The following is a 72,089-nucleotide window of genomic DNA, read 5'->3' as shown; positions in this document are numbered from 1 at the left end:
CTTTGTTCTGCTCAAGACTTGGGGGCTACAGGTAACACGGATATAAGGAGAAATATTTTCAAAGTCTCAGTTTTGAGCAAACCAGATTAACCTGGCGTCACCAATCATTATGACCCGGTGTCTGCAACAATCATAACCCGGCGTCATCAATAATCATGAACCGGTGTTGGTAACAATCATGAACCAGCGTTGGCAACAATCATGAACCGGTGTAGGCAACAATCACGACCCGGGATCATCAGTTTTTATAATCCGATGATTTTGGAAATCATAGATCGGCAAGTTCTAAATTTTCAAGCCGACTGAATATCAGTTGAATATTTGAAGACCAATATTTTTGTCAAATCAGAGCATTGAAGGCCAATTCAAATGGATTCTTTATTTACAAAATATCTTCTGCAAGCAAATTGATTATGAAGCTGGTATATTGACTCGGATTTTTTAGAAGGAAGAAATGACAAGGACTTAAGGATGATCAAGTGCCGGTTTATAAGAATATTTAAACCATAGCACAACCCGCCAAATTTGTTCTTGTATTTATGTTGCAGGTCAGTTTAACATGGATAAATCCAAATTAAACTGGGGGCTAATGTCGGGGATATACCCCGCGGCGTAACCCGGCACGAAGTATAACCCGGCCGGACTTGGCGATTCACTGGTAACCCGGCGTGCGAGACAGACGGATGACAAGGCCCAAGGCCCAGAAGGACGGCTCATGTTATGGTGGGCCGGTTTACGAGGAAAGGCATAAGGAGTTTTCCTTTAAGGGGGCAGACTAGGATTCCACTTGTAATAGACTAGTCCTAATCCTAATAGGACTCCACATGTAACCCGCCCCTTCCACTTATATAAGGAGGGGCAGGGCACCCCAAAGAGGGACAAGCAAGAAGAAACAATCTCTAGGGCTAGACACAAAGAGCCGGTTTACCGGCGACTCCCTCATGATGATAATGAGACCTAGCCACAAACAACATGTAGGGTTGTTACCGGATGATGTTTCCCGGGGCCCGAAGCTGTCTAAATCCTTGTCTTGTGTTGCGTCTCTCGATTCCGCCCAACCCCTCTCAAGCTACCACATAGATGCGTTGGCCTCGCGACTAAGTCCTCACACTAGGACATCTGCCGTGACAATTCCACGACACTCGGTACACCTGGCATGTCGGAGGGTTTCCATGCAAAGATGTCCCGGTTCTCACGAATGAACTCGATGAGCGCGCCTTCCTATTTTGGATCCAAGTTAGCGCTGATGCTAAACTACTAGGATGAATCGCCAGGAACAAAATCAACCAGCTTAGTCTCATCAACCGATTTAAACTTCAAGGCCGGATCATGCTCTGTAGTTGGTTTCTTCAAAGAGGTCATATCCGCCGGATCAACATTGTCTTTGTAGAACTTCAACTCCTCTGTCGCACAAACCGACTCAGCATATGCCGCATCACCTTCTACACATTCTAAAGCGATCTTGCGGCTCCCATGCACTGTGATGGTCCCCTTATGGCCCGGCATCTTGAGTTTTAGATAAACATAACAGGGCCTTGCCATGAACTTGGCATAAGCCGGCCGTCCAAACAGGGCATGATATGGGCTCTTGATCTTCACCACTTCGAAAGTCAGTGTTTCTGATCTCGAGTCATGCTCATCTCCAAAAGCAACCTCCAGAGCTATATTACCAACTGGATACGCCGATTTACCAGGCACCACACCATGAAAAACGGTGTTTGACGGTTTAAGATTTTTATCTGTTAACCCCATGCGACGGAAGGTTTCATAATAAAGGATATTGATACTACTCCCTCCATCCATGAGTACCTTGGTGAACTTATATCCTCCAACCTGAGGTGCCACCACCAATGCTAGATGACCCCAAGCTTCAAAATATCGGATATCGGGTTCATATCAGTTTCGCTTTGACATATCGGATGTCGGTTATCAGGTGATATATCGGACGATATGTAGATATATCAGAGAAAATATGTCTAGTTTTTTCATTATTCTTGTTCAAAAAAATTTATTTTTAGTAAAGAAAGTATGACACCAATGCTTTAACATAACACTTTTTGGTTCCTAGTTGATTAATTTGTTGGTCAAGAAATTATTAAGGAAAGATTCACAAAATCCTTACTCTATGATTAAAAACAATACGATATATATGCATTTGTACGGAACATTGTGCATGACTTTGATAATATATAATGAAGTTGTAAATGAATAATCATATTTCACTGCTTTCTAATAAAGAATTGTTGTCATCTACATATCGTTCTATATCGGTGGACATATCGGGCTAGATATCGGCCATATCGGTCGATATTTCGGTCCATGTCGGATGATATGTTTGAAAATGATATTTCCAAAATGATATGCTATGTTTATATCGGTAGAGCCCCAAAAGTGATATATCGGCCTATATATCGGTCGTATCGGCCTAGATTTAAAAGCTTGGATGACCCAGATTATCAACCCGAGGTGGATGATCCTCTCGACTCCACACAATGGGTTGTTCAGACCAGCGCAAGTAACAGGGCACCGCCGGTTCAACGGAGTTCACTGCCCTTTTATGAAGCTTCTGATTGCGCTTGCATAGGCTTGTGGTGAATACATGGTACTGCCCACTATTCAACTGCTTCGGGTTGCTCTGGTAACCCGAGTGCTGCTGTTGCTGCTGACTCCCCTGATGATTATAACCACCTTGGTTGCCCTGATTGCCTTGATTGCCATGTCCACTCTGATTACCGTGAAATCCTGAACCGGAACTGCCTCCATCGTAACCCAGCTCATGAGATCCGGGGCCTGAACTGCCGCCCGGTCCATGATCATACCGAAAAAAATCTAAATTTTTTAACTCCCGCATAATATAACAATCCTTCCAGAGGTGCGTGGCTGGCTTATCCCGCGGCCCATGCTTCGGGCAAGGCTGGTTTAACAGGTGAGACAGGCGCTCAGGATTGGGACCTGATCCTCCACCGCGCGGGGGTGGCTTACCCTTACGACACTGGCCATTATCCTGCGTGTTGGTATTAGCCACAAAATCTAGACTGTTATCCGCTTTACGCTTACCGCTGTTTCCATGACCCATCGGGTTATGCTGCTGCCCTTTGGTGCTGCCGCTCTTCTTTCCCTTCCCTGTCTTGTCATCGTCAGACTCAGGGTCCTTGGTACTATCAGAGTCGGCATACTTCACCAGAGCTGCCATAAGTGTCCCCATGTCATTGCAGTGATGTTTGAGCCGTCCCAACTTCAACTTCAGGGGTGCAAACCGGCAGTTGCCTTCCAACGTTAAAACTATTGTACCAGCGTTGATGCGGTCAGATGAATGCAATATTTCTGAAACCCGGCGCACCCAATGGGTTGTTGACTCTCCTTCCTCCTGGACACAGGCGGCTAAGTCCACAATTGACATGTGCTGCTTGCACGTATCCTTGAAATTCTGGATAAACCGGGCCCTTAACTCGGCCCATGACCCAATGGAGTTAGCCGGCAGATTTTTCAACCATGTGCGAGCCGTTGCCTCCAACATCATGGTGAAGTATTTAGCACACGCCGCATCGTCCACATCCAGCATCTCCATTGCCATCTCATAGCTTTCAACCCATGACTCGGGGGATAAATCGGCAGTGTAATTCGGCACTTTACGTGGGCCCTCGAAATCCTTGGGCAGCCGTACGTTGCGCACCGCTGGGACGAGACACGGCACCCCCTAAGAACTGGAGGTAACCCCTGGTTCCACCGAAGTTGTTGGACGAACCGGAGTAAGTTGGCGGGCTTCATGCTGCGCCGCTAACTCGGCCTCTCGACGTGCCCTAGCACGATCCACCACATCCTGAGCATCACCACCGCCACCTGCCGGGTTATGACCACGGGGAGGATTACGATTCCGCGCGCTGCTGGACATGGCCGGTTCATCCATATGCCTGCTGTAACTCTGGCTCGGGCGGGGAGTAGAATGAATCCTTTCGCGGCTGTATGAATAAGCCTGCTGCTGAGTCAAGGTTGTCTGAAGGAGCTCTCTAGCCCGTCGTGTCTCGACCGCTATTGGGGACTCGCCTTCGATCGGGAGAGCTGCCAATCGTGAAGCGGCGGCAACAATGTTATCCAACGGGTTAGAGTAATGACCTGGTGGTGTTGGGACGTGTCGTGGCAGGACATTGTTCTAACGAGGCGGATCCATCGGGCGCGGCTGAACCGGCGCCCCCGTTTCAGGTGCCTCCGCCCGGTTTACCACTGGCTGATTACTGGTTCCTGCTCTTGGTGTGTTAAAGAGATTTCTTGCCTCATAAACCGGAGGTAGGTGAGATTGGTACCTTCTCCTCATGACATCATTTTACGCGCTCTGATCTAACATAAGCCGGTAAGCCTGTGCATCCAACTCGGCTCGTTCTGCAGCCATCCTGGTACCTCAGCCGCCAGGTCTGCCTTGGCTTGAGTTATCTGATCTTTCACCTTCGCGATTTCCGCATTATGCTCCTCTTGATTCGCCGGGTTAACTTCCGCCATCAGCGTTGCCAAAGCGTCAAATAAGTCAGATAAAACCTGAGCCGGCGGTCGCACAGGGCCTCCTGCCCCGGCTGCTGTTGCCGCTACTGATCCGGAAACCATCACCGCTGCGGTCGAAGAGTGGTGCGCTGGTTGTGTACCAGCCATGAAGATCGCAACCCGGCTTGGCGGATCGAAGGGGTCCGGAATACTGTCGCCATCGGAACAGCCCCCAATCCGGCCTTCTTGCAACTGGTACAATGACTCGGTCTCTCCGGTCGATGACTCGTCATCAGAGTAAACGACGGTCTCACCACCAGATGCCGATCTAACCTCAGATTCCGCTTCGTGGATGACTCCCACGAAGGCATGCTTCATGGCAGGCTGAACCCGGGCGGGTCTCACACGCTGAGCCGTTTCGACAATGTCGGTGCAGATGTCCGGCACAGGGCCCGGTTCGTCGATCTTGCCAATGAAAACATGAATGCCGCCGAAGGGGACCCGGTACCTGTACTCAATTGAGCCGGCCTCGGGTCCCCAGCCTGCATCATCGATGTAAAGCTTGCCGCGGCGACTCTTAGTCATCCGGCCCACAGCGTATCCCTTGAGCCCTTCGAAGCTGCCCTCTAAGAACTCGAAACTATCGTGCGATAGCCCCACGGTGGGCGCCAACTGTCGTGGTTTTGTCACGGCAGATGTCCTAGTGAAAGGACTTAGTCCTGGAGCCATCGCGACGGGTTAGCTTAAAGGGGTTAAAGTGGACAAAGGACGCAGAGAGTTTATACTGGTTCGGCCCCTTGCGGTGAAGGTAAAGGCCTAATCCAGTTGTTGTGGAATTGCTAGGGTTTCGATGACCAGGGAGCAAATCCGCTATGCCTGGCTCTCGAGTTGTTGTTTGTTGTCCCTAAACCGCCGTCGGGCCGTCCCCTTATATACATGGGTTGACTCCTGTCGGTTTACAGAATCCCGAGGCCGGCTCATAAACGTGTCCGGCCCGGCCTCTACTCTTCCTATCTTACAACACAAGTTTACATATTAATGTCGGTTTATGTCTACAGGCCTTAACCTGCCTTTGGGCTCTGGGCCTTCGTAAAGCGCCACAATCCTTGTCTTCATGGGCTTCAAATATAATAACTCATTATGGGAATAACCTGGCCTCTCCTGGCCGGTTTATGCCCAGTAGTAATATCCCCAACACAAGGTGTTCCTCCGGTATTCGGGAGTTGCATAATCTCATAGTCAGAGTAACATGTATAAGTCATGAAGAAAGCAATAGTAATAAAAATTAACAATCATTATGCTAAGCTAACGGATGGGTCTTGTCCATCACATCATTCTCTAATGATGTGATCCCATTCATCAAATGACAACGCATGTCTATAGTCAGGAAACTTAACCATCTTTGATTAACGAGCTAGTCAAGTAGAGGCATACTAGGGACATTATGTTTTGTCTATGTATCCACACATGTATCAAGTTTCCGGTTAATACAATTCTAGCATGAATAACAAACATTTATCATGATATAAGGAAATATAAATAACAACTTTATTATTGCCTCAAGGGCATATTTCCTTCAATATGATGAATATCATCCAACGAATTCACCAATCCAACGCCTACGAATTTTCCACATATTGTTCTTGCTAAGTTACTACTACTGTTGTTACCGTTACACTTGCTACAAAATTATTGTTGTCACTGTTACCATTACTACTGTTGTTACCACTGCTATCAAAACTATCATATTACTGTGCTACTGATCACTTTGTTGGAGATGTTTAATCTTCAGGTGTGGTTGAATTGACAACTCAACTGCTAATACTTACAAATATTTTTTGGCTCCCCTTGTGTCGAATCTATAAATTTGGGTTGAATACTCTACCCTCGAAAACTATTGCGATCCCCTATACTTGTGGGTTATCAAGACCTTTTTCTGGTGCCGTTGCTGGGGAGCATAGCTATATTTGTTGAGTCACTTGGGATTTATATTTATCACTATGAAGAATCTGAAGGATACCAAAACCAAGATATTTCCCCCTAAGACAAGGGGAGGTACGGAACTGCCATCTAGCTCTGCACTTGATTCACCTTCTATTTTGAGTAAACTTGCAACACCACCACATGCTATTAATCCTGATATGTCGCAAGTTATTGATGATGCTACTTCTGCTATGAATGATACTCATGATGATGCTAGTACCTTGCTTGATGATAATGTGCCACTAGGTGAATTTCTTGATGAACAACTTGCTAGAGCTAAAGATATTGAGAATGCTGAAACTGATGAAATTATTGAAACTGATGAAGTACTTGAAACCCCTATTAGACCTAGCTCTCCTAGATATGAAATTCCTAAGGTACCTGAAGGTTATGTTATGGATGAGGAGATAGCTAGAGACTTTCTTGCTTGCAATGATAGAGATGATCTTAAGAAGTTATTATGCAAACTGAAAGAAAAATTTATGAATGCTAGGATTAAATGTGATCCTAAGTTTCCTACTTCACCTATCTTTGTTACTGATAAGGATTATGAATTCTCTGTCCACCTAGAGTTAATTACTTTGGTGGAATTTGATCCTTTCCATGGCTATGAAACTGAAACTGTTGTGGCACACCTGACTAAATTAAACGATATAGCCACCCTATTTGCTTATGATGAGAAATTTGCTACTATTATATCCTCAAATTATTTTCGTTCTCATTAAAGGGTGATGCTAAGATATGGTACAATACTCTTTCTCCTGGTTGTGTGCATAGTCCCCAAGATATGATTTACTACTTCTCTGGAAAATATTTTCCTGCTCACAAGAAACAAGCTGCCTTACAGGAAATATTTAACTTTGTGCAAATTGAATAAGAGAGTCTCCCACAAGCTTGTGGGAGGCTTCTCCAATTGCTTAATGCTTTGCCTGATCATCCACTTAAGAAAAATGAAATACTTGATATCTTTTATAATGGACTAACTGATGCTTCTAGGGACTTCCTAGATAGTTGTGATGGTTGTGTTTTCAGGGAACGAACTGTTGAACAAGCTCAGGAATTATTGAATAAGATATTGAAAAATTATGATGATTGGACTCTTCCTGAACCACCACCTAAACCCACTCCGAAGAAGAGGGGTATCTTATTCTCAGTCCTGAAGATATGCAAGAGGCAAAGAAATGTATGAAGGAAACAGGTATTAAAGCTGGAGATGTTAAAAATTTACCTCCTATTGAAGAAATACATGGACTTGACACACCACCGCCACCGGTGGTAGAGGTAAATTATTTTATAAAGTTTGATGAAAGTGACATCCCTTACAATAAACATCCTAGTCAGTGCCTATATGAATTTGATAGGTACATTATCAAACAAGATCACTTCAATACAAATGTTATGAAACAATTGAAATATAACTCTGATATGATTGCCCACTTGAGTGACTTGTTATTTAGAATCACTAATAGTGTTAGAGGTGTAGGAAAAACATGCCTCTATGGTCCAAAGTTCCAAACACAATTAGAACAAGTTGCTAAATCTCAAAGATAATTGCTTATTGAAATGAATAATAATATGAATGACCATGTTGTTAGAGTAATGACTAGAGGAGGTAGAATGACTCAGGAACTACTTTTTCTTGAGGGACACCCTAAAAGAATTGAACAAGACTCTCAAAGAATTAACACTGATGCACCTAGTCCTTCTAAAAAGAAAAAGAAAAAGAAAAATGACAGGACTTTGCATACCTCTAGTGAACCTGAAAAAGAAAAACCTCCTGAAGATTATAATGATGCCTCTATCTCTGATGCTGAAACTCAATCTGGTAATGAACATTCATCTAGTGATAATGAAAAAGGTAATGATAATTTTCATGAAGACACTCAACTAGAGAATGATAAAGAACTAGATAATGATGTTGAGATAGAACCTATTGTTGATCTTGATAACCCACAACCTAAAAATAAAAGATATGATAAAAGAGACTTTGTGGCTAGGAAACATGGTAAAGAAAGAGAACCATGGGTTCAGAAACACATGCCCTTTCCACCTAAACCAACTAAGAAAAAAGATGATGAAGAATTTGAACGCTTTGTTGAACTGCTTAGGCCAGTCTTTTTGCGCACTCGCTTGACTGATATTTTAAAGATGGCCCCTTATGAAAAATACAAGAAAGACATCATCACTAATAAGAGAAAGATACTGAAAGCTGAAATCTCCACCATGCTTGCTAGTTATGCTTTTAAGGATGGAGTACCTAAAAAACTTGGAGATCCAAGAATACCAACTATACCTTGCTCCATCAAAAGAAACTATGTTAAAACTGCTTTGTGTGTGGTGTTAGTGTTATGCCTTTCTCCTTATATAGAAGACTTGATTTGAATAAACTCACACCTACTAAAATATCTTTGCAAATGGCTGATAAATCAACTGCCATACCTATCAGTATATGTGAGGATGTGCCCGTTGTTGTTGCAAATGTTACTATCTTAACAGACTTTGCTATACTTGAGATGCCCGAGGACGACAGCATGTCAATTCACTACAGCAGGTTGCTGCTAACGCGACACTACGATCAGAGACCCTTCGACGAAACTGTGTGCAATGCAATAATTGCAAACGGTGGTGTAAAAGAACCGTCAAAAAGGTGCAAAACGTTTGCGATGCCGGATGCATCAAACACAGTTCTGATTTTAATTGTGTGTGCGATGCAGGGCATATGGTTCAGTTCAATGAACTGTTTGTGATGAGGCAGAACAAAAGAAACTGGCAGCCAGATGAAGGCGTGTGCGATATACAGCATACGGTTCACTTGGATGGGCAGCTAGATAAAGGTGTGTGCGATTGAGGGCATACGCTTCAGAAGGATTAACTGTTTGCGATTAGGCAACAGAACAGAAACGGGTTAGCCAGATCAAAGTGTTTGCGATTGATGGCATACACTTCACACGGATGAACTATTTGCAATTAGCCACAATAAACAAAAACAGTTAGATAGATCAACATGTGTGCGCTAGACGGGCACACACATTCTAATTAAAAGAAGCGTGTGCGATGGTAATAACAAGCGTGCACAGTTGTTGGAACAAGACGTGTGCTGACATTGCCTATTGCGGTGCACCCTATGGTGCAAACACCACGTACGCGGCCGAGAAGGCGTGCCCACGTTACGCCTTCCGGGAATAGTGCCGCACTTATAACCGTCAATAAATTTTGAGCCTGCGTCCCGTCACATTCCAAATTACTGCCACGCTATATTTGATTGCAAACCTGTTCACACCGATCAAAACCTAAACGGTTTCACACTTAGGAGCGTATTAGTACTCGTTTATAAATGCTACTACTCCAAGATGACTGCACATTACTCCTCAACTCCTCATCCACACAAAAAAACAAGTCATTCATCATCGTTCCCTTGCGTCTGCCATGGCCAGCGTGAGTTCTAGATCGAGAGATTGCCACCAGGGAGATACGAGCATGGAAGCGGAATCACGAGAGATGTCCCACCTCGCCACGAAAGCAGCCAGCATGTCCCGCTGCGCGGCCGTAGGCCGTAGCAGCACAGAGGTCCCGCCGCGCCGCCGAAGCAGCACGGAGGTCCCATCGCGCCGTCGATGCAGCAGAATGGTCCGGCCACGCCGCGAAAGCAGAAGAGATGTCCCGCCGCACCGCGAATGCAGCGGAGATGTCCTCCCGCGCCGCGGCGGCCTGGGAAAATGTCTCGCGGGCAGGTGAGGACTCTCACAGGCGCATGCATGCGATCGTCCATAGCCAGATGGATCAGATCTCCGGCTGGGCGAGGTTGCAAGACGACATGAAAGCCTCTTTTGAAGATGCTACCGGCGTCATCCGGCAACTAAATGAGAGCAATGCGAAGCTCCTGGCCGAGCGCGGCCTGCTGACGGTGAAGATCATCGGAAGTGCGGAGCAGCAGGAGGAGACCACTGCCTTGTTGAAGAGGACCGGCGTCATCGTCGAGAAACTTATGGACGAGAATGCCATGCTGCGCATCGAGCGCAGAAGGCTGGTGGAGGAATCCGTGGATGCTCTCAAGCAGCATCCTGAGGACAAGAAAGAGCTCATCGCCGCTCGTCGCGGAGACTAGTTCCCATGGCTTGCAGCAACGCATCAAGAAAGTAGAGATCAGCAAGCCAGATCGTTGTCTTCCTTCTTCTTTTGCCCTTGTGTATTTCGGGCGTTGCCGCATGTGGCTTTTTTTAATGATGTTCCTAAATATGTAAGACAATTATTATCCACTGTCATCATCCTTATATTCATCATGCTTGCTATAAGTCGCAGTCGATGCTATATAGGTCCGTCGGATCTTACATCAAGATCCGTGCACAACTTTCTTTTCAGATTTTCATTTTTCTCTCTTAAATCTCAGTCCAATGAGACATATAGCCACGCCGTAGAACAGGGGCTCGGGCGCCATTAATGGAGACGTTGGGAGGGCGGTGCGCAACGGGTAGAGGTCAAAGGGGTCTCCTCCCGATGAGCACGCAAAGGGGTCTAATCGCACACCTCATGTACTCAAATAGCTACCCCGCACGGCACCTCCTAGCCAATAAAAAAAGGGGACGCGTGGCGGCACGTAATTGGTAAGTAGAACGCCCACAGTTTCAATAATACTTGTGTTTCCGATTTGTAACGTGAGAGCACTTGTTCCAAAATGACTTTGTTGATTGTTAATGTGTGCGCCTTCGCAAATCGGACAGAAAAATTACCACAACATGTTGGTGCCATGTCATGACACCATGCCAAGTTTCATGATTTTCAGACATGTTTTGGATTTACAGGAATTAAAAAACCAAGTTTCACAATCTTTCCGGCCGAGCCACGACGCCCAGATGTTTGAATTTCATTCCCATTTCTTGCATGGGACCTAGAAATTCACCCAAGGACACACATGTGATTTTTCAACCAACTTTGGTGCACTAGAGCATGTGCTTGTAATTCAAATTTGAATCATGCACATTAAATGCCCAAAAACTCAATTAATGTATAAAAAGGCCAAACAAACCTGGAATAATTCCAAAATTTAGCACGGTACTTCTATTTGGTCTAATATGCCTGTGTAAAAAAGGTGGGAGAAGGCAGTGTACGTATGTCGTTTCGCACACGGAGGTGACATGTTCCCTCTCAGAACCACGAGCCTTCTCGAGAGAAGCTCCGGTTTGCAAGAAGCTTACGCCAAAACTTGTCCCAATTCGGCCAAAAAAATACCGCACCATGTTGGTGCCATATCATGACACCATGCCAAGTTTCATGATTTTCACGCGTGTTTTGGATTTACAGGAATTAAAAAACCAAGTTTCTCAATCTTTCCGACCAAGCTATGACACCCAGATGTTTGAATTTCATTCCCATTTCTTGCATGGGACCTAGAAATTCACCCAAGGACACACATGTGATTTTTCAACCAACTTTGGTGCACTCGAGCATGTGCTTGTAGTTCAAATTTGAATTATGCACATTAAATGCCCAGAAACTCAATTAATGTATAAAAAAGGCCAAACGAACCCAGAATAATTCCAAAATTTAGCATGATGCTTCTATTTGGTCTAATCTGCCTGTGTAAAAGAATTAAGGCGGGAGAAGGCAGTGTACATATGTCGTTTCACACACGGAGGTGACACGCTCCCTCTCGGAACCACGAGCCTTCTTGAGAGAAGCTCCGGTTTGCATGAAGCTTACACCAAAGCTTGTCCCAATTCGGCCAAAAAAATTACCGCATCATGTTGGTGCCATGTCATGACACCATGCCAAGTTTCATGATTTTTAGGCGTGTTTTGGATTTACAGAAATTAAAAAACCAAGTTTCAGAATCGTTCCGGCCGAGCCACGACGCCCAGATGTTTGAATTTCATTCCCATTTCTTGCATGGGACCTGAAATTCATCCAAGGACACACATGTGATTTTTCAACCAACTTTGGTGCACTTGAGCATGTGCTTGTAGTTCAAATTTGAATTATGCACATTAAATGCCCAGAAACTCAATTAATGTATAAAAAAGGCCAAACGAACCCGGAATAATTCCAAAATTTAGCACGATACTTCTATTTGGTCTGATATGCCTGTGTAAAAAAATAAGGCGGGATAAGGCAGTGTACATATGTCGTTTCGCACACGGAGGTGACACGTTCCCTCTCGGAACCACGAGCCTTCTTGAGGGAAGCTCCGGTTGCAACAAGCTTACAGCAAAGCTTGTCCCAATTCGGCCAAAAAAATTACCGCGGCATGTTGGTACCATGTCATAACACCATGTCAAGTTTCATGATTTTCAGGCGTGTTTTGGATTTACAGGAATTAAAAAACCAAGTTTCTCAATCTTTCCGGCCGAGCCATGACGCCCAGATGTTTGAATTTCATTCCCATTTCTTGCATGGGACCTAGAAATTCATCCAAGGACACACATGTGATTTTTCAACCAACTTTGGTGTACTTGAGCATGTGCTTGTAGTTCAAATTTGAATTGTGCACATTAAATGCCCAAAAACTCAATTAATGTATAAAAAGGCCAAACGAATCCGGAATAATTCCAAAATTTAGCACGATACTTCTATTTGGTCTAATCAGCTTGTGTAAAAAAATAAGGCGAGAGAAGGCAGTGTACGTATGTCGTTTCACACACGAAGGTGACACGTTCCCTCTCGGAACCATGAGCCTTCTTGAGGGAAGCTCCGGTTTGCAAGAAGCTTACACCAAAGCTTGTCCCAATTCGGCCAAAAAAATTTACCATAGCATGTTGGTGCCATGTCATGACACCATGCCAGGTTTCATGATTTTTCAGGCGTGTTTTGGATTTACAGGAATTAAAAAACCAAGTTTCTCAATCTTTTCGGCCGAGCCATGACGCCCAGATGCTTGAATTTCATTCCCATTTCTTGCATGGGACCTAGAAATTCACCCAAGGACACACATGTGATTTTTCAACCAACTTTGGTGCACTAGAGCATGTGCTTGTAGTTCCAATTTGAATTATGCACATTAAATGCCCAGAAACTCAATTAATATATAAAAAGGCCAAACGAACCCGGAATAATTCCAAAATTTAGCACGATACTTCTATTTGGTCTAATCCGCCTGTGTAAAAAAATTAAGGCGGGAGAAGGCAGTGTACGTATGTCACTTCGCACACGGAGGTGACACATTCCCTCTCAGAACCACAAGCTTTCTTGAGAGAAGCTCCGGTTTGTAAGAAGAGTACGCCAAAGCTTGTCCCAATTCGGCCAAAAAAATTACCGCGGCATGTTGGTGCCATGTCATGATACCATGCCAAGTTTCATGATTTTCAGGCGTGTTTTGGATTTACAGGATTTAAAAAACCAAGTTTCTCAATCTTTCCAGCCGAGCCACGACGCGAGATGTTTGAATTTCATTCCCATTTCTTGCATGGGACCTAGAAATTCACCCAAGGACACGCATGTGATTTTTCAACAAACTTTGGTGCACTGGAGCATGTGCTTGTAGTTCAAATTTGAATTATGCACATTAAATGCCCAGAAACTCAATTAATGTATAAAAAGGCCAAACAAACCCGGAATAATTCCAAAATTTAGCACGATACTTCTATTTGGTCTAATCTGCATGTGTAAAAAAATTAAGGCGGGAGAAGGCAGTGTACGTATGTCGTTTCGCACACGGAGGTGACATGTTCCCTCTCGGAACCACAAGCCTTCTTGAGGGAAGCTCCGGTTTGCAAGAAGCTTATACCAAAGCTTGTCCCAATTCGGCCCAAAAATTTACTGCAGCATGTTGGTGCCATGTCATGACACCATGCCAAGTTTCATGATTTTTAGGCGTGTTTTGGATTTACAGGAATTAAAAAACCAAGTTTCTCAATCTTTCCGGTCGAGCCACGACGCCCAGATGTTTGAATTTCATTCCCATTTCCTACATGGGACCTATAAATTCACCCAAATACACATATGTGATTTTTCAACAAACTTTGGTGCACTGGAGCATGTGCTTGTAGTTCAAATTTGAATTATGCACATTGTATGCCCAGAAACTCAATTAATGCATAAAAATGCCAAACGAACCCAGAATAATTCCAAATTTAAACACGACACTCATGTACTAGTTGCATGTTCACTATACGTAAATGGTCTAGCAATTCAAACACCATCCTTTCCCTCCGTAACACCATTTTGTCTTTCAAAACATAATGAAAAAATCAGGTATACCACAAACAGTTTACTAGAAAGAATCGTGTGGTATGCGATATAAAATATCTTGGCGCACCGTCTTGTCTGGCTTACGCAGGAAGCTTCGTCGTCTCCAGTCCACCGCCCCACTTGAACCACACTTGCGTGCCAGTTTCTCACGGCACCGAGCGAAATTTTTTTGCCACCGTGGAAATATCTATCTCCCCGCCCCCTCCCTCCCACCAAAAGCCACATTTCCACTCTTCCTCCTTGCTTTCCAAGTCCAAACCTTCACTGCTGCTTACTGGCAGCTCAGCCTCCTCGCCGGCGACCCTTCTTCTTGCAGCTCTGCCTCCTCGCCAACTACCCTTCTTCTTGCAGCGCCGCCTCCTCGCCGACGACCCTTCTTCTTGCAGCGCCGCGTCCTTGCCGGCGACCCTTCTTCTTGCAGGGTCGCCTCCTCGCCGCTGACCCTTCTTCTTGCTGCGCGGCCTCGTCGATATGGTTAGGTAATCCACACCCCACCCACACCATCATCCTCCTTTCCCGTCCCACATGCCCCGGCCGACGGCGCTACACCTTCCGCCGAAATCACTGTACCCCTCCTCCAATTAAGTGTCGCCCACAGCCATTTTGCATGCAGTATAACATGGAGCTCAGTAGCACGCTGCCGCACGTGCGCACAAGGTCGTTATGGATGCCATGCGTGCCGACCGCCAGATCTTGGAGGAGCACCTCGTCTTCGAGGCCACCGTCGACACCGCCACGCGGTTATCTACTTTAAAATACAGTTCATGTTGTTTTCTCGAGGCCACCGCCAGTGCCTTCTAGTGATTTGTCCTCTGTAATGTTAATATGCAATCTGATGTTCAATTAACAGTTTGTTCCTCTCAAATGTAATGTTCAGTTAACACTTTGGTCCAACAATTGCTACATTTTGTAGTACTGTTCTCAAGCATTCTTTGTTTTGTTAACTGTCTTATCTTCTAGTACATGTTTCTATTCTGCAATGTCATGCTCAGTTAACTATTTTGGTTCATTTGGTCTGCTGTCCATTTAACTGTTTGGTTCAGTTCTGCAATTTGATTTTCATTTGCTGTGGGTACAATTTTGTATTGTTATGCATGTGAAATAAATCGAATTTGGCTGTACTCAATACATATTCTACTGATAGTATGGTAACTCTCAGTTAACCTGATCAAGATCTTCCTTATGTGTGTTGCAGGGAAACAATGGGAGACACTGCGGTTTACCATCGAGGTTTGTTCAAGCATGGTCCTTTGGCTAATAGCACATTATTGTGCAGTTCCAGGAATAATTCTAATATTTAGGTTTCTTACAATTTGGTCTTGCACATGTAGGTCTGCTGTCAGAGGCTTAGACCCACTGTCGGTGTCAAAACCGGCCGATCTCGGGTAGGGGGTCCCGAACTGTGCATCTGAGGATCAAAGGTAACATGACACAAGGGACACGATGTTTACCCAGGTTCGGGCCCTCTTAATGGAGGTAATACCCTACTTCCTGCTTGATTGACTTTGATGAGTATAGGGGTTACAAGAGTTGATCTACCTCGAGATCGTAATGGCTAAACCCTAGATGTCTAGCATGTATGATTATGATTGCCTCTACGGACTAAACCCTTCGATTTATATAGACACCGGAGGGGCTAGGGTTGTACAGAGTCGGTTTACAGAGAAAGCAAACTCCATATACGAACGCCAAGCTTGCCATCCACGCAAAGGAGAGTCCCATCTGGACACGGGGGAAGGCCTTCAATCTTGTATCTTCACGGCCCATCAGTCCGGCCCATGTCACATAGCCCACACGCCCGGGGACCCCCTACTCCAGGACTCCCTCAGTAGCCCCTGAACCAGGCTTCAATGATGATGTGTCCGGCGCGCAGATTGTCTTCGGCATTGCAAGGCGGGTTCCTCCTCCGAATACTTCAAAGCAGTAGAACAAGAGAACTATATCTGGCTCTGTATAACAGCTACAACCCTGAACCACAAGGGCGAAATATTTAAACAAAATAAGTCATCTCCACTGACAGCTTGTTCGGTGAGACGTTATGTCTGGCCTTATTACTTTTCTGAACTGTTTTGTGGCCTCCCGCTCCATGCCTCGAGGCGCGGCCTCTATTGACACGTCTTGTCAAAACAGAGATCGTGTCCCCTTATTACAAGATTCTCATCAATACGGGTTTGGGTAATCCAACCATGCCGTTCGCACGAACCCTTGGGAATAAGCGAGTTTTAAGGCTTGTGAGGGAGCGCTTGATATTCACTGCCTTTATAAGAGGATAAGGACCCATCTTTTTACCCCACGCCTTCTTCTTCCTCAGCCTTCCCATCCTCGAGCTCTAGCACCCAAGCTTCAGTCTTTTCCCTCACCACCAAACATTCTAGCCATGTACGGATCTGGCTCTCAAGGCAAGTGGGTGACCTCCTCCATGACGGAGAAGGACATCAAGGAGCTCCGCGAGGCGAGGTACTTGACAGCTGAAATCAAACACAGGCTCCCTGCCAAAGAGCAAGTTATCCCCACTCCAGAGCCCGGTGAGAGGGTTGTGTTCATCCCTCACTTCCTCCGCGGACTAGGGTTTCCCCTCCACCCCTTTGTTCGAGGTCTCATGTTCTATTACGGGCTAGATTTTCATGATCTAGCCGCAAACTCCTTCCTCCACATGTCAGCATTCATCGTCGTGTGTGAGGCTTTCCTCCGCATCCCCCCACACTTCAGCCTGTGGCTCAAGGCTTTCAACGTGAAGCCGAAGGTGGTTGACGGAGAGCACGCGGATTGCAGCGGCGCCATCATGAGCAAACTCCCCAACGTTACCTAGCCCAGAGAGGCCTTCGTGGAGACCGTCAAGACATGGCAGCAGGAGTGGTTCTACATCACCGAACATCGCGGCACCAAGTGGGCGGCCGCTCCTGCTTTCAGATCCAGACCCCTGTTGTGGCTTGCGTCGTGGACCAACAAGGGTCTGGACTGGGGATCATCCGACGAGGTGTTGAAGCTGCAAAAGCGCATCAAAAGCATCATAGAGAAGGACACCAGCCTCACTGACGTGATCCAGGTGATGCTCATCCGCCAAACCCTTCCCTGCCAACGTCGGCCTCTCCGCATGTGGGAGTTCAATCCGGAAGGGCCGCGGACCCTGAGCAATTCTTCGGCACGACGCATGAAGCAATCTAGAAGCTGCTCTTCAAGACTCAAAAGTCGTGGCCACAGATGTCCGAGGACATCGGCCTCGACTGCAATCATCCGGCTTCCCTGGTAAGTGCTATATTTCTGAACATAACTTAGTTCATCAATCAAAAGGGGTGTACTTAAAATTTTGTCCTATAATAGGGCTGGACAAAGAAGGCGGAGCGAATCAGGTGTCCAGCTCCACTCCCTGAAAACCCAGCTGATCCTCTATTAATGAAGATGCTGGTTCCGGCGCCCTATCAGGCATCGGAGAAAAAGGCCAAGAAAAAGAGCAAGGAGGCCAAAGGTGGCCCCACCGTAAAGGTACTTCGGACGCAGTGTCCGGAGAGACCGAAACTCACTCCTCCCACGAGGAAGATGAAAATGAAGAGGAGGAGGAGGAGGAGGCGGAAAGCAATTCTCCCCCTAAGGGGAGGAGGAAGAAAAGGCCGGCCTCTGTAGATCCAGAGGCGGAGACGCCCAAGAGGGGGGAAATATCCCTCCCGGATGGCTCGGATTCGGATGCTGAAGCCGTCCCCAAGTGCCGCCCCAGGCCGAAGCCCCATGCCACATCGTAAGTACACGAGGGTGCCTTTCATATGCCCAATATTTATGATTGTAATTTAACACATTGTATGGTGTAGTCCGGCCCGCGATCTCCCCCAACAATCATCGGAGGGGAATTCTTTGGATCCGAAGATGATGGAGAGCGAGTCACCTCCATGAGCCTCCCCGCCCATCACCATGGACGACACCGAAGTGTTGTCCCGAAGGGCCTCTCCGGGCCACGGGGCGGTACGGGAGGCTGCCAAAACGGCGCCAGAGGGTAACTCCTTGGCTGCCGAAAACATGGGGGGAACAATCCCCGCGGAGACTGGCGGCGGGGGCCTTGACCAGTCCGGCCCCCAGCCAAACACTATTCCAGAAACCCAAGTGGCTCCGGAATCGAATAAGCGACCCCCTTCAAGGAAGGGGGGAATGCCAACTCCAGCGGCAACCTCCACTAATCCGGAGGCGCCGAACACACTGATGGAGGCACTGCAACATGCTTCCATCATGGAGGAGCACCGCACCCTGATGGGTGTGGTGGTTGAAAAGGTTCAGTCCACCAAGAGCAGGCTGAACGAGGCCTTCACTAGCCTGCTAACAGGCTTCGAGGTATGCGATGTAATATTCCTGACCGCTTTTCATATGAAAAAGATGCCTGTATATAGATAGTAGCCCCTGAGACTCTGTTCGTCTTCTGAAAAAAAGGGGAACAGAGGATCGATAATATTCGCAGGAGATAATGTACTTTTATATGTTGAGAAACAAGCTTCACTATTAGCGGCAACCGCCCAGGCCGCCGAAGTATCCGAGCTTAAGCGTAAGCTGGGGCTGGCCGATGAGGATCCCGTCCGCATCAACAAGAGATTTGATGAAGCACAAGGTATGTTTCAGAATATCTCGTTCATGCATGTATTAATATGCAGATTCTGAGTCGAAGCTCATGCGCTGCTAGGTGTATGATTGCAGGCAGTGCTGCTGCGGTCGAGACCCTCAGGGGTGAACTTGCCCAGGCCAAGGAGCAGGCAAGGTGAACAAAGCGGCCGCTGATAAAGCAGCCGGGGACTTGAAGTCCGAGCAGGTCGTCCGCTGCCAATACGAGGAGTGGGTGACCGAAGTGGAGCAGGCGCTCAAGGACGCCGCCAACAAGTGCGATTCCCTAGAGGAGAAGAATAAAGCCCAGGTGACAGACCTTGCCAAGGCCCTTAAAGAGGCCGAGGAGGCGCGGGCCAAATCCCGAGCGGTGCGCGAGGAGATCAAGCAGGCCAGACAGATAGCGGCTGGTAAGCCCTTTCTCTTACAGAGTAAATTCGGCAATCAGAAGTATGTCTTGCTCACTCGACTGTGGAGTGCTCTAGACGCCTTTGCAGATCTTCCGAAGAGTGCTGCCGACGCCGCGCAGTTCTTCCGGGCCTAGGAGGGGCACATGACGGAGAAGCTATTCTGGTCACAGTTCGCGGTGCAGGAGCGCCCAGCGTTGTTGAATGACCAGATGGCACAGTGCGCCGAGCTGCATAGAATGTCCGGATTGGCCATGAGGGACGTCATAGTCTGGCTGTGGCCAGCCAAACCCGTCCCAAGCAGCTATTTTGGCCTGGTGCAGCGACTTGTTGACACGATGCCCCGCATTGATGCGGTCAAGAGATCGTCATGTATAGAAGGTGCGTGGCTGGACTTTGCCCATGTCAAGATGTACTGGGCGAAAATGAAGGCCACCATCGTGGCAGTTGAGGGTCTGCCCAGAGGCAAGGACCACCGCACGCCGGAGCGCTATTTTGAAGACGTCCTGGAGGGTGCCCGCTTGATAGAGGGCCAGTGCTTGAAGGCCATCATGTTCGAGTGAATGTATCCGAATTGCCCAGACGTTCTATAAACCAAAGCTTTGTAATATATTTATGTTGTTTATCTTAAACTGTTTTTCCTCCTGTGCGGCCGTTTTTATCCCTGAGAGTTTGCCAGTCGTCGACTTCAGCCCCCACGTAGATGCTACGGGGGTGTTCGGGATAGCACATAACCACACTTGACCCTACGTCTTGGTCCGTGAAGGAGGTGTTAGTGCGGCGAACTAGGCAATCGGACTATGCGGCTTTATCACTCTCACTTAGCCATAGGAGTTTGACAATGGGGCTGTGAGATAGCCCCTGGTGCGCATGCGGCTATCCGAACTTGGATGCCTTAAGCGCGTGACTGGAAAGAGCCCGTCCTTCGTGTAATACGGAAGAAATCACTAGAGATTTAGTAGGTCGCCGAATTGCTGACCAGCTCTCGCCGCATCATGACAGTCAGTTTTCGGCTTTCTCTGTTGAGGTGTTTGACCGGACAAACCAGAAACACAATCGCAGTAGTTATCCCTTTACTACCTTAGACGAACAAGCGGAATGTAAGGTGGTAATCACAGGAGCCGGGCAACCCAACTATTGACCAAAGACATGATTAGGAGCCGATGCATATAGTGCCATATCCGGGACGCCAAAGCATACTATAAAAGTGTTCGTACTTATTTTGTTTGACAAATATACGTGGCCGGATAGAGCCCCTGGCGATTTGAATTGTGCCGAGGTTTATAGGATAATCTGACGTAAAGAGGGAATACAGATTAGGAAATAAACCAATACCGAACAGGGTTGGGCGAAACTGTTTCCATTATAGTCTGATTGATACATCAAAACGTATTTTTACAGAGGATGTGATAAGCATCGAGGCTATTTTACATGTCGAGCACAAGGGAAAGTTGTATACAGGTCCTAAAAAGGAAAAGATGATCTTGAAGATCCTTTGGATACTCTGCCGCACGTCTGCGCTGCTTTTCGCCTTGGTGTATGATCCTTTGAGAGGATCAATGATCAAGTATACATAAGGGGCCTGGAAAAAGGGCCCTTGGTACCATCGAAAAGTGATGTGGGTTGTAAAGAACCTGAAAAATAAAAATAAGAAGAAGAAAAAGAAGAATATGAGGGTCCCAATAGGCTCAAACCGTATTGTGGACCTTATTTTTAGTAGGCCTCCGCCCTTGCCCATGGTATCTTTAGTGCGTAGTTATGTACGCGTGGTACGTATGCCGCTATCAGGTTGGGGCTTTGACGGAGGCTGAATTGCTAGTCTAGGTCTGGACGAGCCGGACTTCCATTCTGCAAGGTAGACCGGACTCGTTTGACAGTGCCCGGGGGCCTGACTGCCGATGTAGTATTCGGCTTAATGAGGCCACCCTGTACTTCGGCTCCGAGGGCCGCGGTATGCTCCTCAGTATGGAGGGAGCGCTCCATGTTTCCATTGACTGTTATAACGCCACGTGGTCCAGGCATCTTGAGCTTTAGATAAGCATAGTGCGGGACTGCATTGAAACGGGCGAAAGCGGTTCTTCCGAGCAGTGCATGTAGCCGTTGTGGAAGGGGACGATGTCGAAGATCAAGTCTTCGCTTCGGAAGTTATCTGGTGAGCCGAAGACGACTTGCAGTGTTATGGATCCTGTGCAACAGGCCTCTACGCCGGGTGTCACTCCTTTAAAGGTGGTTTTAGTGGGCTTGATTCTTGATGGATCAATACCCATTTTACGGACAGTGTCCTGATAAAGCAGGTTAAGACTGCTGCCGCCGTCCATAAGGACTCGCGTGAGGTGGAATCTGTTGATAATTGGATCGTGGACCAATGATGTCGAACCTCCATGACGGATACTAGTCGGATGGTCTCTGCGATCAAAAGTGATCGGACAGGCTGACCATGGGTTAAATTTTGGGGCGACTGGCTCTATGGCATAGACGTCCCTTAATGCACACTTGCGCTCTCGCTTAGGGATATGAGTAACGTAGATCATATTCACTGTTTTTACCTCGGGGGGAATTTCTTCTGTCCCCCTGTGTTCGGTGTGCGAGGCTCTTCATCGTCGTCCTTGCTGGGCGGCCCTTTCCCCTTATGTTCGGTGTTTAGCTTACCAACCTGTTTAAAGACCCAACAATTTCTGCTGGAGTGATTGGCAGGCTTGTCAGGGGTGCCATGAATCTGGCAAGGCCTATTGAGTATTCTGTCCAAACTGGATGGACCATCTTTGTTTCCTTTGAATGGCTTCTTCCGCTGACCGGGTTTAGAGCCACTGAATCTGACGTTGACCGCCATATCTTCGGTATCTTCGTTGTTGCTTCGACGCTTGTGTTTGTTGCGTCATGGCTTGCCGTTGCCATCTCTGGCTTTGGAGGTTCTAGGGTCGCTGGTGTTATTGCTTCTACGAGCGAGCAAGTTGTCTTCTCCCGTACAAAAGCGGGTCATGAGTGCGGTAAGGGCTGCCATGGACTTCGGTTTTTCTTGGCCGAGGTGTCGGGCGAGCCACTTGTCCTGGACGCTGTGTTTAAAGGCCGCAAGGGCTTCGGCGTCTGGACAATCAACAATTTGGTTCTTTTTAATTAAGAACCTGGTCCAGAGCTTCCGGGCTGATTCTCCGGGTTGTTGGACTATGTGACTAAGGTCATCGGCGTTTGGAGGCCGAACATAGGTACCTTGGAAGTTATCTCTAAAGGCATCTTCCAAATCTTCCCAGCTACCAATAGAGTTTTCTGTGAGGCTGTTTAACCAGTGTCGTGCTGGTCCCTTGAGTTTTAAGGGGAGGTATTTGATGGCATGGAGATCATCACCGCGGGCCATGTGGATATGGAGAAGAAAATCTTCAATCCTTACAGCAGGATCTGTCGTTCCATCGTATGATTCAATGTTCACGGGTTTAAACCCTTCTGGGAACTGGTGCTCCATTACCTCATCAGTGAAGCATAGGGGGTGTGCGGCGCCTCTGTATCGGGCGACGTCACGGCGGAGTTCGGACGGCATCCGTGTTTGGTTTTCAGCCTGGATGAGATTATGATCACCACGCCGGGCCTGATGGCCGTCCTCCCGTGTTGGAGCACGTCCCCTTGATCCGTAGATTGATCTGGTATGACCGGCTTTATTGTCCAGGTCCTTGCGTAGATCGTAGGTGTAGCCCGGAGCCGCTACCTCCTTGACTCGACGACGGGGTGGCGCGGGCTGGTGTTCGGGGTAAGTGGCCGCTCTGTCCCATCCACGTGGTGGTCGGTCAGGTTCGTCAGCAGGTTTATACTTTGGCGGTATTGGCTCAAGGGTCTCGTCATCAAATTTTGGTAGTAGCTTGCGCTTCGGGTAGCTCTTAGTTGGGCGCTCGAGGTCGTATTCCTCGGTTGCTAGGACTTTAGTCCATCTGTCATTGAGCGTGTCATGTTCGGCTTGAAGCTGTTGCTGCTTCTTTTTTAGACTTCTCGCGGTAGTGATTAGCCGGCGCTTAAAGCGCTCTTGCTCGAGGGGTTCCTCTGGCACGATGAAGTCTTCGTCGCCGAGGCTCACATCATCCTCGGAGATCGGTAGATAGTTACTATCCTCCGAGTCCTCGTTCCAGACTGGATCGTCAGGGTTAACTTCCCCATCCTCCCAATCATCTTGTTTGGATGTTGGCTCGACAGGGGCTTCGGGTTCTTCTGCGTTTTCCGGGGTGTTATTGTCTCCGGTGCCGGTATTGCTGTCTTTTTCTCGATGCGATTTTGAGCGGCGTCACTAACATCGACGCTTTGGAGGTGCTTCAGCAGGCTTGTCCTCAACCGGATCCTTCTTGCCGTCGTCATCATCCCCTTTGGGTGTGTCCACCATATACACGTCATATGTGGAGGTGGCCGTCCAACGTCCGGTAAACGGCGGGTCTTGGCCTTGTTTGTCTCCGGCATCGTCGTCCATGTCGTCGATGTCTTCGGAGGCGTAGTCCAGCATGTCGGTTAAATATTCAACAGTGGCTATGAAGTGAGTGGTGGGTGGGACATAAAATTCCCCGCTCTCAGCCCCTAGTTCGAGCTGGGCGTAATTCGGAAGTGATTCCTCTGTAATCGTGAGGGGTCGCATTAAGTCTAGAGCCTTGTTTAAGAGCGAGGTTTGGACGTGGAAGCGAGAGTCCGTGGGGCTAGCCGGGGTGAAAGCCTCCTGGCCATGCCTACATGGTGCGGACTTTGAGAGTTCGGATCTGGAGTCCGGGGGTGAGTCCGGCCTTTCAATGATAGGGGGAACCTGGACTGATTCCGAGTTTGTTGTGGACACGGTCGCCTCCGGATCCTCAATAATGCGGTTTGCAACGGAGAGTCCGGGGCTCCACACTCCCATCTTCAGACCTAATGGTTTGCTCTGGATCTAAGGCCATAGCTGTGGTTGGGGCTGCGAACCCTTCGAAGATCAAGTCTCCTCGGATATCAGCAACATAACTTAGGTTCCCGAAACTGATCTGGTGACCAGGGGCGTAGCTGTCGATCTGTTCAAGGTGGACAATCGAGTTGGCACGTAGTGCGAAGCCGCCGAATACAAAAATTTGGCCGGGAAGGAAAGTCTCCCCCGAAACAGCATCATTGTAGATGATCGATCGAGCCATCGAACCTTCTGTCGACAGCACAGTGGAACTCTCAATGAAAGCACCAATGTCGGTGTCAAAACCGAACGATCTCGGGTAGGGGGTCCCGAACTGTGCGTCTGAGGATCGAAGGTAACAGGAGACAAGTGGCACCATGTTAACCCAGGTTCGGGCCCTCTTAATGAGGTAATACCCTACTTCCTGCTTGATTGACTTTGATGAGTATAGGGGTTACAAGAGTTGATCTACCTTGAGATCGTAATGGCTAAACCCTAGATGTCTAGCCTGTATGATTATGATTGCCTCTACGGACTAAACCCTCCGGTTTATATAGACACCGGAGGGGCCTAGGGTTGTACAGAGTCGGTTTATAGAGAAAGGAAACTTCATATCCGAACGCCAAGCTTGCCATCCACGCAGAGGAGAGTCCCATCCGGACACAGGGGAAGGCCTTTAGTCTTGTATCTTCATGGCCCATCAGTCCGGCCCATGTCACATAGCCCGGACGCCCGAGGACCCCCTAATCCAGGACTCCCTCACCCACTATTCGACCCATTTTGCATATGGGGAAATGAGATGTCCATGAATATCAGTCAAGTCAAGAAACTCAGAAAGATTGTTAGGATGAAGAAACTTGCGACGAATAATAGCAAGATCTTTGTTTGCACAATGAAGAAGACATCAGTCAACTATAGGATGGTACTAACTCTTTTACCTTGTTTTTACCCCTTGCGCCATTTCAAAATTTATAACAGCGATTTATGCAAATCTTTGTTTTCAATACTTTTCAAAGCAGTTCACCGATGATTACCTCTCAAACCACCTGCATGGTCAAGAGGCGAGGAAGTTATTCATTCAACACCCACCGTACAATATAGAAGTCTTGCTGAAGAGGATGAAGGTTGGGCGGGCAATTATCCATAGCCACTGGCCTAAAGTTGCAAGGACATTCAACATCACTGAAGGCTCAATCTTTGCCTTCCGCTTCTGCAGCTTCCCAGATGAGATTCATCTGTCTATTTACCATGTATGATGATACTTTCCAAAGGTTTTTGATGTTGCATGTGAAACTTGGTGCTGTTATGTAATGGCGTAACTGAGTGCCGAAGCTATCTGATGTAATTCGATTATGAAATCATGGTTGCTGTTATACGGATATGAAATATCTGGTGTGTTTTATAAGAAATATCAATTTGATTAGTACATGGATTATCAATAATAGGCTAATTGCCCTGCTTATTGGGGTTTTCTATTACAGACGGTTACTCAGACAACACCGTGGGCGATGAACTCAAACAACCCGCACGGTTTCTAGAAAGTAGGCGTGTTCGATCAACTAACAATCACACACGGCTTCCGGCAGAGAACTGTTTGCGTTAGGCCACCTTGCACAAACGTTTCCACACAAAAAAACTGTGTGTGATATATAGACTAACGGAAATGATTTTCTGGGATTCACTGTGTGGGATGTACATACGAACGGAAACAATTCGGTTTCGATGCCCCGCCAGATCGCACACGAGCTCATTTTGCCCCAGCCAGTGAGCGAGGAGGGCCTATCCCCGACGGTTTCTGGGTCGTGTGGGAAGGACACCCCTATCGCCCACACTCACTTGGCGACGGTTCCAAACGCCGTCGCGGAAAGGGGTTAAAACCATTTGTATAGCACGTCGCCGTACCAGTGATCATCCTTGGTAGACCCTTTTTGAATGCTGCAGGGGTTGTTATTGATTGCAATAAAAGCAAGGTCACTTTCCAAAGAAACAATTCCAAGTGAATGGTATTAATGTTATTGAAAAATCTTCGACAATCACTATTGGAAGTTTTCAACTACCTCTACCTACTGCCAAAAAGAAATATGAAATACTTGTTGTTGGGGACATGCATATCCCCGTTAAGGTAACTTAGTGTTTTACGAAAGTTCTTGTTTCATGCTAACCGAAAGTGGTTGTAAATAAGACTTGATCAACCTTATTAATGGATCATTTTGTATAGGTATGAAGTTGATGAATTTAGTAGGCACAACCTTCTGCTCCCACCTTTTGTTTTTTGTTTTTCTTAGTTAAATAAAGCAAAATGCCATGTTTAGTCTGCTTTCTGAATTTCCCGTGCAATAAAAAATGACCCAAAAGTAAAAGTTCCCAGAATGCCCTGAAAAATTAATATGATTTTTTCTGAATATTTCTGAATTTCTGGTGCAAATAACATCAGAGGGGGTGCACCTCATGACCACAAGACACCAGGGAGCACCAACAACCCGAGGCGCGCCCTAGTGGGTTGTGGTCCTGATACGTCTCCAACGTACCTATAATTTTTTATTATTCCATGCTGGTATATTATCAATCTTGGATGTTTTATAATCATTTTATAGTCATTTTATATCTTTTTTGGTACTAACCTATTGACATAGTGCCAAGTGCCAGTTGCTGTTTTTTGCATGTTTTTGACATCGCAGGAAATCAATACCAAACGGAGTCCAAACGCAGCAAAACTTTTTGTGGATTTTTTTGGACCAGAAGACAACCAATAGGCCGAAGAAGCACCTGGGGGCTGCTCCGAGGGGAGCACAACCCACCAACCCAGAAACCCTAGGGGAGTTGACGAAAATCAATTCCAGCCGTCGCAGAGTCCAGAACCACCAGATCCAATCTAGACACCATCACGAAGGGGTTCACCACTTCCATTGGTGTCTCTCCGATGATGCGTGAGTAGTTCTTCGTAGACCTTCGGGTCCGTAGTTAGTAGCTAGATAGATTCCTCTCTCTCTCGTTTGGTTCTCAATACAATGGTCTCTTGGAGATCCATATGATGTAACTCTTTGCAGTGTGTTAGTTGGGATCGGATGAACTTTGAGTTTATGACCAGATCTATCTTTTTATCCATGAAAGTTATTTGAGTTTCTTTGATCTCTTATATGCATGATTGCTTATAGCCTCGTATTTCTTCTCCGATATTTGGGTTTTATTTGGCCAACTTGATCTATTTATCTTGCAATGGGAAGAGGTGCTTTGTAGTGGGCTCGATCTTACGGTGCTTGATCCCAGTGACAGAAGGGGAACCAACACGTATGTATCGTTGCTACTAAGGATAAAACGATGGGGTCTATTTCTACATAAATAGATCTTGTCTACATCATGTCATCGTTCTTATTGCATTACTCCATTTCTCCATGAACTTAATACACTAGATGCATGCTGGATAGCGGTCGATGTGTGGAGTAATAGTAGTAGATGCAGGCAGGAGTCGGTCTACTAATCTTGGACGTGATGCCTATATAATGATCATTGCCTGGATATCGTCATGATTATTTGAAGTTCTATCAATTGCCCAATAGTAATTTGTTTACCCACCGTTTGCTATTTTTCTCAAGAGAAGCCACTAGTGAAACCTACGGCCCCCGGGTCTCTTTCTCATATTATTTGACTTTGCGATTTATTTTTCTTTGCTTTTATTTTCAGATCTATTAAACCAAAAAAACAAAAATACCTTGCTGCAATTTATTCTTATTTATTTTATTTGGGGTTCGATCTATCAATCTACTACAATTTATTCACGTCCGTTTGCCAATTTCTGGCGCCGTTACCCGAAAGGGATTGACAACCCCTTTAATACGTCGGGTTGCGAGTATTTGTTATTTGTGTGTAGGTGCCGTTTACGTATTGTTGCTTGGTTCTCCTACTGGTTCGATAACCTTGGTTTCATCACTCAGGGAAATACCTACCGTCGTTGTGCTGCATCATCCCTTCCTCTTTGGGGAAATACCGACGCAGCTTCAAGCCGCATCAGGTCCCCACGTGGGTCCCCTCACTTATCTCTTTAGCCCATGTCATCTCCTACCTCCAGAAAAAATGACCATAGCTCTCTCTCTCTCCCTCTCTCTCTCGTGTTCTTGCACTCAAACCCATGGATTTCGATCTCTTTGCTCGAAGCTCCGTTTCCGAAACTGTTTTGGGGGATTGCTACTTGGTATGTGACTCCTCCATTGCTCCAATTAGTTTTTCCTTTAGTGGTTTATATTTTGAATAATTAGCTACTCTTGGTGCTGTTGTAGATGAGCTTGCATGTTGAATTCTGAGAGTTCTAAGTAGTTTAAATGCTTGATATGGCCTCATGCATCAATATGAGTAGTTGCTGTCAATCTTGTGAAGTTTTGTTGACAAAAATTTTGTGTCCCAAAAATTTTCAGAAATTATTCGAAAAATAAAAATGCAATTCTTTAGGAATTATTAGAGGAGGAGGTCTACGGAGGCATCATCTAGTAGTGGTCCGAGTCGGTCTTATGTTGAACCAAGTGCAAGCGCAATGCGGGATGCCGCTATAAAATCATGCCTATGGTCGTGTAACGATTTCATGGTAAGCGCAGGCATTAAGGAAGAATTTGATCAATATGTTCACAACACCGAGCTCGGCCCCTACATTGAAGATAAGTGCATTCAACATCCCAACCTCACAGAAACTTTTACTAAGAAATTTAAATATTTTCCTCGTGAGTCTAGAGTTTCGTTTAGCCTTTATGATCACCCATTTACCATTCCACTAAGTGTGTTATGTGATTCCTGCAAAATTCCATATTGGGGTTCGCTAAACGAGCCACCAAGATCTGAGTATGAGTCATTTTTTACTAGCCTTTGCTACGGTGAGGATAGAGGAGTGACACAAGGTAGAATAAAAAGTATTCACTTCCCATCAATTCAATACTTTGCACTCTTTAATGGCAAATGCATCGTAGGCAAGCAAGATTGTAGGACACTATGTGCTCCTGACTTGAGCCTCGTATACACTGCTCTGACCAGAATTAAACACTATAATATTGGAGCGATTGTTTCACGAAGGTTGCAGCATAACGCTAGTACTGGTTATTTTTATGGTGGGATTTATGATTCTTGTTTAGCTAAAGAGGTTGGTGTTACACCTCTGCCTTATGACCCCATCTTACCTACTCACTACTTAGACTTTGAGGCCATGAAGCGCCATAAGTTCCTTAAGGGCAAAATCACTGATTATACTTATAACTTGAGGTTCAATAGAGAAACCATTGTGCCTATTGTTTCGCATGCGCCTGCTCTCTTTGATTTTGACAGCAAAAGAACACATTATGTTCTTGAGAGTGAGGCCCGTTCGTACAAGGCGGAGATCGAGGCAGCTCGGCGGGCTGAGGAGGCTGCACCAAGAGCCTCCGTGAGCTATCACTCTGACTACTATGCAAGCCGCAGATGGTGATTACCAAGCTAGGCCAAAAGCCTAAACTTGGGGGAGTGCGTGTTTCCACCGACATTATATTCATGTTCACACATTTTATTCCAGTTGTCGGTGTCCACACTTTGTCATTGTATCATCCATGCTAGATTTATTTTCTCGCTTTCTTCTTGTGTGTTTGAAAAACTTTGAGAAAATCAAAAAATGTTTCCTGCTTCTTTTCGGTTTTTCTTTCTAGTTTAATTAGTTGTAGTATTAAAAGAAAACCCAAAAATATTTCTCAATTCATCTTTTGTTTGTTGGGAGCTTTCGCGTGTAAATAGTTTTTCTCGTTTTTGTTTTCCCTTTTTCTTTAATTTACTTTCTTTAAGAAAAGGTAAAAACTCCAAAAATATTTGAGTGTGTTTCTCTGAAATTCTTTTCTTTTGTTGAGTCATACCGAGGAGAAGACCGCGATGAAAATATTGAGTGGCTCTCATATGTATTATTGTTGATCTAACAAAAAGCCCAAATTGCTTTGTCTTCTCCTTTTGAATAAAATGTTTGCAGATTCCAGCTTAGTCCACGGCACTCTTGCACTATTATTATTTTCATATCATTCGGTCGTGCAAGTGAAAGGCAATGATGACGATATTTGATGAAGTGGTTGTGGCAGAGAAATGCGGGTATGAACTTGACTTGTTCTGTTTTTGTAAATATGTTTAACCTAGTATCCATGATTCAGCATATTATGATTGAACATGTTTGCAATGAAAATTAGAGATTAAAGTTCCTCATGACATGCTGAAGTAGCTAGGAGTGGATAATGATTTATCTTGGATGTCAACATTGCATTAAAATGATTGTGATAAAGTATGATGATATGGTATCCTCCTATGAATGTTTCAAGTGGCTTGACTTGGCACATGCTCCTGCATGTAGTTGAATCAAAACCAACATAGCCTCTACGATATTTATGTTCATGGTGTCCATATCCTACTCATGCTAGTATTCAATGTTCATTATTCCTAATGCATGTTCACGACCGTTTTCGCTCTCTAGCTGGCCACTTGTCAACCTATTTGCTAGCCTTCGCCTGTACTAAGCGGGAATACTGCTTGTGCATCAAAATCATTAAAACCCAAGTTATTCCAGATGAGTCCACTACATCTACCTATATGCGGTATTACCCTGCCATTCTAAGTAAATTTCCATGTGCCACCTCTAAAACTTCAAATGAACATCTGTTTTTTTTGTGCCTAGATTGTTCATAGAGCGACAAGGGGTAGTCAGTATCTTCCATGCTAAGCGGGTTATTCTCATGATGAGTGTTTATTCATTCGTCCTTGCATGAGAGGGGTGGTAATAGGGATTCCTAGTCCCAAAATCAAAAATTGCAAATAATTAAACAAAACTCCCCCAGGATTGTTGTTGGTATGGACGGTACCCGTGGATTCTGCTAGCCTGGAGCGTGTTTGTTGGTGGAGGGGGAGTAAACATGTACTTTTATTGCTTGGGAACCGACACTAATGTGTTTAGCATGGAAGATATTGATAACTCTTGGTCGTGACGTAAACAGGAAGGGTGCATTTCCCAAAATATCATTTATCTCTGATTTAAGCTTCAAGCTCTGGCACCTCTACAAATCTCTGCTTCCCTCTGTGAAGGGACTATCTATTTAATTTTATGTTGAGTCATCACCTTCTCAAATAAGCGCCATATTTGAGAGCACTATTGTTTTCCTCATGCAATGTGTATAGTTAATGTTGGATGAATCATGAATGGATCTTTTCTACCATGAGTTACAATGTTTAGTCGCTGCTTGAACTTTGGAGGTGCTCTGCATTTATGTTTTGCGATCTCGGAAAGGGCTAGCGAGATACCACTGTTGTCATGTTATATCATGATTGTTTTGACAAAGTGTGGGCATTTGAAATATCTTATCATTGCTCGCTAGTTGATTATGCCATTGATATGAGTTAATATAATTTTTAAGAGTTATTGCTGATATGGTTAGTCATGAACTTTGCTGAAAAGCTGGGTGCTACTTAAGCTTATTTATGTAAACAAGAACAACAGAGTTTGTAAAAGTTTTTCTTTTTCACTTTCAGTTTGTCAACTGAATTGCTTGAGGACAAGCAAAGGTTTAAGCTTGGGGGAGTTGATACGTCTCCATCGTATCTACTTTTCCTAATGCTTTTGCTCTTGTTTTGGACTCTAATTTGCATGATTTGAATGAAACTAACCCAGACTGGCGCCGTTTTCAGCAGAACTACCATGGTGTTGTTTTTGTGCAGAAATAAAAGTTCTCAGAATGGAACCAAACTTTTTGGAGAATTATTTTACAATAAAAGAAAAATACTAGATCCAAGAACCACCGGAGGGGGGCCTGGCTAGGCACAAGACACCAGGGCGCCCCCCTCCCCCCCCCCCCCCCCCCCCCCCGCTCTAGCGTGCCCTGGTGGGTTGTGGCCACCTCGTGGCCCCGTAGACCCTAATTCCAACTCCATAAATGCCTATTTTCGGAGAAAAAATATGGGAGGAAGTTTCATCGCGTTTCACGATACAGAGCCGCCACCACCTCCTATTCTTCCTCGGGAGGCCAGATTTGGAGTCCGTTCGGGGCTCCAGAGAGGGGAATCTTCGATCTTCGTCATCACTAACCCTCCTTCATCACCAATTCCATGATGCTCCCCACCGGGAGTGAGTAATTCCTTCATAGGCTCGCTTGTCGGTGAGAAGTTGGATGAGATTCATCATGTAATCAAGTTAGTTTTGTTAGGGCTTGATCCCTAGTATCCACTATGTTCTAAGATTGATGTTGTTATGACTTTGCCATGCTTAATGCTTGTCACTAGGGCCCAAGTGCCATGATTTCAGATCTGAACCGTCTATGTTTTCACCATTATATCTATGTTCTAGGTTCGATCTTGCAAGTCATATTCACCTATTACGCGTTATGATCTGTAAACCCCAGTGTGACAGTAATTGGGATACTTTCCGGTGATGACCGTAGTTTGAGGAGTTCATGTATTCACTATGTGTTAATGCTTTGTTCCGGTTCTCTATTAAAAGGAGGCCTTAATATCCCTTAGTTTCCTTATGGACCCCGCTGCCACCGGAGGGTAGGACAAAAGATGGCATACAAGTTCTTCTCCATAAGCACGTATGACTATTGATGGAATACATGCCTACATTATATTTATGAACTAGAGCTAGTTTTGTATCGCCCTAGGTTATGACTGTTATATGATGATTATCACCCAACGAATTCACCGATCCAATGCCTACGAATTTTCCACATATTGTTCTTGCTAAGTTACTACTGCTGTTGTTACCATTACACTTGCTACAAAATCATTGCTATCACTGTTACTGTTACTACTGTTATTATCACTGCTATCAAAACTATCCTATTACTGTGCTACTGATCACTTTGCTGCAGATATTTAATCTCAAAGTGTGGTTGAATTGACAACTCAACTGCTAATACTTACAAATATTCTTTCGCTCCCCTTGTGTCGAATCTATAAATTTGGGTTGAATACACTACCCTCGAAAACTGTTGCGATCCCCTATACTTGTGGGTTATCAGGAGCTAGAGTCTGAGTCCTATTGACTCTCAGCAGGGGGGTCAGAACCACTGCCCCGAATGACCAAGCTCTGATGATCTCAGCAGGGGGGTCAGAAGCAATGCCCTGAATGACCAGGCCATGCGCCCTAGTCTTCTTGAGCTCCTTGATTTTCTTTGGTTTGACCACGACCACGTAGGGGTCCTCCATCAGCAGCCCCTCTAGCCCTTCCTGTTGAGGTGTCGGGGACTTAATTGACCTGGCGCATGTGAGCCAGTGCTACAAAATGATCATGTAAAGACGATCATTTAGTTAAAGGATACGATGGAAATTAAAGTAGCAAATCAAAGCACTAGAAGAAGAAATAAATCGGCTTGGTCCCCCTCAGTCCGAAACCTTTTGTCCTTGTCCGAGGGCTTGAAGAGGATCTTCCACATCCCGCCGAGGTCCTTCCCCCTGAAGAAGCTTCGGATTATCGAATCCTCGCTTCCCGACGCATAACTCCACAATGGAGATGCTTGGGCCTGAAGGGGCTGGATACTGCGATGGAGCATCAAGTGGACCATGTCCACCAGGGTGACTCCCTGATCAATGATGGCCTCTATTCGGTGCTGGAGTGCTGCCACTTCCTCCTGATTCACCCAGTTGAAGTTCTTGTCGGTCCAAGAGTGCAGCCTCTTCGAAGGCACGGCCGAGAAGGCAGGGACCCCATCCTAGTCCCCTGATAGCATGTCGGCCATATAAAACCATTATTCTTGCCACTGTTTCACCATTTCAATGAATTTGCCCTTCAACCAGTCTACGTTGTTGAGCTTGCTGGCCATAGACCCTCCGCATTCCATGAGATTGGACCATTGTTGTGTGGTTTGACATAAACAGCTTCAGCAAGAGTTTGAAGTGGGGCTCGATGCGGAGGAAGGCTTCACAGAAGGTGATGTATGTGGCTACGAGGTGGATGGAGTTGGGTCCAGATTATGGAATTGGAGCCTGTAGAAATATAGCAGGCCCCAAAGAAAGGGGTGAAGGAGAAATCCCATACCTAGGATGAGGTGGAAAACAAAGACAACAAGCTCGCCCTCCTGAGGTGTTGGAATCCGGGAGACCGAGCAGATCGCGTCACCGACTAGGGGGAGTGGCATTTAACCTCACCCTGGGGTGGGAGATAGCCGCCTTAATGTTGCTGGTGGTGAGGACGGAGGGCATCTATAGCCCCCTCTTGCTAGCGGCCTTCTCCTTGGCCGCCTGAGTGGCGGTACCTTTCCTCTTGCCAGCCATCTCTTAAAGACGGAGGGGATGAGGTCTGCAGACTAGAAGCAGAGTGTGCCACGAATCTCTGGGCGCTAGAGCTTGAGAGTTCTAGGAAATGGGGCAAGGAAGGAAGCATGGGATGAATTATATCCATTTCATTACCTTTTATAAGCTGGTAAAAATACCAAGGGGTACAATGTCGCGCAGTAAATCCGTCGGTTCCCAATGCGATAAGCATCGTTTGAGGGATGTCAGTTGATGATGTCATTGAAAATCTGGGGCAGGATCTCCTTATTGATGGGACATGCCAATAAAAATGGCCTCGAGCCATGGTAAACTTGACATAATAACTATTGATGAGACCTTTCGACTCTAGTGTGCGGCAACGGTTCGGTCTTCGGTCAAAAGTTGTCAGAACACTACTCAATCAACTTGCCACACTGGCACTGCAAAACTTTGCTGCTAAGCTATCTAAAACTCTCTAGGGGCCTTCAGATCTAATGAGAATAAAATCATTACTTAAGTATTGGGGATTGGACCTCCTCGGATGTTCCGAGTATCTAAACTTCACGGACTCAAAAGCGAGAGAACATGGTTACAAGGAGAAGATGACGAAGAAGAGGAACCAATAGATCTTATAAGAGAATTCAGATCCACGGGAGTCCTCAGACACAAAATCAAGACGGAGAATCAAGTTTGTCGAACTCGCCTACGAAGTCGAAGACTCAAGATGAAGCCACTCTGAGTTCGATGTCCTCAGCTTGAAGACCGGTTCAGGGGCTACTGACGGTGTCCTAGACTAGGGGTGCTAGCCACGTCGGTCCCATCATAGTGGGGCGGGCTGAGGACCCCTCGATCATCAACGAATGGGTCGAGACTGCTATGCCCCGAGGCATAGTCAATATGGAATCCTCCAAAGACTTGGCGCATACTCCAAGACACATTTGAATCTTCGGCATGTTTATCCCAAGATGTAACCGACCTACATATAACCCTATATACCCCCAGTCCCTACATAAGCCGAGGGGTTTAGAGCATAGGGTAGTAATTTAGACATTCACATACGATCTCGAGGAAAATCATCATGTACTTTGTACTCCAACACAACCAATACAACAAGAGCATGACATAGGCTTTACCTCTTCAAGAGGGCCCAAACCTGGGTAAACATCGTCTCCCTTCTTCATCATGCTACTCTCTAGCTAAGATCACCAGCTCGGGACCCCCTATCCGAGATCTGTCGGATTCAACTCCGACACCTACCATGTGGGGCCCCTGAGCACCGCCTTATGATGACCCACAAGTATAGGGGATGTATCATAGTCCTTTTGATAAGTAAGAGTGTCGAACCCAGCGAGGAGTAGAAGGAAATGACAAGCGGTTTTCAGCAAGGTATTCTCTGCAAACACTGAAATTATCGGTAACAGATAGTTGTCTGATAAGATAATTCGTAATGGGTAACAAGTAACAAAAGTAAACAAGGTGCAGCATGGTGTGCCAATCCTTTTCGTAGCAAAGGACAAGCCTGGACGAACTCTTATATAAAGCAAACCGCTCCCGAGGACACATGGGAATTGTTGTCAAGTTAGTTTTCATCATGCTCATATGATTCACGTTCGTTACTTTGATAATTTGATATGTGGGTGGAACGGTGCTTGGGTGTTGTCCTTCCTTGGACAAGCCTCCCACTTATGATTAACCCCTCTCGCAAGCATCCGCAACTATGAAAGTAGAATTAAGGTAAACCTAACCATAGCATGAAACATATGGATCCAAATCAGCCCCTTACGAAGCAACGCATAAACTAGGGTTTAAGCTTCTGTCACTCTAGCAACCCATCATCTACGTATTACTTCCCAATGCCTTCCCCTAGGTCCAAACAATGGTGAAGTGTCATGTAGTGGACGTTCACATAACACCACTAGAGGAAATACAACATACATCTCATCAAAATATCGAACGAATACCAAATTACCATTATTACGTATAACAAGACTTCTCCCATGTCCTCAGGAACAAATGTAAGTACTCACAAAGCATATTAATAATCAAGATCAAAGGAGTATTAATCTATACTAATATAAAAAGACCCAAAGGGGCAGATCCAATTAATCTCGACCATCAAATCATGTCAATCCAACGACCTAGACTGCTTCAATGTCGAGCGCTCAACACGTTTAGTGTGCAGTTAATTTCATGCCAAATATAGTGCTAATCACATAATAACACGCAAATAATATCCTACTTGATATCCGCATGCATTTAATATACTTCCAAATTAACGTGCATTGCACATACACATTGACTAGTTATCATTAAGGATCTGAAAATATAATCTTCCACCGGATAAACCAACTAGCATCAACTACAAGGAGTAATCAACACTACTAGCAACCCACAGGTACCAATCTGAGGTTTTGAGACAAAGATTGGATACAAGAGATGAACTAGGGTTTGAGAGGAGATGGTGTTGGTGAAGATGTTGATGGATATTGACCCCCTCCCGATGAGAGGATCGTTGGTGATGACGATGGCTTCGGTTTCCCCCTCCTGGAGGGAAGTTTCCCCAGCAGAACAGCCCTGCCAGAGCCCTGGATTGGTTCCGCCCAAGTTCTGCCTCGAGACGGCGACGCTTCGTCCCGAAAGCTTCCTTCTTATTTGTTCCAGGTCAAAACATATCATATAGCAGAAGATGGGCGTCGGAGGCCAGCCAGGGGGCCCACAAGGACGGGGGGCGCGCCCTCCACCCTTGTGGCTGGTTGGTGGCCTCCCTCTGGTGCTTTCTTCGCCCAATATTTTTTATATATTCCAAAAATATTCTTCGTGAAGTTTCAGGACTTTTGGAGTTGTGCATAATAGGTCTCTAATATTTGCTCCTTTTCCAGTCCAGAATTCCAGCTGTCGGCATTCTCCCTCTTCATGTAAACCTTATAAAATAAGAGAGAAAAGGCATAAGTATTATGATATAATGTGTAATAACAGCCCATAATGCAATAAATATCAATATAAAATCATGATGCAAAATGGATGTATCACCTTATGCCCTATAATTTACTCCCGGCCTAAAACTAACGTGGTTTTTTTCTGGAAATATTTCGTGATACAGAGCCACCTCCACCTATGTTCTTCATCTTAAGAGCTAATCTAGAGGCTAATATTGGCCTCCAGAGAGGCGAATTCATCACCAACCGGGAGATCAGATTCTTCTCCACATGAAGTCATCCCATCATCCTCGTGCAGATCTAGCTTACTGAGAAGTTCCTCAACATCCTTGTTGTTTGTAGCCCTCCTACTAGGGTTACTTTGATCTGCCCCCATATATCTTGGTAAAATAGAAAAACCTTCGGAGAACCCAAGATCCTTCACTTGACCAAGGCCAGGCAGAAGCTCAAGGCTTCCCCTGGATTAGCCTGAGTCGACGAGGGAGGCCGATCGGAGGGAGGGAGAAACAATCGATAGAGATAAACTCTAGGGGCACTGCTAGAGTAGACCTAAACCCTAGCCTTGAGCGCTAGGGGAAAAACAATTGTGTTGCTCAAATCATCGTTTTTTGCATCGTGACAAATAATATTTTTAAAACGGCCTCCATTTAGCCCATCCTACGCTGCTCATTTTCAGGTTTATAGCCTACTATTATACTTGCTCTCATGCGGAGGCCAAACCTAGATCGTCCAATATGTTGCATGCAAGAAGTTGTCCCTCAATTAATCCCATTTTTAAGTTAACAAAGATTTATGTGATTTCTAGTAAAAAGATTGACTCGACATTCTCATGATATTATAGCAGCAGATAATTTGATCTCATTGATAAGATGATCTTATGTATAGTTTTGGTGCCACACTCCACTTTACAATGTGGTAGCAAGCTTTTCCGGCCCGGGATGAGGCGAACTCCAATGCAAGGACCCAAAAGGACGCCTATTTTGACCGTTTGGGTCGCCACTTTGGTCGATGGTCGGCCTTGTCCATGCCATTCTGGTCAGTGCACCCAACCGGCTGACCCAATTGGTCCTGCTCAATAATACTGCCCGCCCACTTCGCCCTCTCGGCCGCTTTTGAACTTGCATATATCATAACCAAACATAGAAAATCGATAACATCTTTGCATAGTACCATATGCCATGCCATCATACAACATTGCACCAAAAGGATCACCACGACCATAGTTCGTTGATCTCGGTCCTTGTTCATGACAAGCAGGCAAATAAAAAGATGACCAACCATAGTCTCGGTCTTGGATGACCTTTTGCTTGCTCTCAAACCAAGCCTTGTTCTTGGGAGTCATCTTGCTTGTGTCGGTCGCCTTGATCTCCACTTCTTGGAGATATGCGCGAGCTCGACCTCCCTTGCTCTTGTTTTGGCATTGGCCTCTCTGATCTGCACCTCCTTCTCTCTTGTTTTGGCGTTGGTCCCTCTTCAATATCGAGCTTCTTCTTTTGTATGTCAAAGTAGGTTTTCATTGCCTCCTATTTTTCTTCCTCTCTTCTTTTTGGGTCATGAACCCCTTCAAAGTTTCTTGCAAGGCAATTAACGAAGCATCACAATTTGCATCGACCTTGCAATTGGTCTTTCCCCTCGACCTCTACCCAACTTCACTTGGGTCGTCCATCGTTGAGGCCCCCACACCTCTCTTTTGGGCAGCATATTAGTCCTCGAACTTGCGAAATTCTTGACCATCATCCTCCAACAATGGCTCAAGGTGAATGCCTTGTTGCCATTTTGAGCCTTAAAGGTGTCCAAGGCTTGAAATGCATATAGTTGAAATGAACAAGATAGATTCATATGCATAGGAGGGTGATATTTGCTCTTTACCAACAAGGGAAGAATTTGTTACCATGTCTTTGATCCCAAGGCCACTCATGGACCGACCTGCGATATTATCATGAGCACCACAAAACTTGTTGCACTCGCCTTGGATGAAGCCCCGCCTCTTTTTAATTGACACGTCAGTCCGGACACTCAAAACTTGTAGGGTTCAAACTGCCTACGCTCATGAAAGTAATTGTTGATCCACTTCCAAAATGTGGTTCCTTTTGGCTCCAGTTTTGGGATCTTGTCCAATTGCCATCCAAGATTAGCAAATCAATTTGTCCCCCGCATTGGTGTATGCTCCCGTCCTCGCGCTCTTCCTCCTCTTTTGTGACCGGCCTTGTGCCTCGAGCTCATCCTCAAACTCCAATGGCTCTCCGTCGATGTCGACGCCCTCGCCATCTTCGGAGTCTTGGCCGTCATTGTATTGCTCGTGGCCATCTTGGCCATCATTGTATTGGTTGTGGCCATCTTGGCCTTGGGTGTCTTAGCCTTGGGTGTCTTGGTCTTGGCCACTAGGTCGTCTTGGGTCTCGTCATCATCATAAGCTTGGCCACCCTCGTTGATCATCTCCTCCAACACTTCGGCCGACATCGGGGTTGGAGTTTCAACAAATAGGTCGCGGGCATCAGGCAAGTTGGCCCGCGAGACCACCCGTGGGCACTTCCTTTCTGTCCCGGTGGACTGCAAGGTGGACTGGCCAGCCACAGGGGTGCGGTTGAGGTTGATGGGGGGCACTGCGTGCAAGCTCGACACATATGGAGAATCGGGATGCGGCGTGGTCGTGGATGGGAAGGTACCCATACATCGGTGCTACTTGTGAACTGCGTTGGTATTTCCCCGAAGAGGAGAGGACAATGCAGTAAAGTAGAGATGAGTATTTCCCTTAGTTAAGAACCAAGGTTATCAATCCAGTAGGAGAACCAAGCAACACCTCGTTAGTAGCACCTGCACACAAACGACAAATCCTTGCAACCCAATGCGAACAAGGGGTTGTCAATCCCTTGACGGTTACGAGCAAGTTTAAATTGTATGGTGTTTGATAGATAGATCGGACAAAAATATAAAATAAACTAAATAAAGTAAAAACACAGCAAGGTATTTTTGGTTTTAATATATGATAAAAGATAGACCCGGGGCCATAGTTTTCACTAGAGGCTTCTCTCTTGAAAATAGCATACGGTGGGTAAACAAATTATTGTTGGGCAATTGATAGAAAAGCGAATAATTGTGACGATATCCAAGGCAATGATCATATATAGGCATCATGTCCGAGACAAGTAGACCGACTCCTTCCTGCATCTACTACTATTACTCCACACATCGACCGCTATCTGCATGCATCTAGAGCATAAAGAACGGAGTAACCCTTAAGCGAGATGACATGATTTAGACAAGATAAACTTACGTATAAATAAACCCCATCTTTTTTTTAACGTAGAAGCTAGAAGCGTCCGGCTTTAAATTAATAAAGCCACCAGGCAACATCCACACAAAGTATTAAACCTTACAAACCGATAAAACATCAAGTCATCGGGCTCCAGGCACCGGAATAAGCTAAGATAAAGCGACTAGTAGTTCATGATCACAACAGCGGAAACAAGATAGCAACGCAAAAGACTCAGTCTGGCGTCTCGCCTTGACGCGCCTTCACCATAGACATCTTGATCTGCTCCACTTAATAGCAATGATACAAACGTGTCATGTCCCCTTCTGTCACTGGCATTGAGCACCGTAAGATCGAACCCATTACAAAGCACCTCTCCCACTGCAAAATAAATCAATCTAGTTGGCCAACCCAAATCAATAGATCGAAGAGAAATACGAAGCTATAGTAATCATGCATAAAAGAGTTCAGAGAAAACTCAAATAATATTCATGGATAGATCTGAACATAAACTCACAATTCATCGTATCCCAACAAACACACCGCAAAAAGTGGTTACATCGAATAGAACTCCAAGAACATCAAGAAGAATATTGTATCGAAGATCAAATGGAGAGAAGAAGTCATCTATCTACTAACTATGGACACGTAGGTCTGTGGTAAACTACTCACGCATCATCGAAAGGGCAGCAAGGATGATGTAGAGCCCCTCTGTGATCGAATCACCGTCCGGCAGAGTACCGGAAAAGGCCTCCAGATGGGATCTTGTGGTTCTAGAATTTGCGGCGACGGAAAAAATATTTCGTGGACTCCTTTGTTGGTTTCACGATTTTAGAGAATTTATAGAGGCGGATTTAGGTCGAACAGAGCCACGTGGGCCACTGCTCCACCTTCTCACCCCTCCCAAAGCTTACAGGGTCAAAAAAAATCTTTAAAAAGTTTCATGGCGTTTGAACTTCATTTGGTACTGATATTCTGAAAAATCAAAAATAGGCAAAAAGCAGCAACTGGCACTGGACACTAAGTTAATAGATTAGTCCCAAAAAATGATATATATATATATATATATATATATATGCTTGAAAATGTGTAAAACATTCAAGATTGATACAAATAGTATGGAACAATAAAAAATTATAGATACATTGAAGACGTATCAGTCAGCGACGTGATAGACGTGCATGGTGACTCCGGGAGCAGGGCTGGTCCGCCGTCGAGCCCGTGCTAGCCACGACCATAGCGGCGGCGGTGAGAATGGCCAGCTCGCCGCGAAAGCCCGTCATGAGGAGGGCCTTTTGCGTAGCCACGGCAGCCACGAGGGCGGCGTCTCCTTCTCCCTCCTCCCTTCGCGCTTCAACGACTGTTTTCGCCGCGGTGCACCACTTCTTCGGCTTCGGCTTCTTCAAGGCCACGGCACAAGCAGGCGCGAAGGGGGCGATGGCGCCTGGATTTGGCGCGTCGACCATGGCGGAAGGGTTTTGAAAGAGAGAAAGGAGAAAATGGAGTGGGTGTGCCACATACGAGCAGGCCAAAGGAACAATCGGTGGGCGTCAAGAGCGTCCGCGTGGACGCAAACCCAGCCTAAATTTGGGCTGAAATTGATCGCAGCGGACAAGAAAAAAAGGAACACTCATCCGGACAGAATGCGTCCCTACACCAGCAAGTTCTGAGCCCATAGTGGATGATCCATATCCGTTTTCTTAGGTCACTAACCAAAATTCAACGACTTCGCGTGAAAAACTACGATGCAAGATAATGGCTATGGAACACATATACACCTACCATCTACAGGGTTCTGATGCACCTTTAATGCAACGTCAGGCAGACAGCTTGAAGACACAAATAAAAAAAGGATGCAGCACACAAGCAAGCTCATTAGGAAACCATATTGGTATTCAATCGGACATTGCATACGACAAGGTAACAAGAAACTTATTGCACAAAAAAGGTTGAGTTTACCGGTACCGGACAACAAAGACCAAAACAAATTATTCAATCGGACATTGCATACGACAAGGTAACAAGAAACTTATTGCACAAAAAAGGTTGAGTTTACCGGTACCGGACAACAAAGACCAAAACAAATTGTTCAAATCATATAGTGATATATGGAAGTAAAACTTCCTCACAGAACGAGGATTATAACGTGCTGTCGCCGACAGCAAACGCAAACGATGCAACACAAGTAGATGCAGTATACTTCGAGGGCCAACTTGCCAGCAAGCTAACTGTTCCTCGAACTTAATTCATAGTAGCCATAGATGAGCACGAGCAACACTAAACGGCATTTAGTCTCCACCACAGCAGCCACACACTGGCCATTCTCTGTATGGTAGACAGTTTATCCAATGAGAGCTGAAGCACATAGCGCGCCTACAGTGACTGGATTCGAGTTCCTTCGATCAAACCCCTCATGCCTGAGCATCCAAGCGTTCTGCGTACAATTCATCCCCATCAGACAGTCCACAGATCAATCACCCTCCAACCTCCAACTGGCCCCGGAAGACCTGGCACACCCTGTACTTTCACAGATCAAACAATACACAAGAGTTAAAACATCATAAGGATCTACTTATCAGAAGTAGATTGGGCAAACAAGTTCAAGGCAACAAAAGTTCAGCCAAGAGAGACGATTCATCAGTCTTCGTAACAGCAAAAAAATGAAATGTATTTGACCTTGTTAGACAAGTTTGGCATTCCTTCTGCAGATTGACATTACATGCAGAATAACATATCTGGGTGAATGCAGTGCCAGAAAACAGGTACTCCCTCTGTAAACTAATATAAGACGTTTAAAACGGGAAATGCATTGGAGCACCCTGGTGCCACTCACCCCTATATGGAAGTAGTATTAAAAAAATATCAGAAAATTTCAAAAAAGTCTGAAATTTTGGGATACCAACCCTGGGTGCCCATTGTACACAGGTTTTCATTTTCACGGGAAATGGGTGCCTGGGGTATCGGCGGCGCAGGAATTACGGTCCAACATACAATACAACCAACTTTTTTCTATACATACAAAAATTTTGCTTTTTTACTGACATTACCACGGGCACCCAATCCCCACGAAACTGAACACGTGTGTACAACGGGCACCCAGGTTTCATAACCCAAAATTTCAGAATTTTTTGAAAATTCATAATATGTTTTAATGCTATATTCATATTGGGATTTGTGCACCGAGAGCCACAAATCCTCTCCCGTTTAAAACGTCTTATATTAGTTTACAGAGGGAGTAACTTGCAGCTCAGGATTGAAACTACGATCCTTATACAACATAACATCTAGTACAGTCAACATTATATGATTTAACGTAGTAGAAATGATCACCAAACAGTTTCAAACCAAATGAGAAACTGCACTAAAAGGAGCAATTCATGCTAAGATACCAGTTGCACAAATGATGGCACAGCAAGAAATGCTAACACAAGAGGAATGAATCGATTGTGTCTATAAGAAATGCACTAAAGTAAGTTACTAAGTTTCATATAGGATCATTAGACTTTGAAACACAGTTTCATGTCGTACACCAACTCCCTTTCAACCATCAGGGTAAACATAAAAAGAAAAAAAAAACATAAAATGCACATCCTAAAGAAGGCAGGACATCAGAAAAAAGAATAACAAGGAAAAATGCTGGAATGGGAGTATAACAAGGAAAAATGCTGGAATGGGAGTTAGCATAGAACTTACCAAACCTAACAGCAGCACTTGCTATGCTTCCAAGACCACCATTCTCCAAAAGAAATTTAACACTATGAAAGGGCTGCAGGTATGGGTCCGAATTGAATAGGTATATCAAGCTGTGCCACTTACTCCAACAGATCCTCAGCGACTCCTATCCACATAGAAAAACATATAATTGAGCACTAATTTAGATATATAAACAAAATTAGCTCCAACAGAAGATGAAACAACGCCATTACAGACTAACATGGTAAGAGAAGTACTGCTCATGCCTAGAATCCAATTTTTCAATCTACAGGAAGGAAGATTTTTACCAGTAGTAACCATCCAGGTACAAGCTACTCCATCACACAAGATAACGGCCAGATCCGATAGGTTTTGCCGGCTGCTTTTCAGCCACTTGACCACTATGCTGATTAATTTGTTGGTGGTTTTGAACCATATTCTGCTTTGCAGGGTCAAAAAGGTGGAAATCATGCCATGTTTTCTCACTGGCCCCTAAGGTGTGCACCCCAGAAACCTGCTGTTTCCCAGGGAAAGGGAAGGGAGTGGTGAATGCACTGCTGGTAGTGGCAACATCAGGATAAATAGCTTTTGAGTTATGAACACGTTCCATTGATGGCTGGTAGCCATCCAGCCAGCTGTAATCATCGATCTGTTGGTGCTGCAGCTTCTCAAATGGCATAATATCATCATGGCGTTTTGGAGTGATGTGGTTAAATCCTGGAGGAGGACCAACGGGCCTTGATGGACGACTTACAGGATTCTTCTTTGATACAGCTACAGGTGCATCAGTGAGATTGATTGTCATCCCACCAGATGCTGCTACTGATGGTACAATTGAATCAGAAGTGGATGGGATGGTTTCTTCAGTCGCTTTCACCTGATTATGCATCAAACTTGTATTGTTGCGCACAGATTCAACAGATACATGTGGAGAATATACCATTGACTGTAATCCACCCTGAAACCTCTGCTCAGGAAATCCATTTCCAGCCAAATGAACATTATTTAATCCCCTCATTAAGAGTTTTTCTTGTTCAAGGAGCAATTTTGAATAATCTGGGCTGCCAAAATGTGGAACCATTGCTGCAGATACACGCGGATCAGAGATGGCAGCTGAGAAAGTAGGCATTGTGTTCAGAGGGCCAACAAGTGGTGCACCATTGCTTGCCCAGCTGGAAGTAGCCATCTCAACAGGCTGCACAAATTCGTAAGTTGTCGACATTGAAACATTGCTAGAAATAGCCTCTTGCCTACCATTGAAAGCCCAACCACCAGAAGACATGGGAAGTGACTCAATAACATTACAGTTTCCAGGACCTGATGCAGATGCAGTACTCTGAATAGCAACTGGTCCGCCAATTGTTGGCCACCCAGCAGTAGACATTTGTAGAGGCTGGATATATCCATTAACGGGTAGTTCGGTAAGTACTTTTGGGAGCTTCTCGGACGCTGTAGGTTTGAAAACAATTTCTTCATCATCTTCTCCCTCTGAACACAACTGTACTCCCGACTGTATTGCTCCAAGATTAGTTGCCACTGCATCAAATTTGTTACCAATTTCATGTTCCAGCTCAACAGCATTTGTTTCAGGTGCATTGCGAGATCTATGAGTAGAGGTGGCAGCTTCAAAAACAGGAGGCTCCTTGGCCACAACAAACTTTCTTGAAGATGGGTCAAAATATATTCTCAGTTGATCAATCTGGACAAAATTGAGTAGAGCCTTCCCTGCAGAAAGTATCCGTTGTGCCCGTGCTTTCTTCTCCTTGGTGCTACCATCACTTCCAAATGTGTGCTTGCTTGAGAAATCCAAGATAATATGTGCAGGCACCAAGGGGGAAAATCCCCTTAATTCAAAATCTTCCCACAATGCAAGTCGATTGCCAGTTTCACCCTCTTCATACACGCCCATATCAAAAAAGCAAGCCTCGTCATCATCACCATCAATGGACGCAAGGTCTGTAAGGATGAGCTTATTCATAAGCAAGACACACTGGTTCCAGAAGAAAGATCGAGCATTTGCATGCTTCTCGTCCATCTCCGAATCAGCAGCTAACTCCGGATGGCATGCCAGCCATTCGATGTAGACCACAATGGCTGGAAGATAGAAACTTGATGCAATGTCACGAAGCTCTGAGCACCTTTTGAGAATATGTCCAACAAACTCAAAAGCAGCTGTAAATGCATTTTGAAGAAGTACCCTGCGTTGGACAATTTCAGCATATGACTGGTTATCTGGTTCCTTTTTCACGTTGTGCACTGTGAATATAAGGATGGCAACAAGTCGAACAATAACTAATGCGTTCTCTGCAGCATCAGAACCAAAATGGAACTCTTCATTTGGACCAGAAGAGAGGAGAATTTTCAGATCATTGATGACCACATCAAACAGTTCCTCAAATGTTTCCAAACTGCCAAAGAGATAAAAGACAATTAGCTGGACAGTACGGAGGGGAGAGGGGGGGTGTTAAGAGATAAGCGACAGGAAGTACCTAGTCCTTGTGAAAAGAATTCCATTGAGCCTAACAAACCGTACAAAGAAGGACTTCAGTGTATCAGGAATACTTTGCTCTCGCTCTTTTGAAGCTGCTTCAGTATTAACATCCTTGGGCTGAAACCTTATTTCGCCCCGTCCTCTGCCCCTACCAGCTGACCGTGGGGGTAATGTCCTAGCAATTGCAACTTTGTTGTTGCTTGGCAGCTGTGCATAGCCCTGGCGATTCTGCAAAAGTAATACAGTTAGAAATTCCTAAGGCATAGTGCAAAGCTGACAAAATTTGCCGAAACACTTCCAAGTTCTGTTAATAGGTGAAATCGGTGAAATGAGGGCTCGGGACAAGATTGTAACGCATTTAGCAAAACCAGTAGAGCTATCCGAGCGTCTTGTTGAATCTTACGAGCTCGAGGCTCAGGCTCCAGTTGCACTAGAACCTAACCCAAAACAAAGCAGAGCTCGAACTATTTTGAGAACCCTACTTAAGCATACCTATTATGAGTGAACGGAAGAAATGTAAAAGCAAACAAACAGAAACCTCACGAAACTGCAAACATAAAGAACTTGCAAGGGAGAACATAGCAGCACAAGGACTGAAGAAGAAATAAAACTCACAATCTAGCAAATAAAGCACAACTATGGCTTGGGACATTCATGTTCTTAAGACCAGTAATATTGCGAAAACAAGTCATAACAATTGGTGTCAAATTCATGAGGCAACACTGATCATCTGATATACTGAGGTACAACAGGTCAGAGAACCATGACTTAGGTGTGGCCGTGGACCTAGACCGGGCCTAGACTGAGTATGATGTCTGTATAGGCAGAACTTGGATGAGCTCAAAGACACAGCAGAGATGTAGATAAGGCTGAGTTGTTCATGATGGCTTAACATGATTGGTTTGTTTTCCCCTAGCAAAGCACATGTATTTAGCTAGTATCAAAAGAAGTTAACCCTCACAACAAAAAACATAACGAGATGCAACTGAGTCTGGACAATCTTATTATATTTATATCAAACAAGAAGTACAATATTAGATGAAGGCAAAGCAGCTTCCAGTACTACATAGCACTGCAGATACTCTCTTCCATGCAAAATTATACAGATGTGACTTAAGGCTAACAGATTCTACACTGAACGACAAATAATGTGGAAACAGAAGTATACAATACTACGGAAATTAAGTTAGCGAAGAACATAGCACCATTACCTTCTCAAAAGCAAGAATCAAGTTGTCCCGTGCTGTGGAGAAGGGAGTGTCTGCAGCTAAGCTTCGAAAGTATCTGTAGACAGCCACCACCTCATTGCCAGAGTAAGAAGCTAATATTGCAAGCTGACAAATCCAATCAGGGTCATCATTAGAAAACTGAACAGAGAATACATGAACATTTGATGAATATAGAGTTGAGATTAAACCTGATGGTGTGGGTTGCCGCTGGAAGGGCAGATTGAAGCTGCCTCCTTATAGTAATTAGAAGCCGCATTATATTCACGTCTTACAGAATCAGCATCACCAAACATACCCTTATAGCGGGCCAAATCACCAAGATATATGAGACAACGGTGGCATGATATCAGGGCTTTCTTAGCATCAGCTGTTCTCTTATCATTTTTGCCAGGGTTGCCTGCATTCTCAGGAGACTCCGAGAAGTGACCCAGAGGAAGGTCGTAGTTGGATTTGATCTTGAACATCAAGTCATGATAGAAGCCCGATGCTTCTGAAAGAAAGCTCCTGAAGGCCGATTTAATCCTCTTAATTCGATCAGGGTTGGCATTGTTCTTCCCGTTTTGAGATGCAGCTGCACCTGCAGAACTAATGTGGTGCCTGAACTCCTCGATTCTTTTGTAATGCAACTGCCACAAAATATACTCGATCTCATGCTTTTCACAGAAGTCATGATCTGCCAGAATCATTTTCTCAAAATTCTCACGCATCTGAAGCCATATGTTGGGATCTGATGGGACTTTGGACTGTGCTGACTTCTCAAGATGACTTTTGAGTTCGGCATTCTACACAAATAACACCACTTTATCATCATTTATATCCAAAGGTCACGGATGAAATAATTTTACTCTGACCAATTTATCAAACAGGAAACCCCAAAACTCAACAAAGAAGATGGAAACTAATTAACGCTGTTCTTCCCCCTCAAACTTGCAAACATTCAGGGAAATGATTAACTCGGATTGTCAGAGTATTTTATTTTTTCTTGGTAACAATCAACGGTTAGTGGTTGAGAACTCGGACATAATAAACAATTCACATGAATTGGCCTATCCAAGAAAGCAAAGCAAGAAAATACACCATCACACACAAGGCAAGGTACAGCAAGCCACATGGAACACAGCCCAACAAGCAACCTAGTGTGAAATAGCTAGATGCCAGGTACGCAAGGGAAGTTCACCTTCTTAAGGAGGCGCTGCACGAGGTCCCGAGATGGCGGAACAGCAGTACTATCCATCGGAACAGTCATCACTCATCAATTGAACATCAGTACCATCACCTGCAACGAACTATAAGCGCTGCAATTACCAACGGAATCAATCATCTGAGGACAATACAGCACAAAAATAATGCAAAATAGCAAGCCCGAGTGGTAAAGGAAACCTGACCCAGCCCTAACTACCCGCCCAGCTAAAACAAATCAAGGAAATAAATCCCTGCGCCCAAATCCGCCGGCGGCAACAGAGGACCTCTTCCCGGATCTCCCTTAACCCCAACAACCGACGGCCAGGGAGGCGGGTTCTAGTCAAAACCTAGTGCTCCGGAGCTGGAAAACTCGCAATCCGGGGGCGATGAGGAATAATCTGCGCGAATCGAGCGGGGGAGGGGAGGGGGGGCGGGGGATTGATACCTGATCGTCGTCGTCGTCGCCGTCGCGACGGGAGCGAGAGAAGGAGAGGGGAATTTTGGGGAGGAGGAGAAGAGAGGAAGGAAGGGCAGAGGCTATTTTTCGTCTTTTTGTTTACGGGACGGTGTGTGGTCTGGTGTGTCGTCGCCGTGCCGTGTTCGGGTTGGACTCGACCCAAAGGCGGTCGTAGGCGGTCCCGGAGCCTGCCCAATGGACCCTTGAGTACTTTTTTACATACCTAGCACATACGCTCGTGTGTTGCAGCAGAAGAAAAAAAAAATATATTTTGTAATTTTTTTATATAGATAATCATAATGTCCTATAGTGAATTCATCATTAAGAATTCGCTAGTTGTCCCGTCAAGCAAAATACACAACAGCACAATAATAAAGTCTAAAAGAAATGCATGCCAATCATTAATCACGAAAAGAGCATTAGCGTCTTGTATTATGTTAAAAAAAAGAGCATTGGCGTGGATAGTATGTCCATTGTTACAGTCCAATAGCACTAAAGATAGAAAAAGGATAGAGAGCGCTATATTGTAGATGACTTCTTTAAATTAAAGTCGTCCAAAATTCCGCAAAACCTTGCCCATAAATCTTTCTGCATTTATGAAAGCTCCACCAAAAAAATCTCCACATTTTTGGGCACTTTCTAGAACCTAGTCCTAGTTCCCCATTTGAATTAAATTCAAATGTGTTTGAATTTAAACCTTTCAGTCATGTCCACTTCATTTTTATTGTATCAAGTATACTTTGTGGAGTCCGAGTAAATTTGTTCCATGTTCAAACTTCACTCAACCCTCTCTTTCGAAAATTCGTTTCTGAGCCCGAGCTCAGATGCACCTGTTATCTTAGTCATTCATTCACATGTGGATTCGTGTAGTAGGTTCTATTCCATCTGGTATTCTCATCGTACGCAATGTAAAAAGGCTGTGGGCCATTGTTTCATTTATTGCGTACGCACCGTCACTTTCCGGCCGGAACAGTCCGCCCCGCACGGCCCTGCTTTTTTTCTGCGCCGTCCTGTTCCATCTGCACTACACCCCTTGCTGCTCTCCATCGCCACCCTGTGCTTCCCCGCAGCCGAACCTTGTGCTCGTAGCAGGTCCATGGCGGCATCCACGAGCGGCACGAGGCCAGTGTGGCCGTGAGCTCCGCCATACCATCGTCCCGCACCGTGTGTGTTCCGGCGAGATCGATCGAACCGTGCATGTGCATGTAGCCGGCTGCTGCAAAGCTAGCTTTACAAAATTGAAATGATCCAGCTGCCTGGATGCCTGCTCACCAAGGATAGCTTCGTACTCGTGTGTTTCTCGGCGGAACTACTGTACGTCGTTCAGCCCAGCGAGTGGGTGGGTGCTGGCCACTCGTCGGGCTGAAGCACAGACCACGATGACCATGGCTAGGGACGACGTCCTCCTTCCCCCTCACGCAACTGACATCGGCATGTACTAAACCTGTTGGTGTAGTTAATTAGTTTTGAGGTTTTTGTGTAGTTAGCTTTGGAAGATGCATGCTTTGAGGTCGTTTGGGTGGTAGAACTAGATGAATTGTTGGCAGGAGTGCCAATTTGCGGACGACAAAGTTGGGAGCTTCAGCTCCTTTGGTCAGTAAGGAAAAATTTGCAAGGTTATAAAGTCTATGAGCAGCAAGTATGAAGAGCAAAATTATACGACTGCGAGATGCGACGATGACAGAATGGGTTAAAAGAGAGCATCTCATCAGGGAAAGCTATCGTATAAATGAGCAGGGTTATGAACAAATGGAAGTTCGAAGAGTGTACTCAAATCTTTATAAAGCACACATGACAAATTCAAAGATGATTCAAAGGTATGGACATTGCAAAAGGTGGGTAGGTCTTGTGCCTACAACATAGCCTTTTCAAATAAATATTTCCTGAAAAGAAGATTGAAGTGGTGCTAAGGTAGAAACTCCATGGGGCGCAGGTTGGGGGCGGTGTTCAAGCAGCCATGAGCTGGTGTCTAAGCTGAGGTGTTTGATCCGAAGCAAGAATCGGTAGGTGCTACCATGCTAGTACCGCCCGGAGTGACTTGCTAGCGTAGAGGTGTTCCCTTGTAACTTGAGACATTCGTGGAGGGCTTGTTTCTTAAATTTGTTCACATTGTACTGTTCATAAAAAAACAGTAAGGCTGGTGTTTCAAAAAAATATTTGTTGCACACTATGTTTGTGGAAAGTAAAAGAAGAAATCCTGGTTCACCTTTGTGAGTGGGATCTTGAGCTTTATACGGTCGTAATGCCTCGCAATGTGCAAGATGCAAGCCCCAGTATCCTCTCTACGGTGTGTTCAATAAGAATCTTTTAGAACATTTCAAGACTCAAATGGCTAAGCATGTGAGACTGCAAAACACAGAAAAACATTACTGACTTGGCAAAGGATTCAGAAGCAACTACTGGGTCGATGGTAGACCAATATCCGTCCTCTGTTGGCCATCCAGCGTAGTACTTGTTGAGGCAGTGGAAGAGAGCATGGTGAAGCTTCCAGGCGATAAGTTCGTGCTTATCCTTGATTTGCATGCTAGGTCCTTGGCGTCCAGACAGTGGGTCAAATACATGCAGTTTTTTGGACATCATTTCTCACATTAGCAGAAGCCATCCTTCCTCCAGTGGAATGGGAAGGAAGAACTGCGAAAAGTACACAACAATTTGTAATTTAAGATTAGTCTAAAATATGTGATGGGGTAGATATTCAACTAGGATTGAGAGGTAATTACCATATGACAGTATGTAATGTCATATGGTATACCCTGTCCGACAAGCTGATTCTGGATGGAAATGTTGGTTACTAATATGGCAATTGCAAGCATGTGTCAGGAATCACCTCGGTTTTCTACACATTCCGCTCGCCGAGCGAACCTCCCGTCTGAGTTTATTGCCCTAGGCTCTAGCTCATCCTTCAGGCAACGCCACCGAAATTGGATTGAATATCCCGACCTATTTTTCCTGCGGGGAAAAATGCACCATCACTAGTAAGCACAGATGTATCCAAGTTACTTGCGTCTAGTCTTGGATCAGTTAGAGGACCTTTACTTCCGCAGCTCCCTCTCTGAACAACCCATCATGTTGTCGTCAAGGTTTTCGAGTCGATGAGTCATTCTGGGGTAGCGACTCTTGAGGAGTCAAGCCTGGCCAATTGACTACTCGAGGTGTTTGAGTCGACCCAGGCAGTGCAACTCGTCGACTAGTCGTGCGACTCAGAAACAGTGATTGTCGTACAACCGCAAAACATCCCTAACTGACAGCTCATCGCTTCATTCACCTCCCTATTCGAGTGGATATCCCAACATGAGCATCAGCTGCATAAATACCATGTCAGTATTTAAAGCTGACCTAATATGCCAGCCACAATGATCCCCACGCTCCGCCTAACCCGGATGCTCAACATTGTTCGGGGCAGGATCTTGCCCTCGCAGGCTCTGCACCACATTTGCGAACCTGCCACCGGATTCCCGTTGTACACTAAAACAAAGTCTTTCGTGGCTAGCTGCTGCCTGATTTGCCCGGTAAGACGATTCCAGTCAAAACTCAAACCGAGCTCTGGTTTAACCACTCTTAATAGGTTCTTCTGCAAATTTGTGGAATAGACTGTTCAAGCGCACTCATCTCGCGAGGCACATGACGTCTGGTTTGGTGGTGCACTACCAAACACAACCTGAATTACCTGGAAGATACTATAAACATTTCACAGTTCTCCAAAATCTAAGAAATCACCTGCTAGTACACCATGCTCCTTCCCTAAACAGACAGCACACGAGCCCAACACCAAGGATCAATCATAACTTGACTAACCAAACTAAATCCGAGGATTTTTATTAGGAGCCTAGCAAAAGGATGGGCACGCCCAACTGAAAAACAAATTGAACTGCATTACCTCATTCTCAAGTGGGGCGCTTCCCGAGTCACCTTCCCAATGGATTGTGCAGATCGGGTCGTTGAAGCATTCTTCCTCCGGCGGAGCTCACCTCCAGACCGGACAGGGCTGCATCCCATAATCGATGTGCACAGCCGGAGCTGCAATTGGAATCGGCCGGCAAGGCCGGCCCTTCCTCACGAGGCCGCAGCAACACCAGAGGCACGGGATCAGCGAGCTCCAAGCTGTTCGCGACCTCTTCCCTGAGCGGGAACCTGAAACCCACGCCGGAGTGAGCGGTTGCGGCGGGGACGCCGGAAATCCCGGAAGCAGATCTGAGACGAGAAATGGTGTGAAAAAACTTACCTGTCAACTCGAGCCAATAGGAACTCCAGACCGTCGGTTTCCATCGCCGCTCCGACGCAAGAGATAGCAGCCGCCGCAGACGCCATTCAGGCACCCACGCACTTCTCGGTCTCCCTACTAGTCAAACCCCTCCTCCCAAACCCTCGATAAGTTTCCCCACAAGAGGAGCCCACGTCCCGAGCCACGGCTCAGAACCCAACCCCGTCATGGGCCGACGCGGCCAGCTACGAAATTGGCCCACCAGTATGCACTATGGCCAGCCGTATATAGAATGTATCCTCATTTTTCCCTGACGCACCTGACAGCCTTTCCCCCATCCCAACACACCTACCAGCGGCTCAGACTTCGGGTGCAGATGAGCCCGAGCACCAAATCGCCCTATCCCCTCTCTTTCTCTTTTCTAAACTCTCTAAAATCTTTAAAAAATAGAAAAAATATAGAGAGAGGAGACATAGCCAGGGCGGCCTGGTCCCCGCGACCCATCTTCCTCTGGAGCCGCAGCCCACCAGGTTGGCCCAAGACCCAGCTGGCTCCCAGCCCCTCGTACTAACCCTAGCCACGAGGAGTTCAATCCCCATCTCTCCGTGTAAGACTCCTCACAACCACTCTCTCGATCCCCATCTCTCTCTGAAACCCTGACCACAACCACTCTCTCCCTCATCCCGATCCCCTTCGGCCCACTGCCACGAAGGTCGCCTCCCTTGCGTGCTTTGGCCACTTCGGCCACTGCCAGGCTCGCCTCCAGCAGTTGGTCAAGTCGTTGAGCCCGACGCCACCCCAAGACTACCTCCTGCCGCGTCCAGGGCCAGGATCCGCTGGACGCCCTCTGCCCCGAGGTCGCCTCCCATGGAGTCGACATCACCCCTGCGTGCTTCGGCGTGAGGGTGCGCCAATGGTGTTGTCGTATGTGTCAATTTTGTCGGCAGATCGAGATCTTAACCCTTCGTTGTTGGGTCATTTCTTTTCTCATCTCTGATTCTCATGCCATTCATGTCCTTTGTTTCCTTCCCTGGTTTAATTCGTTGCTCGGGCCCGTGGATCCCTCTCCCTCCTTGCTCCTCGTTGTCCTCTTTTATGTATTGGGAGTCTGTTTATTGATTTTGAGGAGGTTGATTGATATTATAGCTAATCTACAAACGTATATAAATTGATGAGAATCAATTTAAGGGAGCGAGGTGGGAGTATTTTCAACACAAAATAATGAACGGACACAAATTTATTGAGCACCGACGGCAGGTCCAGTTGAGGGAACGAGGCGGCAAGTCCAGTTGAGCGAACAAAAGGGATTGCGGGTTCGAATCAAAAACCATAAGTTTTTTTGCAAAAAATGAAATGTTATCTCATCAGGACCACACTTAAAATAGGATTGCAGGGTTAATTTCTCAGAAATGGAGGGACTTTTCTGCAAAAATGACACGACGTACGACTAGAAGCAATAAGCGCTTTATTATTAGGGAAAGATTACAGAAAAACTGGTGGGTTGACTTGGAGAATTTTTTTTAACACAGACGCGGGCCATGTCCCTAAATCAGTTTAGTTTGGTCTAGGCTTTAACTATTGTTGGACTGAGTTGGTTTGTGTGGATACGAACTGAAAGGTCCAGACCATTTTGACCCATAGTCTGAAACCAAATTGAGTGACCAAATCGACACCAGTGGATGACCTAGGTGAGGAGCGCCTCTACGAGCGACGGTCATCTCCCTCCACTGAGGGTAGGGATCTTCCGCTGCCGCCGTCGTTGCCGCTGATTGGAGCTTTGTAGCCGCCTTCCCCTCCCTCAACTTAAAGCATTCGACGAAAGAACAAACACAGAAGTCACGTGCTCCTCTCAAAACATTAGAAGAGCATGTGTGATACGTCCATTTTGCATCATGTTTGCCTACTGTTATTTACTATGTTTTCATGCATAATAATGCCTTTTGGAGTAATTCTATGCAAGGTTTAAACAAAGAGGGAGAATACCGACAGCTGGAATTCTGGACCTGGAAAAGCTACGTCAGAGTTACTTATTCTGCACATCTCCAAATGGGCTGAAAATTTACGGGGAATTATTTTGGAATATATGAGGAATATTGGAGCAAATAACCACCAGAGAGGGCCCACCAGGTGGGTTGTGCCCTCCTCAGCCCACCTCCAGTGCCCCTCTTCTGGTATATAAGTCATTTTGACCTAGAAAAAAAATAAGGAGGGGACTTTCGGGACGAAGCGCCGCCGTCTCGAGACGGAACTTGAACAGGAGCACTTTTGCCCTCTGGTGGAGCGATTCCATCGAGGGAACTTCCCTCCAGGAGGGGGAAATCATCGTCGTCATCATCACCAACAACTCTCCCATCTTGGGGAGGGCAATCTTCATCAACATCTTCAAAAACACCATCTCCTCTCAAACCCTAGTTCATCTCTTGTGTTCAATCTTTGCACCGGAACCTTAGATTGGTGCTTGTGGGTAACTAGTAGTGTTGATTACATCTTGTAGTTGATTACTATATGGTTTATTTGGTGGAAGATTATATGTTCAGATCCATTATGCTATTTAATACCCCTCTAATCTCGAGCATGATTATCATTTGTGAGTAGTTACTTTTGTTCTTGAGGTCATGGGAGAAATCTTGTTGCAAGTAATCATGTGAACTTGATATGTGTTCGATATTTTGATGGTATGTATGTTGTGATTCCCTTATTGGTGTCATGTGAACGTCGACTACAAGGCACTTCACCATATTTGGGCCTAAGGGAATGCATTTTGGAGTAGTTATTAGATGATGGGTTGCTAGAGTGACAGAAGCTTAAACCCTAGTTTATGCGCTATTCCGTAAGGGGCCAATTTGGATCCAAAAGTTTAATGCTACGCTTAGATTTTATCTTAATACTTTTCTTGTAGTTGCGGATGCTCGCGAGGGGGTTAATCATAAGTAGGATGCTTGTTCAAGTAAGAACAACACCTAAGCACCGGTCCACCCACATATCAAATTATCAAAGTAGCAAACACAAATCGAATCAACATGATGAAAGTGACTAGATGAAATTCCCGTGTACCCTCAAGAACGCTTTGCTTATCATAAGAAATCGTTTTGGCCTGTCCTTTGTCACAAAAGGATTGGGCTACCTTGCTGCACTTTATTTACCGTCACCGTTACTTGCTCATTACAAAATATCTTGCTATCAAACTATCTGTTACCGACAATTTCAGTGCTTGTAGAAATTACCTTGCTGAAAATCACTTGTCATTTCCTTCTGCTCCTCCTTGGGTTCGACACTCTTACTTATCAAAAGGACTACGATTGATCCCCTATACTCGTGGGTCATCAAGACTCTTTTCTGGCGCCGTTGCTGGGGAGTGAAGTGCTCTTGGTAAGTGGAAATTGGTAAGGAAAAATTATTACTACGTGGTGAAATTTATTGTCACTTGTTACTATGGAGAACAATCCTTTGAGGGGTTTGTTCGGGGTATCTTCACCTCGACCGGAACCACAATTAGTTACCCCTCAACATACTGCACCTACTGAAAATATTGGATATGAAATTCCATCGGGTATGATAGAACAACTGCTAGCTAATCCTTATGCAGGAGATGGAACCGAACATCCTGATATGCACTTGATATATGTAGATGAAATTTGTGGATTATTTAAGCTTGCAGGTTTACCCGAGATGAAGCTAAGAAGAAGGTTTTCCCTTTATCTTTGAAGGGAAAAGCATTGGCGTGGTATAGGTTATGCGATGATATTGGATCTTGGAATTGGAGTCGATTGAAATTAGAATTTCACCAAAAAAATTATCCTATGCATCTAGTTCATCGTGATCGGAATTATATATATAATTTTTGGCCTCGTGAAGGAGAAAGTATCGCTCTAGCTTGGGGGAGGCTTAAGTCAATGTTATATTCATGCCCCAATCATGAGCTCTCAAGAGAAATCCTTATTCAGAATTTTTATGCTCGGCTTTCTCGTGATGATTAGTCCATGCTCGATACTTCTTATTCTGGTTCTTTTATGAAGAAGACTATTGAATTCAGGTGGGATCTTTTAGAAAGAATTAAACGCAACTCTGAAGATTGGGAACTCGACGAAGGTAAAGAGTCAGGTATTGAGCTTAAGTTTCATTGTGTTAAATATTTTGTGAATACCGATGCTTTTCATAAGTTTAGCACTAAATATGGTCTTGACTCTGAGATATTAGCCTCTTTTTGTGAATCATTTGCTACTCATGTTGATCTCCCCAAGGAGAAGTGGTTTAAATATCATCCACCTATTAAAGAATAAATTAAAGAACCGGTAGTAGCTAAGGAAAAAACTATAATTTACAATGTTGATCCAGTTGTTCCTACTGCCTATATTGAAAACCCACCTTTCCCTGTTAGGATAAAGGAACATGCTAAGGTTTCAACTATGGCCCGAAAAAGCAATATCAAAGCACCTAAACCATCGGAACAAATCAAAGTAGAACCTAGTGTTGCTATGGTTAAAGATCTCTTGGTAGAAAATATAGATGGGCATGTTATTTACTTTTGTGATGAAGCTGCTAGAATTGCTAAACCAGATGAGAAAGATAAACATGGACCTGTTGTTGGCATGTGCTACTCTTTGAGCTTGCGTTGGTTTTTCCTTGAAGAGGAAAGGGTGATGCAGCAAAGTAGAGATAAGTATTTCCCTCAGTTAGAGAACCAAGGTATCAATCCAGTAGGAGACAACGCACAAATCACCAATACCTGCACAAATAATCAAACAACTTGCACCCAACGCGATAAAGGGGTTGCAATCTATCATAACATTGTAAGAATCAAAAGTATGGGCCTAACAAAAGAGGTGGTGGGCCTAACAAATCTATCATAACATTGTAAGAATCAAAAGTATGGCTCCCCAAGAAATTCCCCCCGGTAATGGAATCTAGAACGTATCTATTCTAAAGAGTAATGCCCACATAAAAGTTGCGAAGAAGAACGGCAGTAGATTGCTTTCGAGTAGATCTATTCTGAGCATTGCAAATTCTATACTAAGCAACTTTTAAATTTTCTCCCTCCCTTTGTTTAAAATTGAGGACTTCATTATCGGGAGTGCTAACAATGATGGGAGGACTAGCCATGAAAGCAAGACAAACGATCGAACGCACAAGCAAAAAAAAAGGCAAACGAAGAAGACGTATAGAAGAGGGGCGAAGAAAAAGGCAAATCTTTCGAAAATCATTTTAGAAGTGGGGGAGAGGAAAATTAGAGGCAAATGGCGAATAATGTAATGCAAGAGATGAGAGTTTATGATGGGTACTTGGTATGTCTTGACTTGGCGTAGATCTCCCGGGCAACGGCGCCAGAAATTCTTCCTGCTACTTCTTGAGCTTGCGTTGTTTTTTCCCTTGAAGAGGAAAGGGTGATGCAGCAAAGTAGAAATAAGTATTTCCCTCAGTTAGAGAACCAAGGTATCAATCCAGTAGGAGACAACGCACAAATCACCAATACTTGCACAAACAATCAAACAACTTGCACCCAACGCGATAAAGGGGTTGCAATCCCTTCACGGTCACTTGCAAAAGTGAGATCTGATAGAGATAGATAAAACTAAACAAAAGATAAAGTAAATATTTTTGGTTTTTTTGTTTATAGATCGGAAAGCAAAAGATTGCAAAATAGTAGATCGGAAACTTATATGATGGAAAATAGTAGATCGGAAACTTATATGATGGAAAATAGTAAATTGGAAACTTATATGATGGAAAATAGACCCGGGGGCCATAGGTTTCACTAGAGGCTTCTCTCAAAATAGCAAATAATATGTGGGTGAACAAATTACTGTCGAGCAATTGATAGAAAAGTGCAAAGTTATGATGATATCTAAGGCAATGATTATGAAATATAGGCATCACGTCCGTGTCAAGTAGATCGAAATGATTCTGCATCTACTACTATTACTCCACACATCGACCGGCTCCTGCCTGCATCTAGAGTATTAAGTTCATGAAGAACAGAGTAACACATTAAGTAAGATGACATGATGTAGAGGAATAAACTCAAGCAATATGATATAAACCCCATCTTTTTATCCTCGATGGCAACAATACAATACGTGCCTTGATGCCCCTACTGTTACTGGGAAAGTACACCGCAAGATTGAACCCAAAGCTAAGCACTACTCCCATTGCAAGAAAAACCAATCTAGTTGGCCAAACCAAACCGATAGTTCGAAGAGAATTACAAAGATACCAAATCATGCATAAAAGAATTCAGAGAAGATTCAAATAATATTCATAGGTAAACTGGTCATAAATCCACAATTCATTGGATCTCGACAAACACACCGCGAAAGAAGATTACATCGGATAGATCTCCAAGAACATCGAGGAGAACATGGTATTGAGAATCAAAGAGAGAGAAGAAGCCATCTAGCTACTAGCTATGGACCCGTAGGTCTATGGTAAACTACTCACGCTTCATCAGAAGGGCAATATAGTTGATGTAGAAGCCCTCCGTGATCGAATCCCCCTCCGGCAGGATGCCAGAAAAGGCCCCTAGATGGGATCTCACGAGAACAGAAGGTTGTGGCACTGGAAAAGTGTTTTCGTGGATACCTCTGGTGGTTTGGGAATATATGTGAATATATTGGCGAAAGAATTAGGTCAGGGGAGTCATGAGGGGCCCACAAGGCAGGGAGCGCGCCCTCTCCCCTTGTGGCCGCCTTGTGGCTCTTCCGACTTCATCTCCAAGTCTCCTGGGTGTCTTTTGTCCAAGAAAAATCATCGCGAAGGTTTTATTCCGTTTGGACTCCGTTTGGTATTCCTTTTCTGCGAAACTCAAAACAAGGAAAAACAGAAACTGGCACTGGGCTCTAGGTTAATAGGTTAGTCCCAAGAATAATATAAATAGCATGTTAATGCATATAAAACATCCAAAACAGATAATATAATAGCATGGAACAATCAAAAATTATAGATACGTTGGAGACATATCAGCATGCCTGTTGTCTCAGTTAAAATAGGAGATCACTATTATCCTGGTTTATGTGATTTAGGTGCTAGCGTAAGTGCTATTTCTTTTACCTTATATCAAGAAATTATGAATGATATAGCGCCCGCTGAAATATAAGACGTAGATGTTACAATTAAACTTGCTAATAGAGACACCATCACACCACTTGGGATTGTTAGGGATGTTGAAGTCTTGTGTGGGGAAATAAAATATCCTACTGATTTTCTTGTTCTTGGTTCCCCACAAGATGACTTTTGTCCCATTATCTTTGGTAGACCCTTCTTGAACACTGTCAATGCTACTATAGATTGTCATAAACAAACCGTCAGTGTTGACTTTGGTGATGAGTCTCATGAATTTATTTTTTTCAAGTTTAGTAGAAAACATCATAAAAAAGAATTACCTAGTAAGGATGAAATAATTGGTCTTGCTTCTATTGCCGTGCCTCCTACTGATCCACTAGAACAATATTTGTTAGACCATGAAAATGATATGCATATGCATGAAAGAAATGAGATAGATAAAGTTTCTTTGAACAACGATCTCTGCTAAAACACAATTTGCCTATTGAAACTCTTGGAGGCCTCCTCCACCTAAAGGTGATCCTGTGTTTGATTTAAAACAATTGCCAGACACTTTGAAATATGCTTATCTCAATGAGAAAAAGATGTATCTTGTTATTATTTGTACTAACCTTTCGGAACATGAAGAATAAAGATTATTGGATATTCTAAAGAAGCACCGAGCTGCTATGGATATACTCTTGATGATCTTAAGGGCATTAGTCCCACTCTATGTAAGCACAAGATTGATATGGAGCCTGATGCTAAACCCGTTGTTGATCACCAATGACGTTTGAATCCTAAAATGAAAGAAGTGGTAAGAACTGAAATACTAAAGCTTCTGGAAGCAGGTATAATCTATCCCATAGCTGATAATAGATGGGTAAGTCTCGTTCATTGTGTCCCTAAGAAGGGAGGTATTACTGATGTTCCTAATGATAAAAATGAACTTATTCCACAAAGAATTGTCACTGGCTATAGAATGGTAATTGATTTTAGAAAATTAAATAAAGCAACTAGAAAAGATCATTACCCTTTGCCTTTCATTGATCAAATGCTAGAAACATATCTAAGTACACACACTTTTGTTTTCTTGATGGATATTCTGGTTTTCCTCAAATACCTGTTTCACAACCTAATCAAGAGAAAACCACCTTTACTTGCCCTTTTGGAACCTATGCTTATAGACGTATGCCTTTTGGTTTATGCAATGCACCTGCTGCCTTTCAAAGATGTATGACTGCTATATTCTCTGATTTTTGTGAAAAGATTGTTGAGTTTTTCATGGATGACTTTTCCATTTACAGAACTTCTTTTGATGATTGCTTAAGCAACCTTGAACGAGTTTTGTAGAGATGCGAGCAAACTAATCTTATCTTGAATTGGAAGAAGTGCCACTTTATGGTTAATGAAGGTATTGTCTTGGGACATAAATTTTCTGAATGAGGTATCGAGGTGGATAAAGCTAAAGTTGATGCAATTGAGAAAATGCCACGTCCTAAATATATCAAAGGTATTTGTAGTTTCCTTGGTCATGCTGGTTTCTATAGGAGGTTTATTAAAGACTTCTCTAAAATTTCTAGGACTCTTACAAATCTTTTACAAAAGGATGTTCCGTTTGTTTTTTATGATGATTGTGTAGAAGCCTTTGAAACACTTAAGAAAGCCTTAACTTCTGCACCTGTAGTACAACCACCTGATTGGAACTTGCCTTTCAAAATTATGTGTGATGCTAGTGATTATGTTGTTGGTGTTGTTCTAGGACAAAGAGTTGATAAAAATTAAATGTTATCCATTATGCTAGTAAAACTCTAGACGGTGCTCAACGAAATTATGCTACTGCTGAAAAAGAATTCTTAGAAGTTGTGTTTGCTTGTGATAAATTCAGATATTATATTGTTGATTCTAAAGTGATTGTTCACACTGATCATGTTGCTATAAAATATCTTATGGAAAAGAAAGATGCTAAACCTAGAGTCATTAGGTGGATTCTCTTGCTACAAGAATTTGACTTACATATCACTGATAGAAAAGGAGTTGAGAACCCCGTAGCAGATAACTTGTCTAGGTTAGAAAATATTCTTGATGATCCACTACCTATTGATGATATTTTTCCTGATGAGCAACTAGCTGCAATAAATGTTTATCATAACAGTCCTTGGTATGTTGACTATGCTAATTATATTGTTGCAAAATTTATACCACCTAGTTTCACATACCAACAAAATAAAAAAAATCTTCTATGATTTAAGAAATTACTTTTGGGATGACCCACATCTTTATAAAGAAGGAGTATATGGTATTATTACACGTTGTGTACCTGAGCATGAACATGAACAAATCCTACGGAAATGTCACTCTGAAGCTTATGGAGGACATCATGCGGGAGATACAACTGCTCACAAGGTATTGCAATCTGGTTTTTATTGGCCTACTCTCTTCAAGGATTCCCGTAAGTTTGTTTTATCTTGTGATGAATGTCAAAGAATTGGTAATATTGGTAAGCGTCAGGAAATGCCTATGAATTATTCTCTTGTTATTGAACCATTTGATGTTTGGGGTTTTGATTACATGGGACCTTTTCCTTTCTCTAATGGGTATACACATATTTTGGTTGATGTTGATCATGTTACTAAGTGGGTAGAAGCTATTCCAACTAGTAGTGTTGATCACAACACCTCTATTAAAATGCTTAAGGAAGTTATTTTCCCAAGGTTTGGAGTCCCTAGATATTTAATGACTGATGGTGGTTCACACTTTATTCATGGTGCTTTCCGTAAAATGCTTGCTAAGTATGATGTTAACCATAGAATTGCATCACCCTATCATCCTCAGTCTAGTGGTCAAGTTGAACTTAGCAATAGAGAAATAAAATTAATTTTACAAAAAACTGTCAATAGGTCTCGAAAGAATTGGTCTAAGAAATTAGATGACGCACTTTGGGCTTACAAAACAGCATATAAAAATCCTATGGGTATGTCTCCTTATAAAATGGTTTATGGGAAAGCTTGTCATTTGCCTCTTGAGTTAGAGCATAAAGCATATTGGGCAATTAAAGAACTCAACTATGATTTCAAACTTGCCGGTGAAAATAGGTTATTTGATATTAGCTCACTAGATGAATGGAGAACCCAAGCTTATGAAAATGACAAATTATTTAAAGAAAAATTTAAGAGATGGAATGACAAAAGAATCCAAAAGCGTGAGTTCAAAGTCGGTGAATATCTCCTTTTGTACAACTCTCGTTTCAGATTCTTTGCAGTAAAACTTCTCTCCAAGTGGGAAGGACCTTATGTTATCGAAGAAGTTTATCGCTCCGGAGCTATCAAAATAAATAATGCCGAAGGTACTAACCCGAAGGTTGTCAATGGGCAAAGAATTAAAAACTATATCTTAGGTACGCCTATTAATGTTGAAAGCAATATTATTCAAACCATGACACCGGAGGAACACATAAAGGAAACCTTCTGGAACACTACAGAATCGTGAGAAAGAGGAGGTACGTGATACGGTAAGTAAACGGACTCCGAAAAATCTGGAAGAATATTTTTTGTCAGTTTTGGAAAATAACAAAAATTAGGAAAATAACAAACAACCAGGAAGGCAACCCTGGTGGGCACAAGACACCAGGGCGCGCCTGACTTGCCAGGCGCGCCCAGATGTGTTGTGCCCACCTCGGGTACCTTTCGGACTCCGTTTTTCCTCCCGTATGCTTGTTCCCCAAGATAAAAAAAATCTTTATATACCCCTCGAACATATTGACCACCGTATCGCGGAGAAATCTTCTATTCTTTCTTGCTATTTTCTGACAGATCTAGATCACCATGGCCGCATCGAGCTCCTCCAAGGATAAGTTCTTCGAGAACGTCATCAACCCATATTTGCGGGAGGTGATGCAGCACCCTCGAGCCATTGAGATGCATGAGGGGGTGCTTCACATCTGCGACGTCCAGGGCCCCAAGGGGACGGGGACGGGGATGAGGACCATGGATGCCAGGCTCGGAGCTATGGAGCAGGAGGTCTTCAAGTGCAAGGGGATGGTGGAACGAGGACTTAATGCCAATTACCTCATGATCGCGGACTACACACATGATCTCAAGGTGGATGGCAAATCCATGAATGTCGGTGCAACAAACCCTAGGTGTGTTGCCCAGACTGTACACAGGCTTAAGGGCAAGGTTGTAGTATCCAAGACTAGACCAAGCAGGAGAGATCAATTCTTTGAGAAATCAAGGAGTGGATCAAGAAGACCAAGTCAAGCCGAAGCAGCAAGATACCACCAAGGAAAAACCTCCCTTGCAGGGAAGGTGAGCCTGGCAAGGTCGAGGTTGCTGAGGGATTCCTAGACTAAGGGGTCCTCAGGCGTCCCGCCTGTTAGCCATGGGCCGGACTGATGGGCTGTGAATATACGAAGACTGAAGACTGCACCCGTGTCCGGATGGGACTCTCCTTGGCGTGGAAGGCAAGCTGGGTGACCAAATATGTAGATTACCTTCTTTGTAACCGACCTTGTGTAACCCTAGATCCTCCCGGTGTCTATATAAACCGGAGGACTTAGTCCGGAGAGGATATATTCATTACCATAGTCATACAGGCTAGGCCTCTAGGGTTTTAGCCATTACGATCTCGTGATAGATCAACTCTTGTAATACTCATATTCATCAAGATCAATCAAGCAGGAAATGGGTATTACCTCCATAGAGAGGGCCCGAACCTGGGTAAACATCGTGTCCCCTGTCTCCTGTTACCATCGACCTTAGACGCACAGTTCGGGACCCCCTACCCGAGATCCGTCAGTTTTGACACCGACATTGGTGCTTTCATTGAGAGTTCCACTGTGCCATCCCTTAAAGGTTTGATGGCCCCTTCAATCATCAGCGATGATGATGTCCAAGGCGAGACCTTCCTCCCTGGACAAATCTTCGTGTTCGGCGGCTTCGCACTGTGGGCCAACTCGCTTGGCCATCTGGAGCAGATCAATAGCTACGCCCCTGACACCAGGTCAGATTTGGGAGCTTGAACTACGTTGTGGACATCCGTGGAGATTTGATCTTCGCCGGATTCGAGACCGCGGCAACCACTCCTTGTCACCCCAATGAACATGACCTAAATCTGTCATCGGATCGCATCCAGGAGACAGCTCCTGTGACCGCTCTGGCCTTAGATCCGGAGCAGACTGCGCCATCCAAGGATGGGCAGCTCAACCCCAACACGGAGGCCATAGATTCCCCGGCGTTGGAGCCGCACATGGACTTAACCTCACACGATATCTGTGTCACCGGAACTCCGGACTCGTCTCTGGTTATAAGTTCCGAACCATGTGAGCCCGTGGTCGCCGAACTAGATCGTTCATCGATCTTTGAGTTCAGCGCCGCAGACATCTTCCCGCATTCGCCCTTGCGCGATGTGCTAAATTCATTAAGAAATCTGTACTTGACGGGGGACTCACAGCTGAATTATGTCCGGTTTGAACCGGAGGCTGATGATGGGGGAGAATTCCGCTTCCCACCCGCCACCCACTTCATAGCCACTATCGAGGACTTAACCGACGTGCTTGATTACGGCTCCGAAGACATCGACGGTTGATTACCCACAAGTATAGGGGATCAATTGTAGCCTCTTTCGATATGTAAGAGTGTCGAACCCAACGAGGAGCTAAAGGTAGAACAAATATTCCCTCAAGTTCTATCGACCACCGATACAACTCTACGCACGCTTGACGTTCACTTTACCTAGAACAAGAATAAAACTAGAAGTACTTTGTAGGTGTTTTTGGATAGGTTTGCAAGATAATAAAGAGCGAGTAAATAAAATCTATGGGCTGTTTAGATAAAGACACAACTAAATTAGTTTTAGTAAAGAGCTTGTTGTCACGAGAAAGTTATTTGTCCCTAGGCAATCGATAACTAGACCGGTAATCATTATTGCAATTTTATTTGAGGGAGAGGCATAAGCTAACATACTTTCTCTACTTGGATCATATGCACACTTATGATTGGAACTCTAGCAAGCATCCGCAACTACTAAAGATCATTAAGGTAAAACCCAACCATAGCATTAAAGTATCAAGTCCTCTTTATTCCCATACGCAAACAACCTACTTACTCGGGTCTGTGCTTCTGTCACTCACGCCACCCACCATAAGCAAATCATGAACATATTGCAAACCCTACAGCGGGGATCCCTCACGGTTGCGCGACATGGAGAGCACCATAGGACAGCACCAATAATAAAACATGCAACTCAAACCAATCTTGATCATCAAATAACCCATAGGACAAAACGGATCTACTCAAACATCATAGGATAGCCATACATCATTGGGAAATAATATATAGCGTTGAGCACCATGTTTAAGTAGAGATTACAGCGGGTAATAGAGAGGTTACACCACTGCATAGAGGGGGGGGGAAGAGTTGGTGATGATGGCGGTGAAGTTGTTGGTGAAGATTGCGGTGATGATGATGGCCACGGCAGCGTTCCGGCGCCACCGGAAGAGAAGGGGAGAGGGGGCCCCTTCGTCTTCTTCTTCCTTGACCTCCTCCCTAGATGGGAGAAGGGTTTCCCCTCTGGTCCTTGGCCTCCATGGCGTGGGAGGGGCGAGAGCCCCTCCGAGATTGGATATGTCTCTCTGTCTCTCTCTGTTTATGCGTTCTGTTCTGCTGCCCTTTCACCGTTTCTTTTATATCGGGAGATCCGTAACTCCTATTGGGTTGAATCTTTCGCCCAGATTTTTCTCATAAAATTAGCTTTCTTGCAGCAAAAGAAGAGCGTCAACCGCCTTACGGGGTGCCCATGAGGGTCCATGGCGCGCCTGCCCCCCTGGGGCGCGCCCCCTGCCTCGTGGCCCCCTCGGGCACCGTCTCGCGTTGATTTTACTTCCCAAAAATCATAAATATTCCAAAATAATTCTCCGTCCGTTTTTACCCCGTTTGGACTCCGTTTGATATTGGATTTCTGCGAAACATAAACATGCAACAAACAGGAACTGGCACTGGGCACTGGATCAATATGTTAGTCCCAAAAATAATATAAAAAGTTGCCAAAAGTATATGGAAGTTGTATAATATTGGCATGGAACAATAAAAAAATTATAGATACGACGGAGACGTATCAGCATCCCCAAGCTTAATTACTGCTCATGCTCGAGTAGGTAAATGATAAAAAAGATAATTTTTGATGTGGAATGCTACCTAGCATAATCTTGATCATGTATCTAATCATGGCATGAATATTAAGACACGAGTGATTCAAAGCAATAGTCTATCATTTGACATAAAAACAATAATACTTCAAGCCTACTAATAAAGCAATCATGTCTTTTCAAAATAACAAGGCCAAAGAAAGTTATCCCTACAAAATCATATAGTCTGGCTATGCTCAATCTTCACCACACAAAATATTCACATCATGCACAACCCCGATGACAATCCGAGCAATTGGTTCATACTTTTTAACGCGCTTCAGATTTTTCAACCCTCATGCAATACATGAGCGTGAGCCATGGACATAGCACTATAGGTGGAATAGAATATGATGATGGGGGTTATGTGGAGAAGACAAAAAAGGAGAAAGTGTCACATCGACGCGGCTAATCAACGGGCTATGGAGATGCCCATCAATTGATGTTAATGTGAGGAGTAGGGATTGCCATGCAACGGATGCACTAAGAGCTATAAGTGTATGAAAGCTCAAACTGGAAACTAAGTGGGTGTGCATCCAACTTGCTTGCTCATGAAGACCTCGGGCATTTGAGGAAGCCCATCATCGGAATATACAAGCCAAGTTCTATAATGAAAATTCCCACTAGTATATGAAAGTGATAACTCAAGAGACTCTCTATACAAAGAACATGGTGCTACTTTGAAGCACAAGTGTGGTAAAATGATAGTAACATTGCCCCTTCTCTCTTTTTCTCTCATTTTTTTTTCTTTTTTTGGGCCTTCTCTTTTTTTGGCCTTTCTCTCTCTTTTTTTCGTCCAGAATCTCATCCCGACTTGTGGGGGAATCATAGTCTCCATCATCCTTTCCTCACTGAGGCAATGCTCTAATAATGATGATCATCACACTTTTATTTACTTACAACTCAATATTACAACTCGATATCTAGAACAAAGATATGACTCTATATGAATGCCTCCCGCGGTGTACCGGGATGTGCAATGATCTAGCGTAGCAATGACATCAAAAGACGGACAAGCCATGAAAACATCATGCTAGCTATCTTACGATCATGCAAAACAATATGACAATAAATGCTCAAGTCATGTATATGATGACGATGGAAGTTGCATGTCAATATATCTCGGAATGGCTATGGAAATGCCATGATAGGTAGGTATGGTGGCTGTTTTGAGGAAGATATAAGGAGGTTTATGTGTGATAGAGCGTATCGTATCACGGGGTTTGGATGCACCGGCGAAGTTTGCACCAACTCTCAAGGTGAGAAAGGGCAATGCACGGTACCGAAGAGGCTAGCAATGACGGAAGGGTGAGAGTGCATAATCCATGGACTCAACATTAGTCATAAAGAACTCATATACTTATTGCAAAAGTTTATTAGCCCTCGAAGCAAAGTACTACTACGCATGCCCCTAGGGGGATAGATTGGTAGGAAAAGACCATCGCTCGTCCCCGACCGCCACTCATAAGGAAGACAATCAATAAATACCTTATGCTCCAACTTCATTACATAACGGTTCACCATATGTGCATGCTACGGGAATCACAAACCTCAACACAAGTATTTCTACTAATCCACAACTACCCACTAGCATGACTCTAATATCACCATCTTTATATCGCAAAACTATTGCAAGGAATCAAACATATCATATTCAGTGATCTACAAGTTTTATGTAGGATTTTATGACTAACCATGTGAATGACCAATTCCTGTCATCTCTCTAAATAGATATAAGTGAAGCAAGAGAGTTTAATTCTTTCTACAAAAGATATGCCCACGCTCTAACAAATAAAAGTGAAGCAAAAGAGCATTCTACAAATGGCGGTTTTCTATGTGAAGAGAAACAGGCAATCCAAACTTCAAATGATATAAGTGAAGCACATGAAGCATTCTGTAAAGCCATACTCAAAAGATATAAGCGAAGTGCAAAGATCATTCTATAAATCAACCAAGGACTATCTCATGCCAGCATGGTGTGTAAAAGAAAAATAAAAACTAAAGCAAAAGACGCTCCAAGATTTGCACATATCATATGAACGAAACGAAACCGAAAACATACCGATATTTGTTGAAGAAAGAGGGGATGCCTTCCGGGGCATCCCCAAGCTTAGACACTCGAGTCTCCTTGAATATTTACTTGGGGTGCCTTGGGCATCCCCAAGCTTGAGCTCTTGCCTCTCTTCCTTCTTCTCACATCGAGACCTTCTCGATCATCGAACACTTCATCCACACAAAACTTCAACAGAAAACTCGGTAAGATCCGTTAATATAATAAAGCAAATCACTACTCTAAGTACTGTTGCAAACCAATTCATATTTTGTTTTTGCATTATAGCTACTGTAATATAACTTTTTTCATGGCTTAATCCACTGATATAAATTGATAGTTTCATCAAAACAAGCAAACTATGCATTAAAAAACAGAATCTGTCTAAAATAGAACAGTTTGTAACAATCTGATCATTCACCATACTTCTGATACTTGAAAAATTCTTCCAAAATTTGGAAAAATAAACAATTTGTATAGAAAGACAGTGCAAAAAGAATCAGCACCATTTTACGTTCCAGTAAAAAAATTAAAAACTGCGCACTACAGCCAAAGTTTCTTTCCTGCACCGCACAAACCAACAAGCATTGTAAACATCCTAAAGGCAAACCTTGGCACATTATTTTTATAATACAATGGAATTGTACAAGGGGATAATTATTTTTGTTGAAAATTTTCTGTAATCAAGATTCACAAAGTTTCCGTGAGCATGAACAAAGTTCAAGGCTAGCTCCCACTTCAACAATGCTCGTCTTTCTCACTTTCGCTTTTCTTTTTGAAAAGTTTAGGGTTCCCCTCTTTATTTTTTTGTTTTTAAACTATATAAAAGCACTCAACAAAAATAAATGACTCTCTAAAACTTCTGGGTTGTCTCCCTGGCAGTGCTTTCTTTAAAGCCATTAAGCTAGGCATATAGTGCTCAAGTAGTGAATCCACCCGGATCCCAAGGTATATCAAAGCCAATTTTAATTAGCAATGATTTGTAATTAAGTAGTGAGCACAAAGTAACATAAATCATGCAACAATGAAGTCTAACTCTCTTCCTATGCATCGGCATGTCATAAAAGAACAATTCATGCACATATAGTAAAGGCCAATGCATAGTATAAACAGTTTCTTGCAATTTTATTGTATTGGAAACATAGAGAGGTGGAGATATAGTTCCTCTCTCATAATAATTGCAAGTAGGAGCAGCGAGCACATGCATATTATATCTCCCAAAATCATCATGTGCAACGGTAAAAGGCAACCCATCAATATAATCCTTAATAAGGTTAAACTTCTCCGATATAGTGTAGTCGGGAGAATTCAAAAAGATAATAGGACTATCATGCGTGGGTGCAATAGCAACAATTTCATGTTTAACATAAGGAACTATAGCAAGTTCATCTCCATAAGCATAATTCATATTGGCATCTTGGCCACAAGCATAGCAAGCATCATCAAAAAGGGATATTTCAAGAGAATCAACGGGATCATAATAGTAATCATAGCAATCATCCTTCGGTAAGCACGAAGGGAAATTAAACAATGTATGAGTTGAAGAGTTACTCTCATTAGAAGGTGGGCACGGGTAGCTAATCCGCTCTTCCTCCTTTTGTTCTTCGCTCTCCTCATCATCTTTTTCATCCAATGAGCTCACAGTTTCATCAAA

At 44.5% G+C, this 72,089-nt stretch overlaps 1 protein-coding gene across 3 annotated transcripts; it reads right to left on the bottom strand.

Annotated features, from left to right (window-relative positions):
* Positions 1-42,922: 42,922 nt before the first annotated feature.
* Positions 42,923-50,143, bottom strand: LOC109767897 (nonsense-mediated mRNA decay factor SMG7). Of its 3 annotated transcripts, none has more exons than XM_020326621.4 (8): positions 49,955-50,143; positions 49,505-49,603; positions 48,516-49,109; positions 48,310-48,432; positions 47,097-47,326; positions 44,916-47,015; positions 44,608-44,752; positions 42,923-43,431 (listed from the first exon to the last, which is right to left on the bottom strand). In XM_020326621.4, the coding sequence occupies exons 2-6, from the start codon at positions 49,571-49,573 to the stop codon at positions 44,948-44,950; spliced, it is 3,084 nt and encodes a 1,027-aa protein (XP_020182210.1). In that variant the 5' UTR covers positions 49,574-49,603; positions 49,955-50,143; the 3' UTR covers positions 42,923-43,431; positions 44,608-44,752; positions 44,916-44,947. The 3 variants fall into 3 exon arrangements, with proteins under 3 accessions (XP_020182210.1, XP_020182209.1, XP_020182211.1); XM_020326620.4 differs by having other exon boundaries at positions 49,505-49,613; positions 49,955-50,097; XM_020326622.4 differs by having other exon boundaries at positions 49,505-49,622; positions 49,955-50,088.
* Between the last annotated feature and the right edge of the window lie 21,946 nt (positions 50,144-72,089).

The sequence above is a fragment of the Aegilops tauschii genome, chromosome 5, assembly GCF_002575655.3.
Source record: "Aegilops tauschii subsp. strangulata cultivar AL8/78 chromosome 5, Aet v6.0, whole genome shotgun sequence".
In the NCBI taxonomy this organism is placed as follows: domain Eukaryota; kingdom Viridiplantae; phylum Streptophyta; class Magnoliopsida; order Poales; family Poaceae; genus Aegilops; species Aegilops tauschii.
The sequence above is the reverse complement of the archived record's forward strand: the minus strand, read 5'-3'. Positions and strand labels throughout refer to the sequence as shown.

Excerpts from the sequence above, each read along its gene's own strand:
- LOC109767897 (XM_020326621.4), bottom strand. The coding sequence starts at position 49,573 with ATGACTGTTCCGATGGATAGTACTGCTGTTCCGCCATCTCGGGACCTC. Across the intron at positions 47,327-48,309 it reads TGATTCTTGCTTTTGAGAAG|AATCGCCAGGGCTATGCACA; the intron begins GTAATGGTGCTA and ends TTACTTTTGCAG. Across the intron at positions 47,016-47,096 it reads ATTCTTTTCACAAGGACTAG|TTTGGAAACATTTGAGGAAC; the intron begins GTACTTCCTGTC and ends TCTCTTTGGCAG.